Source organism: Adelges cooleyi, unplaced genomic scaffold (assembly GCF_023614345.1).
Source record: "Adelges cooleyi isolate 19-005CV unplaced genomic scaffold, UGA_ACOO_1.1 ACOO_flye_CR_arks_rails_tigmint_CR_PRNA_446, whole genome shotgun sequence".
NCBI lineage: Eukaryota > Metazoa > Arthropoda > Insecta > Hemiptera > Adelgidae > Adelges > Adelges cooleyi.
Genome location: NW_026096129.1, coordinates 714,968 through 787,056, shown reverse-complemented (window position 1 = coordinate 787,056; position 72,089 = coordinate 714,968). Strand labels below are relative to the sequence as shown.

The 72,089-nt window shown below is 33.6% G+C and overlaps 3 protein-coding genes across 4 annotated transcripts; 2 read left to right on the top strand and 1 right to left on the bottom strand.

Moving 5' to 3' along the window:
- The first annotated feature begins 12,968 nt into the window (after window positions 1-12,968).
- LOC126842126 (paired box protein Pax-9-like) lies at window positions 12,969-38,483 on the top strand. The gene is made up of 2 exons (XM_050579018.1): window positions 12,969-13,223; window positions 37,306-38,483. Exons 1-2 carry the CDS (start codon window positions 13,214-13,216, stop codon window positions 38,481-38,483), a joined length of 1,188 nt encoding a protein of 395 aa, XP_050434975.1. The 5' UTR covers window positions 12,969-13,213.
- A 2,337-nt stretch (window positions 38,484-40,820) lies between these two features.
- On the bottom strand, window positions 40,821-52,085 carry LOC126842069 (L-asparaginase). Of its 2 annotated transcripts, none has more exons than XM_050578928.1 (14): window positions 52,006-52,085; window positions 51,430-51,836; window positions 45,816-45,936; window positions 45,627-45,738; window positions 45,410-45,535; window positions 45,075-45,285; window positions 44,196-44,308; window positions 43,923-44,108; window positions 43,265-43,378; window positions 42,988-43,203; window positions 42,594-42,718; window positions 42,387-42,509; window positions 41,294-41,396; window positions 40,821-41,196 (listed from the first exon to the last, which is right to left on the bottom strand). In XM_050578928.1, exons 2-14 carry the CDS (start codon window positions 51,716-51,718, stop codon window positions 41,029-41,031), a joined length of 2,007 nt encoding a protein of 668 aa, XP_050434885.1. In that variant the 5' UTR covers window positions 51,719-51,836; window positions 52,006-52,085; the 3' UTR covers window positions 40,821-41,028. The 2 variants fall into 2 exon arrangements, with proteins under 2 accessions (XP_050434885.1, XP_050434886.1); XM_050578929.1 differs by having other exon boundaries at window positions 52,010-52,085.
- A 15,549-nt stretch (window positions 52,086-67,634) lies between these two features.
- LOC126842071 (protein fork head-like) lies at window positions 67,635-70,705 on the top strand. The gene has a single exon (XM_050578930.1). It carries the CDS (start codon window positions 68,041-68,043, stop codon window positions 69,628-69,630), a length of 1,590 nt encoding a protein of 529 aa, XP_050434887.1. The 5' UTR covers window positions 67,635-68,040; the 3' UTR covers window positions 69,631-70,705.
- Window positions 70,706-72,089: the final 1,384 nt, after the last annotated feature.

The window sequence follows — 72,089 nt, the reverse complement described above, 5'->3', positions numbered from 1 at the left end:
ATAATCAGTTTACTATGTTCAGTCTCTTAACCTTATACGTATAAATAATAATGATAAATATTATTATTAGTATGGAACTATAATGTATGTGTATGTGAATTGATGTGTAGGGTCGATCAAATACTCTTTTTTTTCTACCAAATCTTTCCAGCACGATCACAAAGCTTTATAAAAGATGGCGGCCATATTGGAATTTTGGTATATAAAACCGGCGGTGCTCATCTCTCAAGTCAGTTCGATGCCGATAACGATACCGTAAACAACGAAGAGTATCAAAATGTTTTTCTCAAGTTGCCTGAAGAGCTCGTGGTTTGCAGAAGCTAGTATGCGTTTTGACATTATATCTGAATTGCCAGTGGAAATATCAACCATGATTTTTCGGTAAGTCCTTTTTCCATTTATTAATACAATTTAATTCTCAAATTACTCAAAATCATCTCTATTAACATTTTTATCCGTTGTTTAGTGACTATTTAACAGAAGAAGACATTAACACTGCTTGCAAAGTGTCGAAAAGATGGAGAAGGTTTTGTCTAGCGGATAAAATTGTATGCTGTAAGTTGAGAACTTATAGAAGAAACAGAGAAATCCTTTGCAGAGGATCACAATTTTACAAACTTTTTAACGGTTCTGGTAAGTGATTTTAGATTTATATCAATCCACTAAAACTGTTTAAAGTGTTGTTTATAAATATATACTATCATTATTTTCTAGGTTCGTTGAAAAAAATGAAATCTTTAGTAAAGAAACGAAAACGACGTCAGTATGCGGCCAAAGAAACAAAATTAGTTTGCCTAAGATAGACATGTTTATTATATCAATGGTTTGTCCATTTTAATATTAAGAGCAAAAGTTGTAATCTGGCAATATTTTATCTTGTCTATCGTGTAATATTATGATTTTATCTAATAAATATTAAGTATTTTAAGCTATTAATGTTCATCAATTTTTAAAATGTCTTGATTTTTAGTAATAAATTGAAAAAGTTGAATGTATATACTTTTACTTGTAGTTTATATCACAAATTTACTGGGATTTACCTTCATTAAATGCTTAAGAGTAGGTCCCTTAAATATCACAATGCTCAGTATACATATGAGATATTGCATAATTATATTATGCACCATTTACTTGGTAGCACTTATGGTTTTTAGTGAACATTTTCAGCCAACTAAAATTATCGTCAATACAGGATACAATACATTTCTAGTTGGAATAACTGAACCTTTGTTGAGTGCTTAAGAGTAAAGAGAGAAATAACATAACTGATATTATGTGATAATTTCTTGGTGGAACAGTGATTTTAGTAAAAATATTGGATAAAATGTCTTAAACAATCTAAATTGGTGGTTTTATTATTATTTATCAACCAATATTATATTCTTATAATATCAGAAGTAAGAAGTTCAGATAATCATGGATCATTTGGAAATAATAGTTGATGTATGTTGTTCTCGAACAGCATACAGCGATACAAATTATATACTGTTTAAAAAAAACTAGTGTGCTGAGGGTTGTTAGCGTTAGTATTGTGTTCCAATACGTACACTGTCTATTGTATTTTTATTGGATAGTTTTTATGATTTCATTTTCAGGTGTAATATAAAATTACAACAGTTGACCTGCATCGCATAATACGGGAATGGCTTAAACGTCTCTTAGTAGTAGACCCACGTGATAGAAACCACTGGGCGTTTTCTTTTTCTAACATCACAACTTGCCCAAATAATCTATCCATTTCTATAATTCATATTCATGTTACACAAGTAGCCAGCAGTTAAGCTATTTGGCAAATATTTTTAGCTGCATTGAAATGTATTTACTATACAGCATGGGAATCATATTTTGAATGTACAACATTGTAATTAAATATAACTTAACAGAAGGCGTCAGACTGTCTTTCAACTGTGCAGTTCGACTGTTGTTAAATTTACTGGTCCTGTATCGTGAGGAAGACTGTGCTGGGCGTTTGTTGATGTTTATGATTTGTGATAACGCCAAAGATTTTTTTTTGTTAAAGTTTTCGGAGTTTTGGGTAGATGGTCGGTTTTCATTTGTGTAGTTTAAGCGGTATCATTGATTGCGTTAAGGGGTCCATTAACTGATAATTCGGTCGGCTTGAACGGCATTATTTTGTCAGTTTTCCGTTATATATATATAAACAATTTTTAGATTTCTCATGTCTGAATTGACCCAAACTAGTAATACGTTTTTGTTTTAACTTAAACCTATCTCAACGTTAGAAGCAAATTGATTTATTTCGTAAAAATTGTATTTTTAAAAAATTTTTGACTAATTTAATCTCGAAATAAATATTTGTACAGATATTTACTAACTGAATGATGTTAAAAATTATTGGAACAATTTAACAGTCAAAACTATGTAAGTAGAATATCACACAAAAGTAATTAATTTAAGCATATTTGAAAACTTTTTTAGGGGGTTTTTCCCAATTTTTTTTTTTAGTAGTTTAGGGTAGCTTTTAGTTTCGATGCGATAGCAAGAATTGATTGGCTTAATTATGATGTGTTTTTTTTATTTGTCAAGATAAATGTTTTTCTTGTTGACCGAATTAAACCGTGAAAAGGGTTGTTTGCCAACAATTATTATGTTATTTATTAAATTTGTTTTCAAAATTGCTTGGCTTAAGTTTGATTTTAATGAGAATATTGTAATCTGTATAAATTTAGAGTTAAACTCTAAACTTAAGTAACATGTTGTACCAATAATTTTATAATTTTAAATTACGATTTATTACTTCATTTTTTAGGTTTTTGCAATACAAAAAAAACTAACACAACGTTACCGTTATTACATTAGTTCTGTACAGGAAATTGCTAGCTAAAAAAAAATGTAGACAAAAAAGATCAGACCAAGTGACGTCTAAATCGAGCACAGTATAAACCAAACACAGTCCAAACTAAGTATAGTCCAAACCGGCACAGTAAGAAATTACCTAAGTAGGGTCCAGTTCCACAGATTCGCATTGTAACCTTGTATGTGATTTTATTACTACCTCTAAATCACAGGTCTTATTATGTTAGTTTATTTACTAAATTATATAGAACTAGTTGAGGTACATTATCAACATTAAAATAATGGATACAAAACACATACATGTATTTTCCCAGTTGAACACAACAAACAATGTATATAAAATGTTATGCTTAAAGAAAAAAATCATGGTTCATCTATTTTGGTCCGGCTGGAGCAAGAGCTACATAAGGGAGCCAAGGGAAGTTATTTTCGTTGGATATATACCCCAAAAAGAAAATTGTAAGTACGTTACCGTGATAAGGCCTGCATATGTTGGTGTTTTGAATGTGCTTGGTTCTGACTGTGCTTGTCCACAAATTGTCATGTTCCTAACTCTCTAATATACTAAAAATGTTGACTGGGCAATAACTTTTTCTGAAATTTTTGGAGTTTCAAGTTTAGGTCAGCCCGATGGATATGGTTTTTCTTATGCGACATTATAATGATAAATGATGTATGCCGTAGGGAACGTGCACACATTGCTAAATATTAAATAAGTATTAAGAAATTGTAATGCTTAATTTATTTTCCAACGGCTATATTCTACTACACTTACAAAAAAAAAAATCTCCAGTCTGATCGATTGGGACTTTTAGTATACTAAATTACCTACATATATTATTAAGGCTTTTGAAAAAAAGGGTTTGGGATTTTTTTCGCTTTTTGCCAATATCTTTCTTTATTTACAGGCCTATAAGTTAGCGTTGCAAAATGTGTTTTTTAAAACCACCCGGGTCCATTTCAAAGGGAAGACTATCGGGTCAATATCGGGATAAAATTAATTCATTATCAAACCAATAATATTATTTCGTACCATTTTAAATACCTACCGTAATTTACCTTTCAGTAAATACCTTTATAAACGATTACAATCATTAACATTTAAATAGTATAAGAACTTAAAATAATTATATTTCTTAATTACCATTGTTATAAAATTATAAAATGAATTATATTGATATATTATATAAACCAAGCACAGCCCGAACCGAGTACAGTCCATATTCCAGATTCGCATCGAAGCGTTTTCTTGAATATGATTTTATTACTACCTCTAAATCAAAAGTTTAATTATTTTGGTTTATAAATGAGTTACAAGATTAAAGACCGTTACCTATTTATAGAACCTTCTGGCACATGTTAAATGGTATAAAACTAGTTTAGATATATCACTCAGTTCTTCTAGACCAGTGATCACATTCAGATTTAGTAATTGCTTTGAAATAACTTTGCTAACTTCTTCTGTGATTGGTTTTGTTCTCGTTTTGGGTCTTATAAAATATACTTTTTAGCTTGTTTTCGTTGAAAATTCGATTTGTTGGTCAAGCAGCTATCGAGGGCGCAGTCATAAAAAAAATTAATAATAATAACAGCACTTAACGTGATCGATGGTAAAAAACCACTTGGAACTATCGCATTTTCGTTGGTCTTAGATTAGAAAATGTACACTAAAAAGTACTCGAAATGCCAAAAATAAGACATATGATCCAATGAGCCTTGTAGAATAAGCTCGACGCTGCTAATGCTTTGAAAAAATTAGCTTTATTTTAATTAAGTTTCTTAGCTAGTCGTTATTATTATTATTACTGTAATCGTATTGTAAGGTATATATGTATAATTTTTTTTTTTTTTGTAAAGTCGGAGAAATCGAATAAATGGTTTCGTTTGTGTACAACATAATATATTTATCTCCAGAAACCAACTAGTGTAATAAAGGACAAATATATAACAACTATATAGTAAGATTCAAATCAACCGTCCGTGTCGTTGTCGTGGCTCAGAGTATATGGCGCGTATCGCCTGTATTAGTATATATATACGACAGCGTGACAGTGACTGAGCGACTGACTGACTTAGATTTATTATCTCATCAGATATTATTCGTTTGTTCACAACATATATATATATATATATATACACATATTATAACATATGAATATGTCTGATACGTGTGTATTTATAATATCGTACGAAATTAACATTGTTTGTTGAAACAATAATATAATATATGAAGGCAACGCGCGCGGTTAATGGTATACATTTTTAGGGCAGATGAAAAAAACCAACAGACACATATTAATATTTTACTTGACGGTGAACCGAAAAAAAAAAATCACCGCTATGTCCGTATAACACGGTCAAGACTTATCCCGCACGGTCTAGAGTACAGGGGGAAAAAACTGGTCGGTTTCAATAAAATCGTCGAAGGTTATGAAAGTATAACACCTGTGCCGCTCGGCAAAAGGTATTATAAGTTCAAAACTAGTAGGTACAACTATGTAAACTGCCTAGTATACAATAACTAACAGAGTAAAATATAACAAAATAAAAGCAGTCGGTCGGTTTGAAGTTTCTAAAAAATCACTTTCAAGAAAACGCTTAGATGCTGATCTGTGTCCACACTGAACCCAACTTTGGTAATTTCTTACGGTATTTCTCAGGACTGTGCTGGTCTATACTAAGCTGGGTTCAGACTGTGTTGATTTGAATTTTTCTCGGTGTGGACTATGCTGGGTCATACTGGACGAGATTTTTTCTATTTCTAGTTTCGCACAGAAGCGTTTTATTGTGATAAAATCACATTCAGTGTTAATATTGCTTTTGATCCCACTTTGCTTGTTTTTTGTACTCATATTTTTCTGCACATTTACCATTAACTTTTATGTTTATTAGCAGAATAACAGTTATTATTAATTTTCTCATTGTGTTAATACATTTTTCTCCTCCAGGCAATTTCTTTGAATAAACCTCAAAATTAGAAAAATTCCAACAACAATTTTTTTTTTTTTGATAGCACAGTTTGATTTCTAAAAAAAAATCCAGTACGGTGGGTTCAGGCTATAGCATTAGTAATTATGAATTCGTCATTAGATTATTTTTATTCTTTTTTATAAGCGTATCCAGTGTCAGCATAACTAGTTTATATTCGCCAACACCGACAAGAAATACACATCTTGTTAATGTAAGAGCTTTGGAATTTAAACCAAAAAAGAAACCATTGTACACTATTGTAATACTATACAGTAACCAAAAATGTTTTAAAAGTAAATACGGTAAAACCAATTATCTAGTATGTTAAAAATATAGGTATAATGAAAATGACACGAAATATAATGGCACGAATCACTTATAAAAAACTTAAACATCGCCTTTGTGTAATTATTATGTCGTTTGAGACTTCAATTTAGAAACGAATTGCGTACTTTCTAGTTGAATGATTTTATTTTTTATTTTTCACCGTCCGTTTCCAGTTGAGCCAAACGTTTATAATTATTAGACTCCTTAAGACACACTATCGAGTTGTATACTTCAAAGTGGACGCCCTGGTTGAGTCTCTCGATTTGCTTGTTGTACATATGGGCGACTAAAATTACTTCTTGCACCGAATCGAAGTCTTCCGAATAAACGAAGTGGTATTTCGCAGCGATTTCATCGAAATTAATGAACTGGCTGCCAAATGCCGATACATGTGCATCAGGTACACAATGACCAATCTCAAGCAGACGGCCTTGAGAGTAGTTATGACACTGTTTTGTAGTGTTGTAAAGGAGCCGATGTACTCGTGTACGGGCACTCGGGCGTTGTAAGTTTCCCGGTAAAGTTCGAGCAAGTATTCCACTGTGGGACCGCTGTCGACTTGAACGCCGAAAGTGTTTATTAAATCTTCAATGCCGGCGTCTCCCATCAGATACGACAACCGCAACCGTTCGCGTGCGATGCCCGTCTTTTCTTTGCTCGTGTATAAATTACCGTTAACGCTTCGCTGAATTGCAAATCTCTCCTTGTTGGACTCCAGCGTCAACGGCACGCCGGTCGTTTGTCCTTGCACGTATTCCTTGATCCTGACAACGTACGGGATGTCTTCGGACTTCTTCGCAAGTCTGTAGGTCGTACACCTTGCATCCCAATTCTTTGTCCAAAGTCAAAAAGTAATTGTCTGCCGTCTCGAAATCCTTTGCCATGATCTCGTCTTTGGTCAGCTTTCGTCGTGCGGTATAACCTCGGTCCGGCATGAAGTCCTGCAATATTCCAGCCAGGATGACGTTTATCCTCGTCTTTCTCATCTCCCATGTTGCGTCGTCGCTCGGTCGATGGAAGCTTCCAAACAGCTATCAAACGTGTTGGTCACACTCGGACAAGACATTATCGTCAAGACCAGAGAAATCTTCACCATCGCCGTTTCGAGTATTCGGTTATGCGCCACGTCAATTGTATTCGCACACTTTTTATAAAAATATTAACGCGACGCTGGATGTCGTTTTTCTGTTTCTCGACTCACAATAACTGTTTTAGAAATAAGTTAGTGCGAAGTACCAGTTGTTTTTTTTTCGGTTTAGTTGCGCATTTGACACCGTAGTTATTGGTTTAGTCGGCACAGCGGCGAAAACACCGTTTACTGAATACTTGAACAACTTGTACAAATAAATGTATACTCCACTTATTTTCGCGGTACAGCACTATAAATAAAAAAATGTTCACGTACTACAATATACAACGCATATCATTATAGCTACAAATCATTATTATTAAGTATATTTTTCTACACCCTTTTAAAAAATTCTTCATCAATAAAGTACTGTAATCGTCTAACCAGCGAGCTCTTGTGCTGATTTTTTAACTATGTACAGCTCAGACTATTAGCATGAACGTTTAGGCGGCTGGCTGTAGTAATTGATAATACTGTCTTTATCAGTATTCTTTAAGCCCACAAGAAAGACTTGTCGATTTAATGGGAATTAAACGGTTTTGGGTGGTCACACAAGTTTAGAGTGGTCCGTCCCACTCTTGGTAACATAACTTAACTTTTTATCAGGGAAAGGCAGAGGAATACAGCAGCTGATGTCTGTCAATTTATTGTTGACTAGAATATGATTGTCAAAAATTACATCAGACCTGACGTTTAACAAAGCTCAAAACTATTACTTATAAACAAATTTTAGCTCCCATATAGAACTGAGGAATTATTGATTTTTTAAATTTTTGCTTCATCAAAGAGGAAAGTAAGTAAGGAAATAAGGAAAATTTCTTCTTCCAATCTCGGGTTTGTACATTATCAAATATAGAAGTTCATGCGACTCTCTATAAAAATCGAATATAAACACCCAAAAAAATATACAAGCTATTCAATTTAAAATACTTTTGACACTCTATAAGTTAGTTTAAAATGGGCTCGTTGATAAGTGATGATGGAATTGGTTGTTTACTTGCAAACTAGAATGATCAGTAAGAATGATTTAAGTAATTCTAGCAATGAAAACGTTCTTTTTTTAAGACATTTAAATTCAAACAGACTACTGCCGAAAACAATGGCGAGCAACGGTTTATTACAGAACTCCTAAAACCAAATAAAAGCATTTCTCAAAAGTATAATAGTTGACAGTCTAAGGCACAACGTTGCTGGTGTGTAAAATCTGAAAAATCACTTAATTTCCATAAAATTATTATTATTATTACTATAGTTATGTATTATTATAAAACTATTAACATATTTGATTTCTTTTACTGAATTGTACAAACCAAAATAAGTTTTGAAAAAAATTAAAAACCAAGCACAGTTCAAACTAGCACAGTCTAAATTAAGCTCAGCTAAAAACCAGCACAGCAAGAAATTACCAAAGTGGGGTCTAACATCCATAGATCATAATCAAAGCGTTTTCTTGAATGTGATTTTATATCAACTTTACGTCTACCGGGGCTACCTTTATTGTAGTGTGGTATACCTACTACCATAAATTATCGTTTTTTTTTTAATTTTGCATAGTTTTACAATAGTCTTTATACACAGTTTTATGTTCCTAAACCCAAAATACCTTTCGAAAATCTAAATTTTAATATTTCCCGGTTTCGGGAGTGAAGGAGTTGACGTTTTCGACTTGTGGCCGACCCAAGTACCAATCGCGTACGATTTTGTATCTACAGAACTGCTACTCGAGTAAATCGGTCCAGAGGAAAAAAAGCTATCGAGTTTACAGACACAAAAATCATCAAACACACATCATTGTAAGTCGAAGAACTTCTCAGCTCCGCATCGAACCTGAAAAAAAACTTATTTTTCGCCGAAAATTCCGATGACTATTTATAGTTTTTAATGATTTAAATTATTAGATATAAGCCAAATATGTAGATCTGGTGTGTTTATTTTGGCACTTATATACTGCACAGTGCAGTCGGTATGCACAATGTAAATGTGTTTTTCACATGCGTTAGATTAAAAATAATTGCCAAAAACGCGCACAAGGAAATAAGAGATCACAGACAACTTTAGTGAAAATAATGGAAGGCGTTCCGAGAAAAAGACAGTCGGAATTGTACTGTACATTTATAAACTACAGTATTATCATTGTTACTTGTTACTTAGTAATTTTGGCAAAATTGACAAGAAAGCTACAGCCTTCCACTCCTTCCCAAGTTAGACCTTGGCTTCTCCAACAAAATCATAAAAAACGAGCAAAAAAATTCTATGAAAACAAGAATAGTTATTGTCACTATTAATTTCACCGTACAATTAAATTTTACCATTTTTTTTCACCAATAAAATACCAAATCAGGGAAATTGATCGTGTGAGATTTATTTTTGCAGAATTAATACAAAACACCTGAACATTTCTTTTTTAACTAAGTCTATGATAGGCCCTATTCTTGTTATGTAGTTCTGGAACTAATCGTAGGGAACCATTGGCGGGTACATCCAATTTTTATCAAATGTAAAATGCGCAATTTGTTTTTAATATTTAAAAAAAACAGTTTCAACTTGTGTAGGTTATGACAGGCTGTGGCCTGTGTGTTATGACTTGTTATTTTTATGTTTTAAACTATTTTTTTTGTTTGGCCGAGTGTTAAAACCGGGCACTGTAAAACATGTTTTGTGATAATAATATTGATAAATTATTTTTATTTTATTTTCAACATAGTGTTTGGCTTTTAACAGCGGGACACTTAATTATTTTTTTTTATTTTTGTCTTTAATCACATATAATATATTATATTAACGCGAAAATAAACAATTCTAACAATAGTTGTTGCATTTGCGGCGAGTTTTGAGTGTGACACGTTCTATCAAGTTTTAATAGTGTTCACTATACCTATAAATACAATAATTACTAAGACGACGAGGTTATAAAATACCGACCACAGTAATGCAAATGACTCTAGTGACGTTTCCGGGCCGTTTGATGTGCACCTACTCGAAAAATACTATCTCTTATGTGTGTATAATAGTAAGAGCGTGTAAAGTTTACTATTATTATAATTTTTTTTTTTAATGTAGATCTTAATTGGCATATAAAACTCATATGTAACTCTTAAGACTTTTTGCCAAAACGCTATGTATACACCTAATATGCATGTTAATTTTGGTGCGACACTGTTATAATATAATAATCTGAGCAATTTTAACGAATTTCCAAATAAAAATATTGAACAGGAATTGAACAAACCGGGACCACGGGTGTCACCATCATTATGAACTTGATTTTTTTGTGGATAATCATATTTTTTTAAAGTGAAACGAACAAATATTATAATATCACAATAGGAACAAGTAAACGGTCCAACACATGTACTTAATGTGCCTCGAAAATCTTATAGTTGTAATTAAATGTGCCAATAATAATGTTCTTTACAGTTACTTTAAAATAAACTATTTTGATTGGTCAAAACTTCTTTAATTTCGGTCCGACCGTGTTTTACATATTTTAGTTAAAAAGTGCGCCAGCTGAGATTGACTAAAACTGGCACAAAATAGGTACCTAAAAATCTGAAAAATATAACATATACATAGGTGTGTGTATATTATAAGTGTAAAATAAGGTAAATAATAGATAAAACGTCGTGTCAACTGTAATATTGTTTATAAAGTGGTTTTTATTTTATTAGTCTAATACAACACAAAATTGTTTAGATATAATATACTATTAGTACTATTAATATGTACTAATTTAACAAGAATGGATATATTGTTTGGGATATATTATACATGTAATTCGAATACATTAAATTGTTTTACTTGGATTTTCGCATTTCAGGTTTCACATGTTTTATGTGATTGCAGAAAATGTGTAATAAAAATTATAGTTTTTAAATTAAATCTGTTTATGTTAATTGACAAACGAAAATCTTGCATGAAAGACTAAATACCTTAAACTTTAACTTGTATTAGTTGATATAAAATGTTCAACGGCTGTGTGAATTCCAAAAATAAAAAATAATAATAACTTACTAAATTCAAGCTTATAAAACAATTTTTTTGTTTCAAAAATAGCACACCATCATTTTGGGACGAATAAAAAACTCTTAAAATGTTTTTGGATAATCTTTGAAAAAAACTGAAAACTCATACTTCTTTTAAAGTTTTCCTATAGAATGGATAAAATTCATTGCATGGATGGCGGGGGGTTGTCAAAATTTGGGTTTGAGGGCTAGTGTGGATAAAAGCATGCACAAATCATTTAAGAATCAATACCTTCTCAGCTCCTAAAATAATATAATTGTCGGTTCGACATAAATATTAATTTGTTTTGTCAAATAATCAACAATTTTCTTTAAATATTCTACGAAGAGAATCAAATAATATATACACAACCAAAACTATTGGTAGCAATTAAAAAAAAAAACTACTACCAACCTATTAATTTTTGTCAAGTTCTTAAAAGGAAATAATTTGCTAAAACAAGTCAAGTGGTGTAGAACATTCAGTACAATATATCCTTGGCAACAATGAAACAGACTACTAAATAGTGTGATGAGAAGGAGACTAAAGTCCAAATTTCATAAGTATCCGCATATCCTTGATAGCTCAATTTGAAATTGACAAACTATACGGATATGATTAAATTTGTTTAATCCTAGTTAAAAAATTAAACAACTGTTAGTAAACATAATAGGCACATACCTTCTACTTTTATATAACGTTTATTGAAAAACCGCAATTTCGTTAGATATTTAATTTTTAAATTAAAAAAAAAAACACTTTAAAGTAGTTCAGTTCAATCATCGTATCGTCTTGTAAATAATAATTGCACTCGTTTTCTAAAAAAAAAAAAAAATAATGATCACAGTTTCATTGAAAATAAAATATACATAAGGCCGCCTCCTTAAAAAGGATAAGCTATAATTTTTTTAAATTTTTTATTGAAGACAATTTATATATTATAATACATATAATTATGCAATGTTACAACATAATACATATAAATATATAAATATAATACTCCTGTAAGCATGTAACTTGTGGTGGAGTAGAGAGAGGACATTCTAGTTTTGTATACAATATGATACATATTATACAAATAAATATACTTGATAGCGTAGTAGGTACAGAGTACAGACAGTGTAAAAAGAAGAAAAAAAAATTGGTTATTTTTCAGACATGTGAATGACAACGTTAAATGTGGACTCATAAACTATTTCTTCCACAGTTAATATATTTTGTCCTATGGACAGTTGACGTTCGATTAAAATAGTCTGGACACCAAGACAGTCAACGAAAGACAAAATAAAACCAAATAATTTACTCTATATTTTTTGTTATATTATAAAATCTTATAGTCTTATTTCTTTTACACATACACATAATATTGTTCTTTGTCGAGTCAACTGTGCGCGTTTTCGATTTTCTGCTGCACGATATAATTATAATAGTGCGCTATTATACTGCACCTCTAAACGAGTAAACCATAGCCTGGGCTGGGCTGTGTGTGTATACCAATTGCTACTTACGGGATACAATACCTTTATAGACGTGTACACGATATTGTACGAGGGTTTAACATTTTATAGAGGGGCATTCGGTCGGTACACACTGGTGTATTGTTATTGGTGGAACATTTGGGCGAGGTGGGCGGATCTGGTCGGGTCCGTCCTACCGCCGGGCCGAGTGCGCTGACTCCGACGGGCTGGCAGGGAAACCGCTCTGCTAGTCGGTTACCCGCCACCGGTGCGTTTATCTAATGCAATAATTATTGTTAACGTCGGATACACAAAATTATAGTATTACTGTTGGTTTTTAAATTTTTAAAACATTTTTATTTAAATCCATTCGACGCGGTTCGATCAAGAGACAGAGTGACAGAGTATAGGATTAACCGGATCAGATTACAGTGACCTGAGGATAGCTGCTACACCGCAAACGAACCGCCGGTGATGGTCGCCGACTGAATCCAAGGAGCTCATACGACGAATGGACCGAGGTAAGATTCATTTTTGTACATATACACTAAAATAAAAATAGTCGTAAAGTCTCTCGGGGGTGGTTAAGCCCGTGTGGGGGAAACTCCCTATTTTCCTCCTTCACCCTTTTTTTAAAAAAAAGTATACAAGTTAACTGTTACTCTTTTGGTAGCACATATTAGCTGCCATTGTCATGCGAAAAATGATTGACATTACATTTAAGGAGTACCTTGATACAGTTACTAGGCTCGGATGAAATATAATTAGTAAGGCAGCTAATAAATAATAATATTGATGCGAAGCGATCGAATGTTTTGTTTTTTTCCCCCCGTTTTGGTTGCCCTTTTTTTTAAATATTCCTTTGTAACCAAAAAACACTACCTACCTATCTGTCATTGCACTTTCAAAATGGTTACAAAGTCAACAATTCCAATAAATAACGAGTAAATGGTTAAGAGTGAGATATTTTGATAGGTTAAATTAAGTTTGAACTTGCAAGAAGAGTACAAGTTTTAAAAAAAAGTCATGAAAAGATCTTGCGTTTTGAAAAGATATAAACATTTAGTTCCATGGACAATATATTTTAATACCGTGTTCCAAAAGGTATATGACATAATATAGTACCATTATATTCCTGTTTTACTTGCTTATTGCTAGTAATTAACACCAAATAGTACAGTAATGTCGTTTTTAGACTTCTGTGGGAGGTAACGAGGTTTTGAGGGGTCTGCAATTCCCAAAGTAGATCCCAACAACAAGTTATTTAGTTCACACAAAATACACTAAGTATACTCAAAAACAATAATGATGATTGTAAAAAAATGAATAATAGTTGTATTAAAATAGTTTTCAATAATATAACAATATATTATTATAAGCAGCTTGTTTCTAAATATATGGGAAAAATTCGACTTATATTAGACGGTGCTTGTAATCATACTATAACATATTATTTATAAATTATTTGTTTTTTTTTTTATTTAATATTTTTGTAAATCATCATTAATGATCACATTACAATATGAGTAGTTATACTTTTGATAATTTTCGAGTTGTATAACAGGTTATCTCTTATCGGACACAGTTCACGAATCGTACACCGCAGTCAAACGTTAATTATTATTACCTGTTTTTTTTTTATAACATAAGACAATTTATAATAAATTACCACGTCTGTTCTGTTTAATCGCTATAACTTATTTAGGTACTTATACCCAAAATTCAATGGAAATATTTAAATTTATAATAATGTCGCCTAAACGGTCCGGTTAGGAACAATAATAAAGTAATACATTTTTGATTGCCTGAAATTAAATTATTTTAAATCTAATTCGCATTGGAATCCAATAAAAATCGCGATTGACTTAATAAAATTGTATTTTAAAACAAAACATGGTTATCTATTTGGAAATAAAATATTGTTAAATTAAACGATGGTTTAATAAAACCGTTTATATACATAAGTTCAGAACCAATGAGAAGGAACTGTTGGTCACAAGGCTTCCCTAAAAAATACCTTAGTCGATTGCACTTGAAAATTGATTTTTGTCAAAACTATAATATTATAAAAATGAACAATGCTCATTTTTTTTTTTAATTTTAACATTTAAGTAGTTCATTTATCTAAATTTAATTGGGCATAGTCTATTAATTTATAGGTAATTTAGACCATAATTCAACAATACTTTTGTTAAATTAAAAAAAAACATTTTCAGCTAGAATATTATCTATTTGGATTGCTTGAATTTATTATGATATTTTTTTAAAACCGATGAAAATATAATAGGCTATTGTGAAACCATGCTTTATAAACCTTTTTATGTTAAGCAATAATATAAAATATACGGTTTTGAATAATTTTAAATTAAATATATCTTAGCATGAAAAATATGTATACATATATTGTAAATAACAAATCCATGATAATAGATAAAATATATTATTATTACCTACTATTTTTCTTCTAAAAAAATTGCTATTACATAAATTTACAATAACTCCGCCTGTTCCTTTTTCAAAGGTCAAGTAATTTCTAGTATGTTATAAAAAAAATCATGTTTTTTTTTTGTGTATAAAACTAGCTGCTCGCTCTGCAAGGTCCGTTGGCACAAAAACCTTCTTTGGAACAACACAAATATTTACTGAAAATTTAAGCTTGATCTGTTGAAGGGTAGACTTATGTACTAACAGTCGTTTACGTTTATATGTATAGATATATTTTACTAAAATGTTTATAATGAACAAAAAAATATCTCTTTGATAGGATTTTTGGAATACAGTCTTATTACAGCTTTGCTGTTTGAAATATAATGCATGATTGACTTTTTAACATTATGTTACTGAACAAAAATGATGTTCAAACATTCAGAGTTGAATGTTTTTGAGTTTTGATTAGATATAAAATGTATCGTTACAGAATGTTGTAAAAGTTCAACTAGCTATACTTTTAAATTCATAATAAAATATTTGGACTATTTTTATTTATTCACTATGGTAACATTCGTGGTGCTTTGTTAAAACCTTTTGGATGTTTAGTGAACAAAATGTAAGATTGGTCTATTTGGACCCAACTAGTTACATAATATGTTATGCGACTAACATATAAGATAAGCTGCATCTAGCAGCCAAAACGCGATCAAATTTATAGATTTTTCAAGTAGTTTATTTTTCGGATAATTTAACTAATTTTTATACATACACAATATAAGTTTGAATGCGTTTTTCGTTCAGTATCGCCTATTGCTGCGCTACAATATATTGCTTCACTGATATATTATTATAATAATGATACAATAATATGTGTGTTACATGTATATAATAATAATAATAATAATATTAATTATAATAATGTAGGTTAATTAGCAGCTGCACAATGTATCAATTAACGTCGTTTAGTGTACAGACATAATAGCGGCGGTGTTGTTGCCGGCGATAAACTTGTATTATTATTATTTTCTACAAAAAATATCCTTTATATATATTATATACATATATGCAAGTCGATAAGAACCACACCGGGAGCAAACAGTATATGCGGTAAAACGTCTGTAAAAAACGAGTCGAAAAGGTAAAAGGTGTGTATAATAATAATTAAAAAAACACATTGATAGGTATGTGGTTTTGAACCTGCTAGCGCGAACAAATTGTTAGTCTAACGCGATACGATATTATATTAATTCTATACAGAAAAAAATGACGTTTGTAGTTTTATCAACGTATTGTAAAAAAATATGTATTGCACAGGAATTATTATACAAAATAATTATGTTGTAATCTAATGATTTGAAATTTAGGTCACTAGTCTGTATAATTGAGAGCATACAGTATGATATTATTACACTATATCCCATAATATTATAGCACACACAATGTCAGTCAGTGATAACAACAATATTATATACCTATTATAACATGAAGCAACCCAAAAGTAATTTGAATATTTCACAAAAAAAAAAAAAAAAATGTACCATTACAACTGTTTTAAGCAATTTTTCGTATAAACAGTATAAATAAACCTCTGCAAACGTTTTTTTGGCAATAACATGTATTTTTTTTGGTGATTAGTAAGCGCAGAGTTTTCATAGATTCGTTTAGTATACAAAAGTTATCATAGTGACCAGCTTTGTTTAAATTAAAATTCTTTACAAAGAATAGATATTATATTATTGGTCAAGTCATCAACTCGTTCACAGTTGAGTCAATTATATTTAACTGTTATTTCAATTATTAATGTTCCAGTTTTTTTTTCTTTTTTTTTATTGAACTGTTTAACATCTGTCCGGCACAAAATGTACTTACTACACTGGCAGACACTGCGGTATGAGTTTAGCTACTCCAGTGCTGTTATTATCTTTAGTTTATATATTTTGTTATTGTACATAGTTGCGCCGGAAGTCACTTGGTTTTTACAGCATGTAACATAGTGTCTATGCAACGCAATAGATATTATAATATACTCAACCTATCCTACCGCCCCTTCGTGTGTGGCCTTGTAAAAAAATATGTACCTACCTACGAGTATAGGGGGTGAAAGTTTCAAAATATCTATATTTTCCGAGTAAGATACTCATACAGATGGATCACTCTGTATACAGTATACCACACGACATACACAAATGGAAGCGATTACTATCAGTTGTTGTTTGTATCTGTACCCGTCCACAGGCTATTAATAGAAACAAAATATATTACTTAAGTATATATGAATAAAAGATGGAATATGCAAAACCAACCTAACCTAACATTGCCTAGATCTTAAATCACCATCAACATAACCTTACCTCCAGAGTTGTGCGTTATTCGAATACGACGTTATCTAAAAAATCATCTAGATAATATATTATTTGAGTGAAAGTTATTCGAATAATAATTAAAAAAATAATTATTCGAATGAAAGATTATTCAAATAATTTTAAATTAAATTATTCGAATGAAAGATTATTCAAATAATTTTAAATTAATTATTCGAATGAAAGATTATTCAAATAATTTTAGAATAAATTGAGAAAAACATATTCAACAATTTTTTATTCGAATAAGTTTGTACTCGAATAATTATTCGACTATGAATTTGCACAACTCTGTTTGCCTCAACTAACTTAACTTGGGCATCTCGTAAAGCCTTTTTGGTTTCATAACCTAACCGAACACATTAAGTATTGGTTTTTGATAAGAAAAAGAATACTGGAAGGTTAAGTACAAACAAATGCGCAGCACGAAGAGCACAAGAGTGAAAATTGTGCTTAATTATTAATTTTTTTTTTTTTTGAATACTCAAAACAAATATAGGAAGTTTTATAAAGCAGTTACCGACGATGTTTTTGTACTAGGATTTGGTGTGTTAAATATTGCGACAAAAGTGACGAAAGGGTCGACAAATTAAACGACTGACACGGCTAAACGCACTGTATAGAAGCGAATAATTTAATAGGCGTATCCAATAGAGCGATAACACGGTCGAGTAGCCATATTTCATTACATTATTAAGTTAAGTGAATAACGCCCTTTTTAATCAAACCACTCTCACGACACGATTAATTACAGGTAAAACACGGGTGGTGTAGAATTTGTATATTATATTATAGAATCATTTCAAGCGAAACGTTTGCGTTTGTACGTAAAATTATTATACAATACAATTGGATTGGACCAATGATTGAACCCGTGGCACGTACGCGACGTTTTGCTATACTTAAAGATATTAAACTAAGATATAGGTAGGTACAACGATAACAATGATATTATTGTCGAACACTTGTGTGTGTGTAAATTAAGTGCATTTTATTTCGTGCGAAAGACCTCGCAGAGTCGTTCTGAACGTTGGAACATCGATTATTTAAAACTTTTTAAATGTATGTTTGTTGAGTAAAAAGAGTCCTCGCGGGTTGATTTGTTGATTGATTAGTTTAAAAAAATTAAAATTAAATTTACCTGAAATTTCATTTTTTGTGTACATAAAACATTTTGTTTGTGTCTTCTGCGGAAAACTTATCCTTTCACATTTGTGCTCTTTCTCGCTATAAGACACTAGACATTCAAAGACCGTATGAAAACAGTGTTTGTGTTTCTTAATCCGGGATTAAGGGGATTGCATGCGGTCTGTGCATAGACCAGACAACATTTCGGCTACTTAGGGTGGTCCCATTTCAATTCCATAAAGATACGCTGTAAAGTTCTTTGAAAACTTTACTGGGTTATGTAGGAAACAGATTATTGATTTTTTGGTTTTTTTTGTTATAAAAAAATAATTGGGTTTTAATATTTAAAATTTGCAAATTTAATTTATTCAATTACGAGAAACTGAAATTTTTGAATGAAAATCAACTTTCTAAATAACACAGTAAAGTAGCCAAGGAGCTCCAATCTTTTTACAGAATTAAAATGGGACCATCCTGTGAAGTAGACATTTTGTCTGGCTTTTTGTTCTAAAATTAACCAAAATGGCTTTTAGTCATAGAAAAAAATATTAAAATTTAATAGAATACCTCGAACCGTACACGAATTAACCGGTAAATTAATTGGCATGGTCGAAATTTATCTAAATCTCTTTTTTTTTAAAAATATTTTAAATTAAATTATTTTTTTTAAAAAACTTCTTAAAAACAGACCGCATGCAATCTTATGAATAAAAAATTTGGATTACATGTATCTATTATTTCAGTAATCCTGAGTTTTCCGATTACGGATTACAAGTAATCCAGTGGTATTCCAACATTATGGATAACGGATTTGTTTTTTTATTCCAGAAATCCAACATTACGGATTATAGATAATTTTTTTTATTCCAATAAACCAAAATTGTGGATTACGGATAATTGTTTTTCACAGAAATGTAATAGTTCATTTGTGATATAAATAGAATACACAGCTTCTATACATTTGATCAATTGCATATTGAACACTAACGTAGTATACATCTGCCCTGACTCCTACATTATTGTGTATTAGTTATGGTTTTCTTTTCTCTAATATTTTGATTATCCGTTGCTGTTGCGGTCATGCGTTTATACTGTAATAAATCACACCGTACGGCTCTATCGTGGTGAAATGCACGAGCATATATTATAATGTACATATTATAAATAAATACATACGGTTTTCAATAAAAAAAAAAAAAACAAATATATACATATATTACATTAAAGACCTTATGAAAACAGTGTTTGTGTTTCATAATGGCCAGTGGGCGTACAGGAAATAATAATAATAATTATAGGCTGACAGATTTGCTGGCTCCGTGCCGCAGCGCTTTTGGCTGCCGCCGTGGCTATTATGATATATGAAAATCACCACACGGACCGACCGAAAAGCGGTAAAAGCATAATATTTTATATTGTTGTTTTTATTATTATATATATATACACATAGGTATATCAAACAACTTATCGTACACACGGTCGAGAGTTGGGTTCTTTGATTTAACGTTACGTGCGTATCGCGGAAACCCTTTGAACGGCCGCTAATTTCTAAAAAACACACACACACAGACACACATTAAACAGACGACACCAGCTATACCTACTGTATTATTATAATGTATATTGTATTATATCTGGTCCAACCGGAAAAATACATAGGTTAGAGACACACGGCAGCCGTTTTGTTTGCACACAAATCCGCACCGGTCCTTTATTTTCGCTCTAATGTGGGATTATCGGCATTGTCGCATTGCCAACGTTAAATATACTTACTTAGGACAATACTAGTAGTTGTTTTCCCAACGGCAAAACGGTGGCTTGGTCAAACAAACAAAATGGAAACAAATTCGATCGACTGGCGACACCGACAACACCGGCAACAGGCGCGACCAAAGGGCAAACATGGCCGGGCGCCTCCTCACATAAGTATTACATAGCATAGAGTACATAAGTATTATATTATTAAGTATCCGTCCTCGAACCGACCGAACCTACCGCACAATGTGTGTGTGTGTGTGTCGCATATTGTAAGTATAATAATAATAATATAATGCAATCGGTACTGTTATGTACAAAAGACAATGTGCTATGGCGCGCAGGAAATCGACAGTATTTTTCATTGAAGATATTTGCAAACGCGCGCAAAAAATCAAAGGGACATAATAATAATTATTATTGTTGTAATTACTTTGTCGCGCGAGAGCACTTAAAAAAGAAGCGCAGAGACAAAAAAATGTCATTTGTAAACCCAAGATGCCGGCTCCGGTGCCGTATAATGGTTATAATTAAAAAGATAATAATATTGTATACGCTGTGCTCCCTTCGAACGACACAAAAACACGTGTAAAACAAAACGTAATGTACTACCGAGAACGAGCTAATAGACTGAGACTGAGAGAGAGAGAGAGAGACGACCTAATTATAATAAATGTAAAAATGAAAGACTGCGCGCGTTTGTCGCGAAGGGACCGCATAAACATATATATATATATATATATATATATATATATATTATTCTAGACCTTGTATATTGTATTATAATATAGTCCCTGTACTCCAGAGTAGTTGTCTCTTCTTCCTTTTGGCGTATACAGGAAAAAAAAAAATATTATAATATACGACCGGGGGCGTGTGTGCGTTATCTTTGTGGTGCCGCCGCCGCCGCCGCCTCCGCTCTGGAGGTTGTCGTCAAATTAGTCTGACATTACCACAAAAAAAAAAAAAAAGAAAGACACATACACATACACACACACACACACACATACAACAGTGAAATTTATATGTGTAAATTATTATACTTACATGTGTGAGTTTGTCGTTTGTCGTCTTGTGCCGACGACGACGGCGGCGGCGGATTTTTAAAAGAGATAATTATAATTAATTGGCTGAGGCGGCTAAGAACGACGACGACCAAGACGTTTATTTTTATTTACCGGCCCATTTCCTTGTGTAAACCCCAAAAATATCGAAGAAAATCGTTCCGGGGCGATAATGTTTAATAATTATTCTTTTTCACGTTCAATCGCACGAGGTTGTGTATTGAGTTTTGCACAGTTTCCACGCCTTTATGTTGGCGATAATAATTTGCACAGAAATGGGCAAAACGGATTACATAATCCGTAAAATATCGATTACAAGTATTCCGGTAATCGAACATTAAAGATTACGGATTTTTTTTTATTCCAGAAATTATAGATCGTTGATTTTTTAATTTTAATCCCAACAATACAAAATTGTGGATTACCGGTTATTTTTTTGGGGGGTTTTCGCCCAAATAGAATACAGGGCGTTTGACATATCGTGAACCACTCAATATCTTACTTGGTTTAATAGGAAATTTTATTTTTTTCTTTACATAGTGTTTTTATGAAATGTGACCTCAATATTTTTCACAATTATTTTTCTGTGTTTTTGCCCTCCTCCCAACTCAGCGTTTTTGATAGCAACTTTTGAAACTCAAACGTTGCCGCATACATATTTTCATCGACTTTTTAAATTTAGAATAATGTACTAACTATTTTTTACTGGTCGATAACCGGTTTTGGACAACTATTTTTAAAGTTATAATGGTTTAAAAGTTAGGACGGGAGGGGAAGTGCGTGCAGATAAAAATAATACTACACTCCACCTTTCCTCTTGCCCTAAACTTCAAAAACTTCAAAATTGGTTATCCAAAACTGATTGTCGACCAGTCAAAATGTTAAGTACATTATTCTCAATTTAAAAAGTTAATATATGTAATTAATGTATGTGTTCCCATTTAAGTTTCAAAAGTTGCTATAAAAAATACTAAGTTGGGAGGGGATAAAACGAGAAAAAAATTGCGAGAAATTGAGATCACGTTGTTTTAAAAACATTATCAAAAAAAAATTCAATTATTAATTAAACCCAGTAAGATATCGAGTGGTTCACAATAAGTTGATCCCCCTGTAGTTCAAAAAATATCAAAGAGAATATTATTATAGAAATATTCAACATGTTTTAGTAGGCACCGAGGATCATGTTAAAAGTAACTGTTGATAAGAATGTTGGTTATTGTGTTTTAATAGGAAAAGATGAAAACTGATTCGTTCATTTCAGATTGGCGAAACTGTCAAAAAAATGTCAATTTCATGAAATGGAAATTACACACAATATTTGCCCAGTTCATGAGCTGTTTAGACAATGTCATTTTTATAGGCACGTGTCAACATTGATGTGTGTGGTTAAAGGTTATACTATATTATAGTCAAGTAACGAGTTGCTTAAGTAAGTGATTCGACTGTTTTGGAAAAAGTTATGCTTTCCGCAATTTTACTTTGAAAAATAATACACAGGTTGTACGTTTTTTGGGTGGTATTTTCGATTTTAAAGAAAGTGAAAGGGGTAAACTTTTTTTCCATTCGTCTGTCTTTCCTAATTATTTATGAATTGCCTTTATTACCAATCCGCGAATCGATATTTTTGGTATACCGGTTGACTGTTGATTAATGCATACAACCGGGAAATGTCATTCGGTCAAAGTGTGGAGTTTCCTTTTTCGAGGGTTTTCTTAATAAAACCAAAGGTTTGACTGCAGAAAATTGTTAATGTTACAGTCGTACTTTAGATCTTTCTGAATCTAATTTTCAGACCTTAAGTATTAGAACTGTACGGATAAAATATAAAGAAAAAGTTGCTGAAATTTCAGGCCCAGACAAGTTAATTTTTTTTTGTCTATCCATTTAATTTAGAGGATTGCATGAGATCTGTTTTTAATTTTGGTAATTTTTTTTATGAGTAAAAACCATTTTGGTTTATTCATGACCATAAAACCAGACTACACAGAATGGTCCAATTAAAATTCTGTAAAGAGACTCGAGTTCTTTGGCTACTTTACTGTGTTATGTAAGAAGTCGATTTCCATTTAAGTATTTCAGTTTCTTTTAATTAAATATTTATTTATTTATTCATATAAATTATAAATTAATCGTTTAAATCGAAAATTGTTCAAAACTGAAATGTGGTTAGTTTTAATTGAAGTTAATTCTATAAAAATAATACAGTACTTTAAGAATTAAGTATTCTATTAATTCTTCTGATATTTCAATACAACTGTGCCTGCAAATTGAATGACCAACTTGGACTAATTTTAGATAGGTAAATTAAGTTACTTAAATGTTTAATTAGACTAAATAAATTTAAATGGAGTTTTTCAAATTCATTAAAATATAGTTTAATTATCAATTAAATCAACGATGGCATTATATAAGATAAAATATGAATAATGCCGGCTTGGGAAAGTAAAACAAACACCGTTAGGTTAGCCTAGGTTAAGGATACACCTAATTAAAATAATTGCCAATGGAAACACATGTTTTATATGCTGTTATTATGTGGATACACGTTACACTGTCTGTTTGACTACTACGGTTAGAGCCTCTAGTGTAATTTACAGTGTAAACATCGGCTGTTTTAACGTTTTACCGATTACTGAAATTAATTAACTCGATCCAACAACGGTAATGCTAAAGGGTACAAAATGTAGTAAACGAGTTGAATAGATCAACTAGCCGCACTGGCTCTGTGTCTTACAAGTTACACGTTATTTATATTATTTGATATACGCTTCGAGTGCACGTATTTTGTGTATATTTTATGTTCGTCAAGTCAACTGCACACATTGTACAATTTCTCGCAACACAATAATTAGTGTCCTTACTGCACCTTAAAATAAAGCCCGACCCGTGTATTGTGCAGCACATGTACACGTGTAAATATATACTTAAGCAACCCGGACGGTGTGTGACAACCTAACCGAAAATATTGGACATAATTGGCACGTACCAATGTCGCCGACGAGGGGATGGTTGACGGCAAAAGGGTATGTTTTGTAAGATGTATGTTTATATGTATACGTACACATACAAGTACGACCCCTAGATCCCTCGGACGCGTCCGTCAATCTCTCAAAGTGTCTCTGTTCTGCGGCTTGGCTAATTGCAAGACCCCGAGATCGAAATATGTGTAGTGTGTTGTTGTCTAAAATTGTCTGCGCGCTGCCAAACACGTGTCTGCAGTCTATTGTGCATAGGTCATAATATTATACAGGACTTGGGTTACCATCTAAACCTATAACCTAACCACACGACAGCCTACCGAGGTGTTTAGCGCGCCGAGATCGTTTCATCGTTGTCAGTATCAATGTAATGTGACTTTCTCGAGTCGTACACACAGCTAATACAACTAAACACAATAAAACTGTAATATACATCTCGACTATGACTGTCGCAGTAAAACAAATAAACCGTTTGAATTACGAGCCACCTCGGCGTCTCAAACTAAATTTAACCATGGGTCAACCTTCTTAAAACGTGCATGTGTATGCATATGGGGTCGTTATACGTGGTGTAAGTATAGCGCGCGGAGACCGGCGAATAATTGCAAAATATACATTACAATATATTGTTATTACTTTGACTACAAACTGCGTTAGCAGTTTCGAAAATAGACAACAACAACGATTGTACATTGCTGGTGCACAGCTCTAGTATAATACTTTAACAGAGACTCATAATGGCCCTGCAACTGTAACAGCAGCTAACCCTTGAATGTTTTTTCACGTTGTACATACAAGTTCAAAAATTGAGATCACATTGATTAAAAACTTTATGAAAAAAAAAAATTGTATTTCTTATCTTAAACCCTTTGAAATATTGGGTGGTAGTTCGGTAAAATGATCATTCTGTATTTAATATTTTATATGCAGGGTGATCGACTTAAAGTGTTTCATTAAATTTCATTTGAAACAATATTGATATTATTTTCGAAAACAATTATTATGTTTGTTAAACAATATAATGTTTATTTACAATACTATCAATTTTCGTCAAGTATGTACCCTTACCATGTTACTCGCTGGTCTTCGGCGAATAAAATATTAACGATCTTAAATAAAAAATCATATTTACTGCACCGTTGCTGTAGGACGCGTATTACATTGTCTTCAAACTACATTAATTACTAGTATTAATTTTCTTTTTTTTTTTGAAATTCCTAGTACCAATAGTTTTATCAATAAAAAAAAAAATGATGGCAAACCTCTCCGCGGTCAACGTGGCAACGGAGACGTGCAACAACAATAATAATCATTTTGTTTGACGATTGTCAAGGATGTTGCTGTGGCAGCATGTCGTGCAGAAAGTACATCGACGGGGCAACTAAATGGACGTTGACCGGCATCGCACTGCTGCACGTCGCGCAGTACATAGTGGTGCCGCGGCTGGCCGTGGACACCGATTGCGCGTTACACAGACGAAACCACGGCCTGGAAGATGTAGTTTTACTCGAACCCGTCAACGACTTTTCAGAGCCAAGCAAAGTGCCGAAAAAGTGCAGTAACGTCATGCACTGCTCCGGCGTGTTGATGCGGGCTGATTTGGTTCTGACGGCGGCTACGTGTACCGGCCTGACGGAAGTCATAAACGAAACCATGGCGCCCATATTCCCGATAAAGGTATAGTAACCCGGCTCGAGTGTTAAAGCACTCCAGACATTTTGTCCCTAATCGGCCTGTTTTTTTTTTAACATTCCCTTGTTGCCCGAATGAGCTATCTGTTTCGTCATATCCCCGGGTCCGTGGTAAAACGCAGTATCGACAGCCAGTATACACGGTGATCAGCTTAACGTTAATATCATAACACACACATACACTCGTAGTGCATACAGAGTGGATTCATTGAGTATGAGACACTCAATTTTTTTAGAAAATAATTGCAATTTTTAACTTTATGAAACCAATTTTGTTCATGCTATTTTATAATATCACACAGATCTACTGAAGTGAATTTATCTTCGTTACTACTTTCCAGGGCTTTATCAACTGTTGATGGTTAAATTCTCAGTTAAAATATATTATTGGACTCTCTCTAGTTGTATGTCACAGAGTTAAACATTTACCTTTGACTCAAAATGGCAGTTCGAGTTTCGAGTAACTTCTGGTACTCTTCCATTGACAACTTAAACAGTTTTTGACTTAATAACCGATCAGCCCTTCTCGGCCGCTTCATTTTAAACACTGTAAACCAGTAATAAATAATTTGACAACGTTAAAATAATCTAAATTTATTGCCGAACCTTTGAGGAACAAGAAATGCCACCAAGGAGAAAGACATGATAAAAATCATAGGAAGGGTGTTGACTGCGTATGAGAAAACTCCTTTTATACCCATACCATTCATTGAAATGGGTCAAGTTGTAGATAAGTTTAAATATTCACAAGAGCACGAAGATATCGACGATTCGCCTCTAGAATCCAGAAGAGAAATAAAACACGAATGGTATAGCTCCAGTGCGTTATTTAGACCGATAAGACCGGACCAGATTTTAACGAGAAATTATCATGTCCCCATCAAAATTGCTCGACACCCTGAAATATGTCCATTGACGTAAGTATTAAAATATATTTTCCGTCGTCCTGTTATACAAAAGCAACTGTGTGTGTGTGTCGTGGAGAAACGCTCATTTGTAAATACAGAACCATAATTTAAAACTTTCTAACTTTGCTAGTTTATACTGTGCTTGGTTTGGACTGTACTGGCTTGAAAATACTAACTACCGATTTGCATCAAAGCGTTTTTTCGAAAGTGATTTTATCACTTTCAGATTTAAAAATTCCTGTAAAACTGTGACCTCCCCGTCCCCACTATACCCCAACCCAACTATCCTCCGTCCCCACTATGCCCCGACCCCACTGTACTGGTTTTTTTTGTTAATACTAAAATGTACAATAGGTAAACATAGTGCCCAAATTCATGAAGTGTTTGGGAATTTAAAAATGCCACTCGTCAAAAAACGTTGACTGATTGTTATAATGACCGGAGGTGGATCAGCCGATAGGGTTCAGTGGAGCTAAAGGGATTTGCTATTCTTTTGTCTCTTTTTCCCATCTAGCCTATTCCTACCTTCCTTCTTGTCTTCCCTTTCGTTTAGATAGATATCGTTCAATCTCTCATTTTGCATCTCTAAACTATCAACACATATTCACATATACCGTGACGTGACTCCAATTTTGGAACGACCCTCGGCAGTAGATACATTCATGTCAATTAGACCAGATTGGACAACTCATTAAATTGTAATACTAATATTTAATTACTTTTAATATGATTGGGTGGTTTTTGAATGGTTTTATTACACACCAGTATACTTGTGTAACGATCGTACATTATATTTGTTAAAATGTGTATAAATTTTCCTCTGGGCTTGTGTCCACGTGTGAACTTATCAATAAAATAAGAAAAAACGGTATCAATAACGCAAATCAACGTCTTAAAAAGTCGCCAATATTTTTTGACGTTTTTTTTTTTTTTTTATTCTAAATATATTTACAAATTATAAATAATGAGTAAATTTGTTGAACATTTTACAGTGGCAAGACGACGTGAGAGAAGTTTATTTTGACATTTGATCAATTTATGTTTGTTAAGTAACAGGTTTACTTACAAAATGTTAACAGGATTGAGCAATATTTTTATAACAAGTCATTATTTGATATGGTGACGATCGGTAAAAAGAATCCGAATTATTTTCAATACTTTTGTACGGATGACTCTAATTCATATCCATATTGGAATTGTGAAGGTGACATTGGCGGCCCATTGTGGCGAAGTAAGTTTATTTCATAAACCATTATTGTCAATAACAATTATTAATTAATTTTTTTATTGATTATACAATAATACTAAAACCCGAGCATATATTTTATCTTTATATTTTTTGTATATGGAACACGAAATGAGAATGTCAAGATGGATGTATAGACATACGATGTCTCTACATATGAGATGGATGTGTACAACAAAAGCGGATACCTGTCCTCTTGCATTTTTATTATTAATAATTTTTTTTTTGTTTACATATCTGAACTTTTTTAAGTCACTGTACACTACAATGCCACAAACTATTTAGATACACTTTTTGTAAGATTAACTTATGAGGATAGTCAGTTTTGGCGTATAAGCATAATAGTTTATGATGTGTTGGTAAAAGCAAAATTAGTTTGCACGACACGATGATTTCGATAAAAAATTGTTAAAACCAATAACGAATGTTCGGTTTTTTTTTTTTTTTTTTTGTAGTTGGTAGAATACCTTATCGAGATGGCAAAGCGGGATGGTTCAAGTTGACGCCGAGTGGTTGGTGCGACCACAACCATCAGCTTGCCGGTATCTTAACGTACATATACAGTCCTCATTTTCCGTTCTGCACTATTGATTGTCAAAAAGCAATAAGATTCGACATCCCCGCGAGAACGCACGAATTGCGTCACCGATGTCTGGAAAGTTACATGAACCGCCTTCAGTTCACCGCTATGAACATGTACGTCAGAAACTGGATAGAGGGTGTGATGACGAAGACCGTGAAAATGACCGGCGCTCCGCCTTCGTCGCCGTGCCCCACTACCAAGACCACGAGGGTGACTCGTAACATAACCTCGAACAGGACTCGCCGGACCACCGTGTACGACGCGGACTTGTACAGCACAGAAAAAAACTTTATGTTGCCAAACAAAAACGTGTGCCCGTCTGCGGGTACACCGGCCGTGGTAATGCCGCCACTCGTTTCTGAGCTTCCGTCGACCAAGTCGTTGCTGCTGCTGCTGCTGCTGCTGCTGATTGTCTTGTGTTCCCGGTCTCTGACCAAACTCTGACAACCAAAAACATCACCGACGGCGCGTTGTTAGGGCACAAAATATCGGTTTTTAGAATTATTATTAAATGATCCGCCACATAAGTATATAATATTAACTATAACGTTAGAATATTTAAATTAACAGTTAACAGATATTTGTAAAACATTTTATTTGAGTGGTTGATGGCGGTATAGCAGTGTATCTGCCTAAATTATATTTTTAAGAAATAATGTGTTTAAAAATATTTTATTAAGGTTTTTTTTTTACAATATTTTGAATTTCTCAATGGGATGGTCGAAAACATGCTTAGTGAGTTCACTCACAAAAAACATGTACCCCGGTACGGGAATGAGGTCGTTTTCCAACATCAGAGTGATGACGATTAATTATCAAAACTCTGTCCGTCAACAGACGGTGTTGTGTCGGTACACCGCGGTGAGAAAAAACTTTATTATTTTTTTACTTTTTAATATATTATGTGTAGTGAAATAATTGTAATAGGGCGACTGTCTATTACACGTATACATACGTTGTTTGAATATATACATTTATACATGTATATTATTGCCAGAGGCCGTCCGCCGTGTAATGGATTCTTAAATGATGCGTACCGCCCCTTGGCTAACGGTCCTGGTACAATTCGACTTGTGTGTGTAAGATTATAATTATTTATTTTCTTGGCTCGGTGCTGCTGGCCTGTACGGCGTGCCGGCTTTTTGATGGAGTATTAAAGCACAATAATAATAATAATAACGGTACGATCAAATGGAACGCACTCGATTGTGCGCACGCTTAACGTGTATTTAGAAAAAAAAAAAAAAAAATTCAAACGACCGAGTCGAGTTGAGTTGACTTGGTAAGATGCTATTCACCACTAAACCATGATGTGTTTGTAAGGAACTCAGCATCTACCTACATATTAATTTAAAACATTCGAGCAAATGCTTCATAGCCAACCCGTGGATACTGGACACCCCCCACTTTGGTTAGGTGTTTCTAAAGCGTTATTGTGCTGCTGGTCCGGGTTTGGACTATTCCGTATTGACTAGAACCAGAAAGTTATGCCGCTAAAATGGCTGCCAACTGTCGGGCGAGCATTCAATGTTAACAGACGATAAAAATATACATGTAATAATAACTATTAAAACCGATAAACCAAATATTTTGTGACCAAACAACGCGTCGTCGTCGGTGATGTTTTTGGTTGTCAGAGTTTGGTCAGAGACCGGGAACTCAAGACAATCAGCAGCAGCAGCAGCAGCAACGACTTGGTCGACGGAAGCCCAGAAACGAGTGGCGGCATTACCGCGGCCGGTGTACCCGCAGACGGGCACACGTTTTTGTTTGGCAACATGAAGTCTTTTTCTGTGCGGTACAAGTCCGCGTCGTAGTACGCGTCGTACACGGTGGTCCGGCGAGTCCTGTTCGAGGTTATGTTACGAGTCACCCTCGTGGTCTTGGTAGTGGGGCACGGCGACGAAGGCGGAGCGCCGGTCATTTTCACGGTCTTGGTCATCACACCCTCTATCCAGTTTCTGACGTACATGTTCATAGCGGTGAACTGAAGGCGGTTCATGTAACTTTCCAGACATCGGTGACGCAATTCGTGCGTTCTCGCGGGGATGTCGAATCTTATTGCTTTTTGACAATCAATAGTGCAGAACGGAAAATGAGGACTGTATATGTACGTTAAGATACCGGCAAGCTGATGATTGTGGTCGCACCAACCACTCGGCGTCAACTTGAACCATCCCGCTTTGCCGTCTCGATAAGGTATTCTACCAACTACAAAAAAAAAAAAAAAACCGAACATTCGTTATTGGTTTTAACAGTTTTATTTCGTAATCATCGTGTCGTGCGAACTAATTTTGCTTTTACCAACACATCGTAAACTATTATGCTTAGACGCCAAAACTGACTATCCTCATAAATTAATCTTACGAAAATTGTAACTAAATAGTTTGTGGCATTGTAGCGTGCAGTGACTTAAAAACGTTCAGATATGTAAACAAAAAAAAAAATAATAATAATAAAAATGCAAGGGGACAGGTATCCGCTCTGTGTTATACACATCCATCTCATATGTAGAGACATCGTACATCCATCTCGACATTCTCATTTCGTGTTCCATATACAAAAAATATAAAGATAAAATATATGCTCGGGTTTTAGTATTATTGTATAATCAATAAAAAAATTAATTGATAGTTGTTATTGACAATAATGGATTATGAAATAAACTTACTTCGCCACAATGGGCCGCCAATGTCACCTTCACAATTCCAATATGGATATGAATTAGAGTCATCCGTACAAAAGTATTGAAAATAATTCGGATTCTTTTTACCGATCGTCACCATATCAAATAATGACTTGTTATAAAAATATTGCTCAATCCTGTAAACATTTTGTAAGTAAACCTGTTACTTAACAAACATAAATTGATCAAATGTCAAAATAAACTTCTCTCACGTCGTCCTGCCACTGTAAAATGTTCAACAAATTTACTCATTATTTATAATTTGTAAATATATTTAGAATAAAAAAAAAAAAAAACGTCAAAAATTATTGGCGACTTTTTAAGACGTTGATTTGCGTTATTGATACCGTTTTTTCTTATTTTATTGATAAATTCACACGTGGACACAAGCCCAGAGGAAAACTTATACACATTTTAACAAATATAATGTTTGATCGTTACACAAGTATACTGGGTATGTAATAAAAACATTCAAAAACCACCCAATCATATTAAAAGTAAGTAAATATTAGTATTACAATTTAATGAGTTGTCCAATCTTGTCTAATTGACATGAATGTATCTACTGCCGAGGGTCGTTCCAAAATTGGAGTCACGTCACGGTATATGTGAATATGTGTTGATAGTTTAGAGATGCAAGATGAGAGATTGAACGATATCCATCTAATCGAAAAGGAAGATTTTGTTGTATCTAAGGTGGCTAGTAAATATATATCAAGTTTCTGGCTAATATTTTAGTGTTGTCATAGCTGACCTAAAACAATTTATAGAGAATTTGGCACCTTAATTTATTGAATTTATTATTCATTTCTATTGTTGGAATACAACATGTATGTCCCACCCCCATTCCCATTCCCAATCCCAACCCCAACTTCATCATCTCTAATCTCCTATCTCTTATCCCCTATCACATAAATGTAACATCAAAATCACGTTAGTGTGTCATAGTAATTGCACGTTGAAAATGATAATATACTGATGCCTATATATGTAAGATATACATGAAAGTTATACCTACATAGTTATACATGAAATATTTTAGATTTCAAACACTAGGCAGGTGTTATAGCGTTTCTCCACGACACACACACACAGTTGCTTTTGTATAACAGGACGACGGAAAATATATTTTAATACTTACGTCAATGGACATATTTCTGGGTGTCGAGCAATTTTGATGGGGACATGGTAATTTCTCGTTAAAATCTGGTTCGGTCTTATCGGTCTAAATAACGCACTGGTGCTATACCATTCGTGTTTTATTTCTCTTCTGGATTCTAGAGGCGAATCGTCGATTTGTTCGTGCTCTGGTGAATGTTTAAACTTATCTACAACTTGACCCATTTCAATGAATGGAATGGGTATAAAAGGAGTTTTCTCATACGCAGTAAACACGCTCTCCAACAATAAAAGCGCCAAATTGGCGTGGCGCATAGACATGTTGAAGTCCGGATGAGTATACTGTTCCACTACTAATCTAGTGTCGATGACGCTGACTTTATCGTCCAATTGGCTCGCCTATAGATTAAACAAGTGGTACAAAGTTGTAAGCGTGTTGACCCTTCCTATGATTTTTATCATGTCTTTCTCCTTGGTGGCATTTCTTGTTCCCCAAAGGTTCGGCAATAATTTTAGATTATTTTAACGTTGTCAAATTATTTATCACTGGTTTACAGTGTTTAAAATGAAGCGGCCGAGAAGGGCTGATCGGTTATTAAGTCAAAAACTATTAAAGTTGTCAATGGAAGAGTACCAGAAGTTACTCGAAACTCGAACTGCCATTTTAGTCAAATGTAATAGTTTTAACTCTGTGACATACAACTAGAAAGAGTCCAATAATATATTTTAACTGAGAATTTAACCATCAACAGTTGATAAAGCCCTGGGAAGTTGTAACGAAGGTAAATTCACTTCAGTAGATCTGTGATATTATAAAATAGCATGAACAAAATTGGTTTCATAAAGTTAAAAATTGCAATTATTTTCTAAAAAAAATTGAGTGTTTCATACTCAATGAATCCACTCTGTACGCACTACGAGCGTATGTGTGTGTTATGATATTAACGTTAAGCTGATCACCGTGTATACTGGCTGTCGATACTGCGTTTTACCACGGACCCGGGGATATGACGAAACAGACAGCTCACTCGGGCAATAAGGGAATGTTAAAAAAAAAAAAGGCCGATTAGGGACAAAATGTCTGGAGTGCTTTAACACTCGAGCCGGGTTACGATACCTTTATCGGGAATATGGGCGCCATGGTTTCGTTTATGACTTCCGTCAGGCCGGTACACGTAGCCGCCGTCAGAACCAAATCAGCCCGCATCAACACGCCGGAGCAGTGCATGACGTTACTGCACTTTTTCGGCACTTTGCTTGGCTCTGACAAGTCGTTGACGGGTTCGAGTAAAACTACATCTTCCAGGCCGTGGTTTCGTCTGTGTAACGCGCAATCGGTGTCCACGGCCAGCCGCGGCACCACTATGTACTGCGCGACGTGCAGCAGTGCGATGCCGGTCAACGTCCATTTAGTTGCCCCGTCGATGTACTTTCTGCACGACATGCTGCTACACCAACACCCTTGACAATCGTCAAACAAAATGATTATTATTGTTGTTGCACGTCTCCGTTGCCACGGTGACCGCGGAGAGGTTTGCCATCATTTTTTTTTTTTTATTGATAAAACTATTGGTACTCGGAATTTCAAAAAAACGATAATTTAATTACTAATAATATAATATAGTGTTTGAAAAGAACAAGACGTGTTAAATGCGCGTCCTACAGCAACGGTGCAGTAGAATATAATTTTCTACTTATGATTGATAATTTTTTTATTCGCTGAAGACCAGCGAATAATTATTGGACTTTTAAGTTTGCCACCAGGCGACCTTGTCGAATTTTCAAAATTTCGTCAGGCAGCGCTGAACAATTTTGAACATTTTCAGTTCAAGGCCCGAGAAGTTATGGGCTTTTTTTGTTTTGTAAAATGCCAAACTTTGAAGTTACTTATACATAAAAAAAAAAATTGTTTTGAAACTTTGCCCTTGACACACATCAGATGATTTGGCATGGAATGATCCTTATATTATTTTTTTCCCCGTGTATACAATAGTCAATATATACTAGTATAAAAAAAAATACACAGTTTTTAGTGTCATTGCCATACTGTCACATTCTAATATCTATACTATACTATTTGAGTAATAAACTCTTGGTCGCCCGTGGGGAACATTAAACACAGTGTACCTACGCAAAACCAGCAAACGAAAAAGAGTCATTCAATTCTGAATGAATTTTGCTATCTTTAACCTGACATACAGGTGTTCTAAATACGATCAGTGTTTGAATTGTGCAATGTACAAAATACAAAAACTATTTGAAAGTACAAAAAATGTCAAGCCAAGTTTATGATGTGTGCAGTACACTGCGTTTGTGTAGTATGCAGAGTGTATTTTTTTTTTTTTGTTTGTTTGATATTATTATTATTTTATTGGTTGCGTCTGTGTGATTTTTTTACTCCCCCCCCTCCCAACAAAGAAAACTAAGCCAAAAAAAAACGCACACCAAATAATATAATATGTGTAACCCGAGTAACAACACAATATACATATTATTATATTCTCCTGTTAGGTCCTTAGCCGTCCTTTGCCGGTCGTGCGAAATTTTTTCCCTCCGGTAAAAAACAAATAATAATAATAATATTTTCGACCGACCTCGATTGTATGTGTGTAAATTTTTTTTTATATTACTTACAACGTTTGCACCACAAATCGACTTGTTCCATTCCACAGCATAAATAATAACATTCAATTTAGGTACACTATACAATGTACACTATTAGGTACGACCACCTCATCCGTAGTCTAAACAACTGCGATGCAATGCACACAACATCTAAATAACAATAATAATAATTTAAGATTTTCTTGATGAAATTGCATTATATACCATCTAAGTAGTAGCAGTAGCAGCTGTCTAAGTACCCACTTCGGCTGCCCTAGGCATGGTCCATATAGGTACAATGTGACCGGTCTGAAAAAAAATAAATATATTATGGCCAGCTACCGTGTCTGTATTTAAAATATTGATCAAGTTATAATAATATCATATTACTTTTAGTTAAATGTGGGCAGTCCTCGCAGTCTTATGATATTATAATATATAATATATGTATATATATATACCTAATACCGTGTGTTAATACAATATTACACGGTCGCGTTTGGCAAACTCTACGACTGTATAATAATAATAATAATAATAAAAAATCTACACATATTAATATTATACACACATAAGTATGTAATGACTTAATAACAAAAAAACGCGCGTACAATCTATAAAACAAATACAGGTTATATATACATACTTACACGTTCCCTATATAACGCGGTAAGAAACTATTAAACGATAAAAAAATAAATAAAATAAAAATATACCAATACAAATGCGATAAATACCTACCTACCTACCTATATATATATATATATATATATATATATAATGGCGACACATAAACGCGATTATTTTATTGTTGTATTATTATTATATATGCACACATACCATTAAATTTGTATTTACAATTTTTTTAATATAGGTTTTTTTTAAGAAGCCAAATAAGGCACAAAAGAGAGATGGAAAAAATATTCAATGTTCTTTCGAAAATATGTTTAAACGTACTTTTTACAAACCATAATAATATGAACCGGTAAAATATTAATATATTTAAAGGCAATCGACTTTATTATTATTATATTTTTTTTATACTTTAGCGGTTAAGTAAATTCGAATTTGATACAACTATCGATCCGTACTATAATGTTTGAGCTCATTGCAAATTGTTTAAACTCGAATAATTATACATAACACAAAAGAAGCATATAAATAATAACAGGGAAATAACTTGAATTTTACATTATATTCTATCATCATTATAAAAGTGTGTACTTTACAGCTTTGTACAACTTTCAATTATTGATTAAACTTATTTTCGTATAACGTTTGAAGAAATAACAAAATTCCTTATTGATTTATTCCTTCTTCGCCCCCTCCAAATTAATCATTTAAGACAATAAGTCTTTAAAAGTTTGTTTAACAAAACAAATTCACACGCCGGTAAGGCGACCAACTGATTTCTAATAAATATTAATTGTTATTATTATTATTATGATTGTAATGAACCAACTTAGTTATAGTAGCTGTTATCGGCGGTCCACTACAACAAAACCGTGTTTTTACTACTTAGATGCGATTCACAACAAAAAAATCTCAGACTAGTTTAAAAAATTATCATATAAAATCGAAGTCTTGTGATTCTTGTTCAATCAAACTAATTCTTGTTCTTTGTGTATATATGGGTGGGCCGTGGGCGCTGTGTTTGAATTTATCCCTGCGTAGTTCCATATTAGTAAAAATATATATATATATAATATATAGGTATATATTTTTTAAATTCCATTTGTACTATGATACTATGCTGTTGCTGTTACAACAACTACTTTGAGATCAAAAACTATTATTTTAATGGTTTTTTTTTTTACTCATTAATTGGGACCGCTTGTTAGGGCTCCCAATGTACATGTTATCCGTTTAAGGACTGTCCCAGCAATATCTGTATATTTTTTTGTATACTTAAATTTACGATTTGTCAGAGTTAAGCTTCCTGTCAAACTTAAACCTCGCTCCCCCCCCCCCCCAATTTGACCCCTTAGCACCCTTGAATTTGTTTCATTGATTTGGCTATTAACAGTGTGTCACTCAATGTTTGATTGCAGGCTCAGAAATGCTACTAGAACAACAGCACCATCAACAACACCAAGAACACCTGAACGGCCACCACGACGACCACGCCGGCCATCACCAACATCACCATCATCACCACCACAGCCAGCAGCAGTACGGCGAAGTCAACCAGCTGGGCGGCGTGTTCGTCAACGGCCGTCCGCTGCCCAACGCCGTCCGCGTCCGCATAGTGGAACTGGCCCGGGTGGGCATCAGGCCGTGCGACATCAGCCGGCAGCTCCGCGTGTCCCACGGTTGCGTGTCCAAGATACTGGCCAGGTACCACGAAACGGGTTCGGTGTTGCCGGGCGCCATTGGCGGCAGCAAGCCCCGGGTGACCACGCCCCGGGTCGTGGCCTACATCAGGCAGCTGAAGCGCAAGGATCCGGGCGTGTTCGCCTGGGAGATCCGCGACCGGCTTTTGGCCGACGGCGTGTGCGACAAGTTCAACGTGCCGTCCGTGTCGTCCATCAGCCGCATCTTGCGCAACAAGATAGGCTCTTCGCCGGCCGGCAGCACGGGCGTGCCCGCCAACTCTGCGTCCCCCTTGTCGTCGCTCTTGTCCCACCAACAGTCGCCGTACGGCGGACACCAGACGGTGGCCGCACATCACGCGTACGGATCGCCGTCGGCGGCGGCTGCTGCTGCCGCGGCGGCCGCCGCGTACCACACGTACCACGGCGGCCAGCAGCAGACACCGCAACTGTCGCCCACCGTGCCGGGCGTCACCACGCTGTTGCCCGCCTCGTGCTGTTCGTCGACAACGCCGCCGCCGCCGTCCCACCCGGTGGCGTCACTGTCGCCCGCCTCGTCCAGGTCGCAACAACAACAACAACAACAGCCGTACGGCCACCATCACCATCAACAGCACTGCTGGCCCAGTCCGCACACCGTGTCCGACATACTGGCCGCCCAGCAACACCACCACCACTACGGGGATGCGGCCACCGCCGCCGCGGCCGCAGCAGCCGCAGCCGCGGCGGCGGCCAACTACAGCACGTACAACACGTACTGCAGCAGCTACTACCACATGTACATCGGCGCGGCCGCCGCGGCGGGACACCATCATTTGAACTCGCCGGCCAGTCCGTCGTCGCCGCCGCCGTCCAACTGCCATCAAAATATGGTGGCCGGATCGTGGCCACCGCCGCCGCCTCCTACGGCCCAATAACAGTTGTACCAGCATCATATTATTATAATTCCCTGTACAAGTTACAGTGTGACCACATTAAATACAAATAAATAGGTTTTTTAAAAGTTAAGTACAATCCTTATCAACTATATAGATCAATAGTTAAATTCGAATTTTATTTGATAATGTAATAACATTCTAACTGATAAGCAATAAGTTTTTTATCGCCTATTTCATATAATATTTTACTCATTGTGGCCTAATTATATATATATATATTTTTTTTTTTTGTGTAAATAATTATCATTGTAGCCAATATTAAATATGTATAGTAATATAAGTCGTATAGATTATTGATTTATTTGTGTGTGTGTTTTTAGTTTGTAAGTCGCCAGAGAGAATAAAGTATTGAATTTTTACACGTACCGGCAGCTAGTCTTCGTTTATTTTTATTTTCATTTTTTTACCGCAACGATTTATGGCCACTGTATTATGCGACCAAAAAAAACCAAAATATACACTTACACACACAAAAAAAAAACCACCGTCTTGGCACATAATATATTATATTTCGCGTACTCCACATACCTTACACGCAAAAATCATAATAATAATAATAATAATACCTAACATAATCTATTAGGGTTGTGTGCGGTGTTGACCTTTTTTCTTATGTTTTTTTTTTCTCCGGCCTTGTATACATGCAGACCCGACGGTCGGTGTTGGATTTCACACGAAACGAGCCGCCGGCCCAGACCTAATTATGTGTGTTGATTTTTTTGCACGACCCTTTCGAAAACACCAGCCCCCCTCACCTCCCCTGACCCACCGTTTATGGCCTTATTTAAAAAAATTAAAACAAAAAATGTTTTGGTCGGCTGTTGTTGTCTCCCCGGGACACAAACAATTAATATAATTTTATTATTATATAATATTATATTATATTATGTACGCAGAGCCTTGCACAGCCGCTTGACATTTTTCTTATTATTATTATTTTTTCTTGGTATGCTGGCAAACATAAATGTATTTCGTGTAATTAAAAATATAACAACATGAAAATGTTAGGGACAAAATATGAAATTTGAAGGTTGCGCCTAGCGCAATTCCGATAGGCAACACAACTGACAGCCAAGAACATTAACGGTGGCGCTTGCGCCCTTTTCTATTTTTTTAATATATTATGACAAAAAAACAACGATAATAATTATAATTTTCTAATGACAGTGTACGATTAAAGTTGACTTTTTTCATAAAAAAAAAAAACATTTTTTAACCGAAACTTATTCTGGTCTTAGTTTTATTATTCTAAGTAGTCAATTTCTCGTTCAATTCGCTTTCAAAATCAATTATTATTATTATAAAACACTAATCAGAATTTTTTGAATTTTATTTTGTATAAACAAAACGTCTAAAAATCCAAATTAAAATAACAAATTTAGTTTAGTTCTGAATTATTCAGCAAAGAAATAAATAATAATAAACTTGATTTGTCGTTAAATCTTAGAATATTATTCGAACGTACAAAACAAGCTGAAAATACCAAAAAAAAAGGGGGTTTCTTTCCTTGAGATGATTTTAAAAACGACCACAAACGCCAAAGAAATATTTTGATACAAGATTAGGACTAAGCAAAAAAAAAAAGCACTTAACTAATGAAATTTTTAAAATATATTTTCATAAAGGTATGAAAATACATCATAAAACAACTACTTTTTTTTATTAGAAATAATTTTTCAAATCGAGTAAAGTTACAAATACTATTCTATTTATTATTTGAATACATTTTTATTTGATTGTTAACATACTGTTTATTATATATTTTATGCAGACTGTATGGAGACTGTACTTGGTGGACGGTTTGGAAGTTCAAGTTTTGTCAGTGGTGAGTACATGTACCCATGTAGTACCTGTACTAGTCGTTTACCCAATATCTGTTGGATCTTGTTGAAATACAAAGCTCATCGATACAAACTATTCAACGATAAACGTGTAAATCAGTTTGTAGATCAATAAACTGTGAAAACGCGACCAACTAGGTCATTGGCACGCGGGTGTTAACAATTTTATAACATTATCGACCGTTGATTGAAAAATCACTCGAATCGGTTCAATTGTTTTTTGTTTAATTATTATTGACGTCAATAACGACCTGTTACGATAACAATAATCTTCTATTACGTTTACCATAAGGATTATATGTCCATAATTTCTACAACAACTGTCTATTGTACCTAAATGTTCGTAATAATATCATACAACCGTATGATGTACTAAGGTAGGTGCCATACGATAAGATAATAAGTCAGGTTCGATTTAATACACACAATTAGTAGTTTCTTGTTTTTTTTTTTTTTTTAATAAAATAAAATTAGAACACAAAAACACTAGCCTTTGTTGTTTATAGGTAATAATTACAAACTACTACAGTCGTGTGTCACACCATTTAACACACAATCCAAGTCGATAATAATAGCAAGTCACATCATATAAGTAGGTAAATTACAGTGTAAAAAAAAAAAAAATAATAATTACGATAATAATAAGCTCTATGAGTTATGAGGAGAGGTAGCGAATTAGTCGGTTAGTTGTTTTGGTTGTAACATTTCATCAGTTTTTCCAAAATGTCCGTGCTGCCGGTCCGCCTGGCTATTTCTATGGGGCTGACCTGCAACATGTCCGGCATGTCCACTTGAGCGTACTCGTTGGCGATCAAGTAGTCTACCACGTGTTCTTGGTTCATCAGGACGGCCTGGATGGTGATAAAAACAAACACAAACAAATAGCCGGTTAGTCCTTTTTTTTTTTTGGTATTGTCAGAAAAATAACCGCCAAATTAATGACATTACCGTGTGCAAAGCCGTGCGGCCGTTGATGTCGGACAAAATCGCCAAGTCGGCGCCGGCCGTGGCGTAAGACACTAATCTGTCGACGTCTCCTTTTGCGGCAGCGCTAAAAAGAAAAGAAAAGAAAAAGAATCTAGTTATTTTCTCTGATCCGCGCAAAAAAACATTAAATAACGGACATGCTATCTCTTATCACACTTTTCTTATACCGTTTATCTCTTATCACGTATCTCTTATCACCCATATCTTATCACCCATATCTTATCACTCATCTCTTAACGCTTATCGTGTATCTATTATCACCACAGATATATATATTATGTACAGAGTGTCCCAAAAAGAATGCTGGGGTTTCAAACGGCTGTGGGTTGTGAAGTATTGGACCTACAGCGCTCTGGTAGGGCTTGAACGAAAGTGGCAGTTGTCAAGTTTCCAATGATGGCCACTAAATGTCTCTCCGCGTTCCCATTTGTGTCGCCAGTCTTCATTGTTCAGTCTTCTCCCCCCACTTTCCATTCTCTCACCCCTCACTTATCTATAATAATTTATCTTATCAATAATCCAACATCAGCCGATTCTATTGCTTAATATTTTATCAATCAATCTTTGCCATACGAATAAATAAATAAAATCAATCATTCTCATTCTCTTATCTCCTCTCTTCTGCCCTTCACTCTTCTCTATTATTCACGTTACCTCTCTCCTCCCACCACTTTCCTTTTGACTCGCGTTTGATCTAACCTGACCTAAACTGAATTTGCGACACCAAGAGAAGAACTTCGAGGGGCGGAGAAGACGAGGGTAGAGAAGACGAGAGTGGGGAGAGGAAGATAAGGAAGGATGAGAGGAAAACTAACACATATCTTAAGTGACAGGGCGCGGTGTATCTGTTATATTAAAACTCCTTGATAATGATCTAATATTTTTCTCTCGAGGGAAGACTAAGATTTTTCCACTCCCCGCTTTTTTATTGATGTCGCCAAGTCAGGTCAAGTCAGGTTAGATTAGGTTAGGTAGGATGTTGGCGAAATCAAACTAACGCAAGCCCGACCTAACCTAACGCATATTTTCGACGGACATAAGACATAATACTCACTTGCACAACTGTTGACCAATGTGTTTGGGATGGCTGTTTAGATGGGCTCCGCATCTGCGCAAAAGCTTTATAACGTCCACGTGATCGTTTTCCACAGCGTCGATCAGAGGCGTCCGGTCAAATCTGAAAACACAACACGAGATGCATTTGAAGTCGGATTTTATGAATAATAATAATAATGATGATGGTTGGGCGCGTTTCGGTCACCTGTCTTTGATGTGCACGCTGGCTCCGTTGAGCAAAAGGTAACGGACAACCTTTAAGTTGCCCAAAGAGCACGCCAAATGCAAACCGGTACGACCGTCCGAGTTTTGTGCCGAAAAATCGGCTCCCTGTTGAAAAAAATATTAGTCCTTAATAAAATGTACAAATAACATTGAAATGATATCCCCAAACTGGGACCGGTTCAGCCCAAACTATTCGACGGATTTCCCAACCCCTTGTCAGCCGTCACTTATCACTAATCCGTTATCAATACACCCTTATCATATGTATCTTATCACGCATCGGTTATCGTCTTCCTCTTATCATATCAGTCCTCTATCAGTGATAAGGGCGTTACATCCCGTTAAAAAATTGAAAATAATTTATATTCACTGACAAATCCTTTGAGTTCGTCCAATTTGGTCAGGTCCGACCGGACAATGGCGTTGTTCAGCATGGCCGGAAAGAGAACAGCGCCTAACACGGTCAACTCTTGCGGACTGGACACGTGTAGCGTACGTGCGACCGCATCGACCAAGTCCCATTCGGCCAACGTGTTGGGTTGTTCGGATTTTCCTCCACACATCTCGCCTCTCAGGTTACTGCCGAGCATCTGAAAAATTTGGGTTCTCGAGTAAATATGACAAAACGGTCTTGGTGTCATTTGTACTTACCATTCGCTTGGTGTTCAGATCCCAGTCGTCTTTGGAGAGCACGTACGAAAGTTTGGCCAACGCCGCTTCCGGAGTGATATCGTTGCCGGAAATTACACCAACTTGATTTAAAATCTACAGTTAAAGTAATGTGATTTGTAAAAAAGGTCTTAGTTTTCCCCTTTGAAAGAAATGAACATTAGATCATGAATATGTCTTATGGCATCTACAAAAAATAGTTGACACAAGAACAGATGAACCGTGCCTCGCCACTTCTAATATGTGTTTATTTTCCTCTCCTCCCTCCATCTACATTCTCCTTCTGCTCTCTCTACTTAATGTCTATCTAATTATAATTAGTAATAATGCTACATTGCGTTCTTCCCCATTTTTCCATTTTCATTTCCGTCACTTATCAGCTGATTCTCTTATCAATAATCTCCTCTTTTCTCCATCCCAATCTTCTCTTCTCCTCACCGCTCTTCTCTTGAAGTCGCAAATTCCGGTAAGGTTAGGTTAAAAGTTGGTTAAGTCAAACTCATGACTTAACGCCAAGTCCAATTGTGCCATTAGTAGTTTCACTTCAAATTATTATATGCTTTGTTGTCGATGCATATAACATTGTTCAATACGGCTGGATCATTACTATTTATAAAAAATTACTAGTGTTGATAATTACATGGCCAGTTTGGTATACACTGTTGACCGAACCCTTGCAACATTGACTACAATTGAGAATCATGACTCCACGATCGGTGGCCGCCTTGAGAGCGGCCATTATGTCCTCCCTGTTGCACGGCAAGTTGCCGGCACCATAAGTCTGCAACACTACTCCTTGGATTGGTGGTTGTAGAAACGTTTTCACCTATTATAATAAAATATGTTGTATTTTAATCAAACGCACACCAACAAGCTAACCACCTGTTAATAAAAATAAAAATAATATTATTACCGTGTCGGCCGTGATGTTTGGAAATATTCTGAGTAAACTAACGTTTTCGTTCAGAGACAAATGAACGGTAAACTTTTCGATCGTCTTGGGTCTGTATATCTGTCTGAAGGACACTGATAAAAGAAAATAAGTTAGAAACTTACATACACAAAATAATAACACTGCGAGTTGGTCATTTCACAGAAAGTGGTACATTTGTGTCCGTGGCAAATCATGAGTCATTGTCGTTATTTTTTTGGCATGTCTCAAAAATGTGTCAATCAATCTTTAATCTGCTTCAACAACACTTTTAAAAAGTTAATTAAGCCATCTCTTCATATCCCTGACTTGTCCCAAGGTCTATAACTCTGACTATTTAAATCCCGATTCTGACTTAGGTCACTTTGTCAGCTGAAAGATTATTTTTGGAGAAATACCATTCAATCAACACTAAACTATCCCAACTTCGAAACCTCATGTTCCTGTCAAATTTTGAATATACCCTCAGAGTAGGCATGGTTTAAGAGTATTTTTTTTTTAAGGAGTCCAACCGTAACACCGACTTTGTCTAGGATGAATTTTTGAATGTGGTTTTCACTCACCTCACCTCACTCCCCAGTTGGTCACAAATCGCATCGCAGTAATGATTTTATCCTAAACGTACATTGGAATAGGGCGTTATATGGGATATTTTTTTATTCCCAAAACCATGCCAATGAAATGAAAGTTTCCATGGAAATTCTCACTCCCCTGGAACTGGGCTTATAGGGTTTCTACGATGCTATGCTTTTTGGATTCTGACCTTTCCAGTGACACGAGAGAGGATGATTGCCACCAAACTTTCAACGCTGAAAGGGACCACTTTTCGCGAAACGACCCGAGTAGAAAAATATTATGTACCGTTGATATCGATGCCGACGCTGGCCAATGGAGGCATATTGGGCGAATCGAAAGCGTCGAAATTTTCACTGTCCACCTTAACGGTGCGATTGCCTCGCAACAGTTTGTTGTGGAAAAATATCGTCACTTCGGGTATATTGTAATTGCCGGCGATCAGCAGGCTGTTTACGAAATTGTCGTTGCCGTCGCTCCTCAGGTCGAACACGGGAAGCTAAACACAGAGGTATACGTTACATTCAAAATAGCGGGCAAAGCTAATCGCGCGAAACACTGAACTCGGCAATTGGCGTCCCATATGTTGAGTTTAGTGTCATGAAAACAAAATGAGCACTCACTTGGGCTCCGGTTATGATGACGGTCTTGCCGAGGTTCTCGAACATGAACGACAGAGCCGAAGCGGTGTAAGCCAAAGTGTCTGTCCCGTGCAAGACGACGAATCCGTCGTACAATTCGTAAGCTTGCTAATGGGGGAAAAAATTTAGATGTTTTTTAGACGGTGCAGAGTACTGCAGTGGCATCTACAACAACAACAGCGACAATTACTGCACTCACCCAAATGTCTTCGGCTATTTGCCGCCAGTCTTTTATGCACATGTTGCTGGAATCCAACAGCTCGTTGTACTGGTAAATCGAATAGATTATCCTCCGGAATCCTTTGACTCGTCTGCGCGTTATAGAATTTTACAAATATTACTATGATTTACTACACAAGTGCTACAGTAGTAATCACGGCGGACTTACGGTAAAACCAACGGGCTGGAGTTCATGGCTGGCCCGTACTTCTTTCGGGCGTACTGCGCATCGTACAGCCTGGGGTCCTGTTTGATTTTTCGCTCCAAGTTGTTCGGCGTGGGCACCAACACTGTAATGTGTAAAACACCGTTTAGTAAAATAGTAACAACAGTTTTTTTTTTTTAACTTAATATACCCATTTAATGTCAACTACACCTACATAACAACTCGACGACGAAAGGTCTTCCCCCCACCCCTGAATATAATTCTTAGTTTCACCCCTGGAGCAGAGACGCAGAGAGGTCCGGTTAAAATGTACAGACGAACGGTGCTGTACACAAGAATGGCAACCGTTTTTATGCGGGATTCCCGCAGTCAACGGAGGTACCCTCGCCATTGTTTGTGGACGGGCGGTTGGTAAACTATGACGAGGGTGCCGCTGTTGACAGCGGGAATCCCGCATAAAATCGGTTGCCGTTCTTGTGTATGGCACCGTTTAACGACAGCAGTTTGTTATATTTTGCACAATGCACACATGATCATCACATGTGGTAGACGGTGTACCGCATGGTTATAGATTTTGTGTAATCTATTGGAATTTGTACGCCAACGCTTTGATCGGCGGAAATAATGTTATTATGTTGTGTTTGTTCAAATCATTCTAATCGTCTCGAAGATAATAATTACAAGATGCTGATTGAATGAATTGCTATATTATACTGCACATTACTATATATATATATATATATTTATGCGTATTATATATGTATTTAAATATTTGTACACACTTTGGCACACGATGCGTGATATGCCGAAATGTACCAGAAAACAGACTTTGAAATTCAATTTAAAAAAAAAAACATGCAAACCGCGTGGAATTGGTCTAGATGATTTTGCTAATTAATAATAATAATAATAAAAAAATTAATTGCGTTGTTGGGATATGATAACAAGAGGTTAATGTGTGTATTACCTACACATAATATTGGCGATTAAGTAGTGTGCTAGGTAGTATATATTATGTATATTATACACACAACCGTTATGCACAATATTATACAACATTTATGAATAGAGAGATCTATGTATGTTTCATACGTTATGCTGTCGTGGGTGGGAAGGAGTTTTCCAAAATTAGAGTTTAAAGTTTTAAGATACCTTCCAGGTAAAATTTGTGGTCAATTGATGAGCAGTTTTTCTTCGCCAAAAACCGTACAATTTATGAATTTTAAGAAATTTAAAAATAACAATTTTCACCAAAGTTTAGTGCGTTTAAAAAACAATTTATGCGCGTTAAGGTTTTGTTCTTAATTCGATTGAGTCTGAGAGTACCGACTTCTTTATAGTAGATATTATAAAATGATTTATAGGTGAACACCATACACATTCCATATACATAATATGAACGGTATTACAGAAGAGCCTAATTATAGCAAGACCAGTTCCTGACCTGGAGAACCTGGTGCAAAATTAAAAATTCTAGACAGGTTATAGGTATAGCTGAAATGTAGCAATAATATTAATAACATTATTGATATCGATTTTCTTTTTTTTTTTACCGATAAAGTGATGAATTAAATCTCGTTGTCAAACTCGAAACATTTAGATTAAATATACATATTTTTAATATATAATGTAAATATATACATTTTATTTATGTACATTTAATCTACGCTTAAAATAAACTAAAAAAAAAAGAATATTCGACAAGTTTTAAAAAAGGAGATTTCCACAAAACAAACTAAGATTTGCGGGCTTATCTAAATATTATAATTTAAATAATATGGAATAGATTTAATTTTTTCTTTTAATCTACGCCGTGAAATAATATAACAATAGAAGCATAACGAGAATTTTAAATTACAAAAAAAAAAGTGCTTCTAAAGGCACAATGATAAAAAATGCGCATATGGTACTCGACGGCCGGCAGAGATAACGACAAAATCTACCATCTCATATTGTACCGCGTTATTATTTCAATAAGCATTGTCAATGGATATCTCCAATCAAAGATATCTTTGCTTCATAAAAAAAAAAACGGTTTATCCGGTTTTTTAGGGTCAAAGCACTAGGCGATCACATGATCGACACTAAGCGGCTCGTGCGTAGGTGCGATACAATTATTATAATTATTAGTACAATAGGTTCAAGTGCGATCGAAGAAGGCAGCACAAGCTGAATAATATATTACATTATAATACTATCACAAATAATAAAAATCACCGTTCCGTCGGCACACAATAGCTACTGGTACTCCTATAAGTCCTAGAGTGTTTGTTTTTTGGAAAAAAATGTGCTCGAGTCACTTACTAATCCACAGTCATACATATTATAATAAACCTACCTTATAATATAGGTGATTTTTTTATCACGGGCCACTCAATATTTCATAGGGTTTAATAGAAAATTTGATTTTTTTTTTTCAACATTTTTTTGTACAATGTGATCTAAATTTTTCAGAATTTTTGTTTTTACCCCTTTCAAACTTAGTTTTTTTTTAATAGCAACTTTTGAAACTCGAATGGTAACGCATACATTTCATTGACTTTTTAAATTGAGAATAATGTATTAAAAATGTTGACTGGTCAATAACCACTTTTGGATAACTATTTTTGCACTCATTCAAGTTTCAAGTTTAGTTTTAAACTCTTATTTAAACAATTTTATTCTAGTTTCATAAAGTAATTATTAGTAAGTACCAAAAAATGAAACTTTATTTCAAGCCCTAAAACATATTATGTTTGTTGTAAGTATTATCGCATTAGTTAAATAATTTGAAAATAAATAACCGAAACGCATGGCATCAAGTACATGACAATGTTTATTTGGCTTTACCTTTACAACAGTGTCGAGTATTGTAAACTATAAATTATATTATTATAATATTAAGTACCTCACACACACACCAATCTTATCGCATTAAAAAAGGCTTTATGGTTTTTCAAAATTTGCATCTTAATCCGTTGGCGATTTATGAATTTTTTTTTCTTCAAATAAAAAGATAACATATATTTTTTTTTAACCGTTAAATCGATTAACAAATAAAACACAAAGAGATATATTTCATTTAAATGTATACTTTTGTTTGAAAAAAAATAACTAGCCTTACAATTGTATAATGTCTAAATTGTATTTTCCACGTCACTCGACGAAAGTTAGGTTGGATTTTCAAAGTTTTTTCTTGCAAAACAATATAAAAAAATTTAAATTTGGATTTTTTGTGAAGTTTTTGTACTTTTGTCGTATGAAAAGCTAAAAGCAGTTATATTTATTTTATACACAGCTATTAATGTATACTTCGGTTCATGGTAATACTTCTGCGGTATAAAAACACTGTAGTATAGCCTCTGCTTTATCGAAATTAAAAACGAATTAGGTAAATACACAGTGAACAGTAACTTTAAAATAGGCAAAAAAAAAGTGAAATTTTCGACCACTCGTCAAAGAACGTGACTTGTAAAAACTAATAGTTTAACTAGTGACTTTAAGCGATAAGTATTTTGTTTACAAGCCATTGCATTATTACATTATAATATGGTATTAAAATTGCACTGCCCGTCGTGTACGGCTGCGGTAGCTGTAGGTATATATATATTGTAATTTATACTGAAGAGGCTCTCTAAAAATGAAAAAAAACTAGTTTGTCCACTGAAGTATAATATTATGACGTTTAGAAGAAAAAAAACTCGTCTAGCCACTATTGTTAAACGTTAATCGAATCGGCTTGGCTATGTAGTATTATTTATGTGGGTTTTGTAGGTAATTTTTTTTCTGATTTTGTTTTGATTTTGACTCGCACAAGTGCAGACGATGAGTAACCAAACCAATACACTAGACTAGTGCAGTACTGTAAATACATAATTACCAAATTTGTAATAATTATTATTATTGACGTCGGGTCAATAGAGCCGGTTATATAGGTTGGGAATCCAACCGAAAAGGGTTAAAGATCACTGCATTAACCTCGATGATTTCTTTTTATGACGTTTATCAGTTTTTCTATTACAATCTTCTCCGGTCGATTAACGCGTGTAATTAAGTGTGGTTTTAAATTTCAATTAAAAACATAAAAATCTCATTTAGTCGGTTATCGATTCCGGAGCAATAATTACAGAAACGAACCAAACGCACTCGGACGGTTTACAAAAGAGATTATATTATTTAGGTGTTAGACAAAATCAAAAACCACCATTTAAGCAGACTAAACGTTTTTTAATTTTTTTTTTTTTTTTATAAAGAAGACTTTAACACGACGGGGACCCGATTGAATATACCATACACGGAATTGTCGAAGAAAAGGAAAAATTTATTTTTATTGACTTCCTGTATACAAAACAAAACTGATTTAAAATGTTTAACTTATATAAATTTATCCAAAAAACTATTCAACCCGTTCGGCCTTGAATTAAATTTAGAGAATACTTCTTTAATATTTATCTAATACTTTCCACCATACACGTGTTTTTCTATATTAAGTTAAATTGTTATCACAAAACTAATATTACAAAAAAAAAAAGGTTGTGGACCTTGTAATGTGCCTGGGGACTGAAATGGTTAAGGTAGTCATGAATCTTAATGAAATATATGTATTATGTTGTCAGTCGTTGTGTAACAACAACAACTTGGCGATTGCATGATGTATACTATCATTAATAACTACCCACCTATAACTTTTCAATGTATATATATATATACATATTGTATCATGGGCATACCTTTCTACCTGTTTCTATTGGTTTTATATTTTATAAATGTAATAATATAGATTTATAATTTCCCTATATTATAAACGGCCCTTTCTATTCGTCAAGGCCAGACGTTGGCATTGCAAATGCCAAATACACACACACAATATGAATAGTTAATTTAATTTTAGTTTTACTTTTACAACGAAAATGATCGAATTTTCAAATATTATTCAAACCTATTTTGCTGGTTTCAAAATACAAAATTGAATTTAAAAAAAAACCGCACTGTTGTAGTGGGATTTATAAGCGGATGATTTTTTTTCTTATACCTTTTTTTATTTTTATTAAAATTTATTTTATTTTTTTACAATTTATACAACAGTATAATAAGCAATAGTCTGATGGCTATTTTGACAAAGTGACATTAACGTTAAGAATAGGAAGGCTCTCGGCAGTGCTACCTGACAAGAATAATTAAGATCTTATACGTTAAGCAGGTCCTCGGCCCACTGCCTTTTTAATCTTCTGGAAATTAATGTGACAGAGGATAATTTTTTAGTTAGTGGATTGGAATGAGAGTGTAGTTTTGAATAAAACATGGCGTATGGGGATTTGGCCAGATCGTTGAGGGTTGTTGGTAGTCACACGTCTTTGTAGAGATTGTTGTTAGTTAGGTTTGGTTGGGTTAGGTTTGGTTAGGTTTGGTTAGGTTGGTTAGGTTGGTTGGTTAGGTTTGGTTGGTTAGGTGGTTGGTTAGGTTTGGTTAGGTTTGGTTAGGTTTGGTTAGGTTTGGTTAGGTTAGGTTTGGATAGGTTAGGTTAGGTCGGGGCAGAAGTAATTTGAGGCAGAGGCAAATTGACTGACACGCTTGAAAGGTTTTGGTTCCTTATACCTATGATTTTGTTCAAATATCTATTAAACATGTACGAGCTTACCGTCGTCGTCGTTTCGGATCATGCCTATGGTGCCGCCGGTGTAGATGACCAGTATCTTGGACTCTTTGTCGTCGTCCAGGGCGATGGAATCGCACCGGTTTCTCGAGAAGGCCGAGAAGACGTTGCTGCCGCTGGACGTGGAGTCGAACGACATGGTGGACTCGGCGTACCCGTTGTCGTAGCCGTTGTTGTTGCCATTGACTTTGGCTGCGGCCCTTGACTTGAAGTCCGGGCGAAGCAACACTGGACTTACTAGGCCGTTGCCGTTGAGCACTTGTGCGGGGTCCATGGCAGAGCAGCAGCAGCAGCCGAACACCGTCGTGGAGTTTCACAGCCTCCGCCTGTCCTCTTGGATTGTAAGACGGGTGTGTGGTGTATGTAGGACGCGAGACGGGTTAAGATTACAACTAATCGAAAAAAAAATTATAAAACACTCAACCAAACGTTTGGGATTTTCGCGGACTCCAAAAAAAAAAAAAAAAAATGAAATTATGCACAATATACGATCATAATATTACTATAGCTGATTTAGTTCGGATATGAATGTACACTGCTGCTAATAATTATATTACATACCTACCTCTGCGCCAACTGTGTGGACTGTATTCAGCGACTGGTATGGTAACCGAACACTAGAGTTATGAACCTCTATAGAGCGAACACGTTGCACACTATACCCACTGGTTTATATATATATATATGTATACACACACACGTGTGCACTGCGATAACTGTATAATACTACATATATTGTATTATACAATACATCATACACTCCCACCGTGCCCACAGTTTATGTTATATTACCCATTTATACGTATAATATAGATAGATATATATTATTATATATATATAATTTAAACACTATCGAAAAATAATAATCGACGACACTAGAGTTTTTTTTTTTTCAAAACCGGTTTCCAGTTTCAACCGTGGTAAAGGTCGGGATACAAAACGCTTTTGAATTGTATAACATATATAATATTGTATTACACTTAAATTTTAAAATTAATAATAAATATAAATTGTTTTTTGTCGTTTTGCAAATGTCAAATGTTTTTTGTGAATTTTCGACACCACTATTAAAAATAGTATAAATAATTTATACCGCAAAAATTCACGTTATGTAGCATGGCTCACGTGGGTAATACTGTGTTTGAAGTGTCAGCCTTTAATAGCCAGTTGACCAAATAAGAACCCTAAAAAAATAACTAAGTCGGCCTTTTGAAATTTATATCAACGAATATTATTATGATAAGTGATACTAAACAATTATAAACAAACTTGTCAAACTGAAATTTAGTAATTAAAAACATTAACAAGAGAGTTAATGCTACTGCCCAAAAAACTTACTTTACAGAGACTAATGAAAAAAATAACACTCTCTAAAAAAAAGTATTGTTTGAGACTATATAGGTACATTACAGTTAATCATGTTAATGACTTTTTAAAACTGCAACATGACCTGGAATATAGATTTTCAGCATGGTGCTCTGAAAATGAATTATACCTTAATACGGACACATGTGTGCAAATATCTTTTCATCGCAAGCGCTCACCCATTAATTTTTTTTTTTTATTATAGTTTGAAGCTAAAATGATTGTTAAGTCCACACGAAATAACGATTATTTTAAACAAAATACAAATTAACACACTTTTTTTTAAGATAAACCTGAATTATAAATATTAACATTTTCTTAGATTCATTTTTCATACTGTATCAATCGGCCATCATTAAGAATCATTAACTTCACAGAGACCACAACCACAGTAACTTAGTCAAGTATACGATTATTTTGTGTAAAAAGGAATTTTTAACTTTCTACCTCGTTGCTACCATTCAACGAATAATGACAATTTTGAAATGTGTGAGAACGACCCAGACATAATTATGTGCACTTAATTGGCACTAAGTGATTTCCTGTAAGACATCCTGTGCATTAAAACTAGGTTTGTACAACTATACAATAACAATAATAATAATATTACAGCTGTTGCACTGCGTGCGAGGTGTCATATTCCAAATATTAACCGATGAATCGTTATAACATTTATTTTTATATACAAAATACAGCTATTTCGCTGACCTCTGCAGTTGTACGATTCATAATGTATAAATTAGCTATCATTTAAAGATAATAAAATATAGTTAATTAATTTTTTTTTCACTCGTGCTATCGACCGTTAAAACGTTCTAAACACTAAATTGGTGCGATAGTCTTAGATTATGGCAAGACCACAAAAGCAATCGACAAGTGACAAGTAAATAATAATAATATAGGTTGACACAATGTCTTCTCGGTCGGGTTTTTTATTACATAATTGGTTTACACTTTACTATTAATTATTATTATGAAACACTGTATCATATAAATATATATATATTTATATATATATTTATTATATAAATAAGCCATGTTAAGCAGTTGCTTACGATTGTTAACACTACTCATTATGTTAAAAATTACATCTATAACATTTATAGCTAAACAAAAATTATTCGATAAATCGATGCGTTTAATTTTAATAGACAAATTACTGTATTAATTATCTGTATTTATTTTTACTGTCATGAATCACAACTCATTTGTGATTTTTTCTTGATAATTAATTATTATTGAACCAAATATTTAATTAACTAAACACAACTGTAAGACATACATGAAAAATAAACATTTGAGTTTACAAAATAATAACAGCATCCGAATAACGATCCGATTTTGTTTTTTTTTTTTTTTATAATAATTTATGTAAAAATGTATAAAAAATAAAAACTGAATTGGGTAAAATGTACTTATAATACTTAATACTATGTGTGTTTATAGTCGCAGTTAAAATATTATTCAGGAAGGCATAAAAAAAAGAATGACAGCAAAATATGCCTTAATTGGTCATGTTTTTTTTTATTATTATTTTATATTAATAAAAGTTTATTCCTATTATGTTGGTTGTCATCGTGATTTATAGTGGATCTATTAAAATAATAACTTTTACTCTGACATAGTCACCTTTCGTTAAATTAATTGCAGTTACTTTTCAATAACAAACACAATGCTTTTAGCAAGAAAAAAATATATATAATTTACAGATTTTCAGATTTATTTCAACAGATCAAAATAGATACATCTAAACTAATTAATAATTATATCCACCCACTAATTAAACTCATTAAATTAAAAAAAAAACAACTCTTTTTTCTAACAGAATTTTGTTAAAAAATATTATTAAAAAACAAAACTAAAAAAAACACTAGCTGTTATAATAAAATCTGTAAACAATATGGTTTTGTTTGGCTTTTTCGAAAAATTAAATTATGAAACTAACTATTTAATCAAAAGATTACAGATTGTTTTATTCTTTTCAATAAACAAATTAAATATAATATACGTTTTAAAATTATATTGTCATTTTATAATCAAAATATTTGATTGCTATATTTTATTAATATCATTTAAAATGTGTCAAAAAAAGTCTATCAAAAAAAATAAAAATTATAAATATAACTGCAAGAGAAATAATTGGCCTGGTCTGTGAATTTCCAAAACTATTTAAATCCTACACTTTATGGGTTTTTTTCAGTATTTACTAAATTGTATAGAATTATGTGAATTAATTTCCAACGCGATTAACACAAAAGGTGCTATTTTCACCACTCGAAAGCGTTTTGATATAAGTAATTTGTTAATCGACATTAAAAGCGATTATTCCTTTGTTATTCATAGGAATTAAATATTTTGTTATATCTCATGTTTGTAAGTAATTTACAAATTATCACTTAAGAGTAGATAAAAAAACTATAATAATAATTTGTTGTATAAAAAAAAACAACAACAAAATAACATTAAACGTGATTCATCGTCGACATTAGCTTTCGATATGAGCTACTTAAATGTCAGAGGACGTTGTTGTAATATTAAAAAATCAATAAGGTTGTACCCCCCCCCCCCAATCCAGCAGCCAAAAATAAATCAAACCATTTTTTACTGATTATTGTTGTCAGTTAAAACTGAGTTCGGACGAGATGTTAATATTTTATTAAAATCATTTTTGAATAAACGTTTATTATTCATATAACTCTGATTCATATAAAATGTCTTCAAATTATACATGATAATAAACTCAATTCATAGATTGTATTTATGTCTTCCAGTTATCAACTGCAGCACAGAAAGGGCATTTTCAAATTTGAAAAGAGTGAAGAACGAATTGAGGTCTACCATGAAAAATCCACGCTTAAACGCTTTAGCATTAATGACCATAGAGAGATCTAAAAGAAATAAGTACAGATGAAATTATTGTGGAATTCCAAAAAAAAAAGAGAAAATAACATAATCAACTTAGTTTTAAAATAGTATTATTAATATTAACAATATTATTATTTTATTTTTATTTCGCATTTAATGAATAATGTTGTACATTTGTAACTGTTAAAATTGACTAATATTAAATATTTTTAAAGTATTTATAAACTCTTAATCCGGTCCTGATAACTCATAACTAATTTAACTATTTCCCACGATTAACTTTTTCAATCAAGGTTGATTCAATTATTGTCCACAATTATTAACTTTTTCAATCATGGTGAATATTTTTAATCATTTTTATTCGTAATTAATAAATTGTTTTTTATTGTTTGAATAGGATAATTTAATTAATGTGTACTAATCAAGTAGCTTTAGAGGAAACAGAAGGATTCACTTAACATAAAAATGTCTTATTTTTAAATCTGTTATCCCTGTTATTTTTTTTTAACAAACTATAGTTAGGCAGCAAACAAATATTCTAAACAATTTTTTTTAATTGTTTTCAAACATATTTTGTACATATTACTCAAGTTTAAATAGTACAGGTAATAATTAATAAGTGCATAATTAAACAAAGTAAAATTATTTCTTAAATTACAAATAACTTTATTCGTGTGTACCTACAAAAATGTTAATTTTTTAATCATGACTACCACTTAACGATTGGTCACCATTAATTTTTTCAATCTTGATTGATTCAATTATTGCCCATGATTAATTTTTTCAATCATGATTAATTTATTCGTATTTTAAAGTTAAAATTTGTATTTATGATTAAATTAATCAGGATAAAAAATGAACATTATGTGATGACTAAAATGTTTAGTCATCAAGTTAACTTTTACCCTTTTAATTAAATATACATTTAATCACTTTTTAAATGTAAATAAATAAGACAAACCACCGTTTACTTTGTATGTTTTAAGTAATAGGGCTTAAGGTTTTTTTTTTTTAATTTTTTTTTTTACCACTTTCAAATCGATCTTCGGTTAAATAATAGTAATACGGTACATTGGCCTCGTTACAGTGAAATACAATAACGCTTTAATTAATTCCATCGGGTACTCAAAATAAATGGAACGCTATTATTGTAAGTATATCATAGGTACCCAAGGATGTTAACTATCGAATGGTGCCACTGTATACACACAAGTTCATTACTTCAATTATTTTACTTCTCAATGTATGCCAACAATATATCATTGTTACGGTATCAATCGATATGTATTGTAAAATATGTCCTTATCTCTAACCTTATCTCATGAGCACACTCGAGGACGGTCAATAATAATTAAAAATGTATAAAATCAAAATTCGACACTTGAGATGAATAATATATATTTTTTTATATATATTAATAACTAATTTCAAGCCTCTTCGATCCGTTGTATATTTTATTAATGAATTTATCAGTCTTTTTTCATATAGTTTTGTGCAGTACTTGTTATATTTCAATTTGTGTGTTAAAGATAACTACAATAAGAATTGAGCTATTTTGGCCAATCGTTCGTAAAATTACCACTTAACCGTTTTCATTAATTATTAAGATAATTTTTTTAGAATTATCATTCACAGTTTATATAACATGTTGTAGAGATAACTAATTTAAATAATAAAAAAAAAATAAGAAACCGAAACTGAATATTACAATCCACTGTACAATAACGCTCTCTGTTGAAACAAGTTGTGGGCAGATAGTAATCCGCCTCTAGTGCAGATGGCGCTACCTTATAAATAAAATCATGTTTTAAACATAAATATTTAATTATTTTTTTGTAATATATTTTGCTACTTTTGATTCACAGGCTAAATTGATTCACTAGGTTAGAGAAGGCTCATCGGTGGGAATTTATTAGTGTGACTAAGTAGTAAAGGCTTTGTACTCCTCTCCTCTCCCCTAAACTTGTCTGGTTGCCCATAAGGGATAAAAATTAATATAATATTTTCCACAAAAACTTATGTACACTCTATTAATTATTTTTTACTTTTTTTTTTTATCATACTATTGCTACAATTATTATTTTCGTTCAGTTGCTCGAGTGCGCAATGTACCGTGCAAACATTTCACATGACACAACAATATTTTATCTGTATCAATAAATTAATATTATGATTTAGATTCATTTAAAGTATATACATTATGCTATATTTGCATTTAGAGTCATCGATTGAGTAATAATTTATCAGTTGTTTGTTTTCTGCAGTTGTGGAAAATGATATTATTACCACTGTAACAATAATTAATTAATTAATAACAAACGGAATCTAAATAAAATATTTTGTGTACCGAGTCAAATATCGAATAAGTGTTTTTTTTTTTTTAAATATTTGTTTGTATTTATTAATAATTATTGTTGATTGTTCTTTACCTAGACGATAGTATTTACCTTTAGCTCACTCACAAAGTTGTTAATATAAGGATAACTTTTTTTAGATAAATATCGATGAGGTATGTGTACACAATAAATCAATTGAAATCTCTCAACAAGCAATAATAATAATATTGAAAAGTAATACTTTTTACCATCTAAATCTAAAATTATAAGTAAGAACAAGTTTTTCAATTTTTTGTAATTTTCAATCAGTTTTGAAAGAAAACCCAATAACCCACACCCCCCAAGCAACTAAGCAGCATAACAACAATATTTTAATTTTGAAATCCACCAAACTTTATGACTCTTAATTATAACTTAAAAAATTATTTATAATGTATTATTCCTAGAATAATAAAAAAATAATGTTTAAGTTCCACTATACTATTATAGTAGTGGTGTTTAAACATAATTTTCTTATATACTGTCATAATCATAACACAAAATCTAGTTTACTATTTTTTTGGAGACTTAGTTCATCGATAACCTCATCTGGCAACATTTTTATTGACCGGTGACAGGCCAATAAAGCCAACCCATTCAGTCTGTTCTAATAATAAAAGAATAAACTATTAACTAATTACTAATTAGGTACTAATTTATAAATATATTCCAATAATAAATAGAAAAAAAAAAATTACTTCTGCCATACTGTTCCTAAGATAGGACTTAATCCTCATTAAACTAGAAAAGCATCGTTCTGGTGTGGCAGTAGACACAGGAAAAGTACAAAATATTTTTAAGAGTTAATGGATATTGGGATAAAATGTAAAACAATAATAAATAAAAATCAAAAATTTAATTTATACTGTGATATAATAATTTTCAAGTACTTAATTAATAATTAATTAATTAATTACAATATTAGTAATATGTAACTTGTATAATTCATATTAAATTAACTTTTAATGAACCAATAGATGTTTAGAAACATAATAGTGGTTGGTCCATACAATTTTAATTAACCATTAAATGTATTAATTCTTTATGCAACGCATCATTAATAGTTGTGTGAGTTGTCGACGTGGACCCAAATTAAAATACAAAATTTCACAATAAAAAAATGTATGTATTATTTTGTTATCATTCATTATCAATTGAATATGGAGCAATAAAACATAAGTGTACAATTATGCGATACCCATTACGAATAGGTATATAGAAACAGATATACTTAAAAGTAATTTCATACTGAAATACGGAAAACATTAACTAAAAAAAAAAGGCCAAGGGGGGGATCTGTCTCCCATATCCCCCCGTAAATACGCCACTGCTTAAATCATACATTTATCGTTTTTAAATGTACCTTAGAAAATGTAATCAATATCAAAATAAATACAAAAAGTATAAAATATCATGTATTTATAATTTGTTATAAACATATGTGTACATTTTCATGAATAATATGTTGTAAAAATTATAATCATAATATTCATAGATTACTGTATCCATTAAGTAAGGTAAGGTGTTTATAGTTTTTATTTATCTTTCTATTTTTCTTCTTTGTTTTTTTCGAGTCAAGGTAAATATTTATAACCGTTATTCATCATTAGTAGGTATTGTGCATTTTGTTGAGCCCTCGGTGCATGCTTGGCACTCAACATATTCACCAAGGAGAATGGGTCGACTTAATATTTAATTTTTCTTTTACAGTAAACAAGTCTAGATGTAACGATGACGGTTTTTTTTATACAATGTGATTTGAATTTTTCACAATTATTTTTAGTGTTTCGCCTCTTTCCATCTTTATTGACAATTAAAAAAGTCAATGAAATGTACTATGCGTTACCATTTAAGTCGCTACCGAAAAAACTAATTTGGGAGGGGAAAAGAAACAAAAAAAAAAAAGAGTGTGGAAAATTGAGATTACAAAAATTAAATTTCTTATTGAACACTACTAGTAGATATTGAGTGGTTCACGATAAAACGATCACTCTGTATTACCGTACACCTACATTATACTCTCCGGGCGGTGTACGCACTCGGCATGATGATATATTTTCATTGATGGGAATCCGATGGGAACAAACAAAAGCGTACAAACAATAAAAAAAAAAAAAAAAACGATTATTATTTCCTGCGGGGAAGTTTCGAGTGGACGTTTTTAAGCGAAATCGTTCCCAATCGATTGCCGCCGTCGCGTCCCTTTGGGGCCGGCCGGTAACGCGTGCGACGGCGGCTAAAAAAAAAAAAACCCATCGTCGACGCATCATCTTGGACACGCGACGTGCGGCGGCGGAAATGCGGTGGCCGCCGACGCACGCCGCAGACGCCGTGTGAATAATTCATTACACGCGGACGTCGGCGCGGCCGGACGGCACGCGGCTATATTTGGGGCCATCATGTGAAATATTAGCGGCGACAAATTAATTATGTAATTATGACATGCGCCGCGGCCGGCGTTGGCGCGCGGCACGGCACGGCCGGTTGCGGTCAGGATGGCACTCGATTCGGCGGACCTTAACTCGTTTTTATTACTATCATTATTATTATTACTTTTTTTTTATTTTCTACTTAAACGGCTTACCGTTTAAACGATATAATTCTCTTTTCAACCCTTTTGTCAAATTATATTTTTAACATTGCATGTCGATTGTCGTTTTTTTTACGGCGCAGAAATGTGGCACGACGAAAATCGCACGAGAAAACAAAAAATGTATTTAAAAAAAAAAAAAACCCACTTTGGTACACTTATTTACAAAAATTGGTACATTCTAATTGGCAATTAAATGAAAAGTCCGGCACAAAAATAAATAGTAGGTATAAAATATTTTTTTTTTAATTTCTTGGGGTTTTTTGTTGGTCAATAATTATACTCTTTGCTACTTATTCGTAAATACACAAGAGCTGAATATTAATTATTGTCAACGCAAATATTAAATAATTATTACTTAATTATTTTGACCGAAACCATAAAATGATTTCCACCTTTTTTTTAAAATGTATTTTCTATTTTTTTTCAAGTTTGTACAAGTTCATTGTGTCAAGTTAGGTGTACTATATTTTACATATTATAACAAAATAATATAATATTAATTATATTAGTTATATTTATAAATGTATAATTTCCCTTTGTCGGTTCCTGTAAATAACTTTTTATAATTTTTTATAATGGTTTTTCTATATAAAAATTGTTTTACTTTATTTTTACCGTCATGTTCTTAATATTATTATAATTGTTGTACGTTTAATTTAACTATGCAATGTAAAAGTATGTTTATTATCTAACCCCGTAAATACATATTATGTCTAACATATATTATAATTGCCATTGATTAATGTTACTATGAATTATATCTTTTAAAAAAACTATATATATATATATATATATATGTACAGGGTGATCCATTTAATGTAAGACACTGAGTTTCTATTTATTTTGTATACATTTTTCCTATACTTTTAGGTATATATTTGTATCATAATATCTTTGTAAAGTCTTGGCAAACCAACAGAATGATGATACAGTATAAGAATAAACATTGACAATCGTGTAAAGTACCCATTTGAGTAACAAGTGCATAATATCCAAACGGTACTCTTTCTACTTTTCGAGTAAAGTATTACGATAGTGTTTTAAGTGTTTATCTAAGTTTATTTTGAATACTTAAAAGTAAAAAAAAAATACATTTATTTTATATTTTTTTTTGCCATTTATCACCAACCATTGTTTATACCAAATGTAGATAACAAATCATTATCGACAACTATATTTTAACTCCAGCCAACAATCCAAACTTCAAAAGGATAGTTATAAAGCAAGTAGACACAACAATAACAGTTTTCAGCGTTTGAGTGTTTTGATGTTTTAAGTAATCTTTGTAAGTACCTAATCTAAGTAGTCTGATTTCACCGTTTCCATTAAAAAAAAAAAAAGGTTGATAGGAATAAATTGCATTATGTATACATAATATTTTAGAACATTTTTAGTGTATTTATTTGTAAAAGAATTGTGTTTTAAATACATTTCATATGTATTAATTAAACCAAGTAAATATTATATTTATTAAACGAAATTTTAAGTGTGTATAATGTATAAATTATAATATATATTATTTTATGTATTATAATATATTGACAAAATATTGATAGGAACCAATGTTTCTGGCTACTCTCTTGTCAGGTATATTATATAAAATCAATTACAAAAAAAAACCTTATATGTAGCTTAGCTAGTTGTAAGTCTGAGGCAAATTTTAAATGTACGCCGTAAATAACATTTATACGCCTCTGTCAGTTGGGTTGCCTATGCACCGTTTTTGGGTTCTATCGCAGAATATAATATTATTAAATAAAAGCAGATACGATAGGTTTTCAAATACAAAGATTTTTGATTGTTTCAAACTTAATGAGTACTTAAGGCCAAATAATAGTGCCGAATATAATATTGTGCACACGATATTTACAATAATATCTTAAACTGATAAGAAATACTGATAACAAGTAGTTGATCAACGATGACCGATGGTGATAAGTGATAACATTACAGTTGATGTTTGATACACTTTCTTTGACCACACACTCATAACAGGAATTGTTTGGTCACCTGAAGTTATTAAAATTTGTTTAAACTTTTCGATTTTTTTTTTTTAAGAGTGCACTGGTTTTTTTTTATTTGTGGTTTATATTATTATTCATTGTGCGTTTTTTTATTACTGAAAAACAAACTATAAACAATAAAAAAACCGTTGTATTTTTTTTAACCAAATTAAAACAAAATGCATTGTTCGAGGTAAGTGAAAAATATAACATTTACTACACAAGTGTTATTGTGGGGTTATAACTATTATATTATAATCGTGTTGGACACATTTTAAGCTTTAAGGCACTTTTTTTTTTTTTTTATTATATTATAATCATATTTAACGGTCACACACTAGATCTGCCATTTTTAGAGTTATGTAATTTTTTGAAAGTCCTAAAAACCGGCAGCCGGTAAAGAAAATCCAGAAAAAAGTTTAAGGCTGTAATAAAAAAAAAAAAAAAACCCAAAACAAATTCGACTATTTTTAGACGATTTTAAAACGACCGTCGGTTTTGGAGATTTTATTTTATGAATAAAATATGATAACAACATTTATGCAATACGTCTAAATTATTTCAAACTCAAGCCATGGACCGACACTGTACCTAATGCCGGTCACCGGGTACATCTTAATAATGTGTGTTTATTTATTATAATTTTGTTTACTTTACTTCCAATACAGTGTTTACAGTATACACATGCACTGTATATACATTCCGGGACATGATGACGCATTAGTATACCTAATAATTATTATCAAACAAAACCGATGTGCGTTTTCTCTGCACCTTTTCATAACAATATTATACATTACACGGTAGTGCACTTTGTCCCAAACGATAAGATAAGATATTATAATATGCAAGTAAAGAGACAAGATTATGATGATATCATCAATTATTTATTATTACACAAACATCAAAATCCAAAGGTCCCATAGGCGCTATTACTTTACAACGTAGTAAACCGTATATACTGCGTAGCTAGACTTTGTTTACATAAATATTTTTGTTCGTTTTTTTTTCAACAATAAGACCTTAATAGGCCTCAAAACCATAAAAAATCGGTCCAAGTAATCTGTGTCGATGGACTGTTTTTTTTTAGATGTACCCACTTATATTTTGTCGATTTGTCGTCAAGTATAGGTATAAGCTAGTATACCTAATTAGTAATGTGGTGTTTCATTGTAAGTTTTCAAGTCTTAATACTTACCCACGTTCAAACGATTGTGGTGGCTGGTGCAGATATTACAATATGTTTGACAACGGTTGCCATTACATGTTGGCTATTATATATTTAAAGGGTGTCCCACATGTGATATCTGAATGTGTGCATCTTGTCTAGGATTAAACAATTTAATATATAGGCATATATAGGTCTAAGGAGGGACAGTGGATATTATATTATAGTGTTTAGCTGTTTGTTGGGAATATTATTGTCATGTATACGCTGGTGGCTCTAAACTACATCACATATTATATATGGCTCAATATAGCTAGTGAATCCGAGGGGATATAAATGTATTATATATTATTAATACTGGAAACACGCTGTAAAATGATTTTTTTTTTTTGTTGTTGTCCTCGATTATTTATTTACATTGGACTTTTGCAACAATGCGTTCTGGTTAAACGGTCCCCTTTGCCATGTCTAATGTAAAGCCCCTATATAGTAAGTGTACCTACCGACTTTTACCCCATTCACTACATACATAATATTATAATATGCGACTGGTGTACTGGTGAATGGGGTTACCGAAATTAACCCCTAAATATTTTATTCGTTTCATCATCATATATTGTACCGCGGTTATGCATAATGTATATAGGTAGGTGTATTGTACCTATATACCTTCATATTGATGTGTATAAAGTGTTACATTTTATAAATGTAATGACCGTTCAGACCGATCAATGCACTATTTCCATCACAAATAGCTGGTCAGCCAACAGAGATTATAACAGCTAGAATAATATGTATAAATTAATTGTTTTTTTTATTTCCATTTATTTCATCAGTATACCTAATTGTATTAGGTATACCTATATATAATAATTAATATTGGCGTATAGGTAATATTATAATGTTATCTTATGTCTTGTAGATTTTTCGTTGCTCGCGTAGAGGCCACCTGTCAACAATCAATAATAGGTATAACGAATTAATGACACACAAAAAAAAAAAATGAATAATAATTATATTAATGTATATGCCAAATAAATTATAAATTCAACTTGAACGCACATCTATTATTAGGTATAGGTTTATTAGTATACAGTTATTATTATATTAGCACAACTCAAATATTTTTTCAAGCAATTAGTTCTTATACCTAAACGCACAAATTCCGTACAATATTTCATATATTGTTATTTGATTTGTATAAAACTAATATTTTATGTTATCATATATACCTACATACATAGGTATAGGTATATATAGTTGAATCCACAGTAACAGAATTTTTGTATTTATTAGACATTTAATGTGTTTGGCGTGTGTTGTGTACATGTATTAGTATGTGTTTTATTGATACTTCCGTTTCTGTGTATATATACTTAATAATCATGATAATGTGATTGTATACTTTCATATAAACAGCTCAACGACGGATTTGTAGAATGAAACAACAAATATTATTAGAGATATTATATAAACAAATTAATATTTGCACGGATAACGTGCGACGAGTCCTGAACAATTATTTATTTTCCAATATAAATGCGGTTTGATGAAATAACTGTTAAAACTACACATTATATTATATTTATAGGTATTGTGATATTACCGCAATAGTTTACAAAAAAAAAAAAATTATGTGCATTGCCCATACAATGTTATATATCCCTGTTCCCAAAGGGATACTACACCAGCTCTTTAACAGTGCGGTGGATCACCTAAACAAATAGGTATTGTAATTATTATTATTATACACAGTCATAAGTCGTTACAATAATAATATTTTGTGTCGTACACACTGTTTTCATATGTTTAGTTAATATATTACCTATGCAACGAGCGAGGGGTCGACCAATATAGTGACAAATCATGTTTATATGCATATAACAAAATATACATTACGTTCAATTATCGACAGTTAACCACAACGTTATTCGAGTAAAAAAAAAAAAAATAATAATAATAAATAAGTAATAATTAACTTACAGCCGAATTTCAAAATTATTGTACTTATCTACCTATTTTTCTTTTTTTACAACATCAAAAAAGACATGTACATATTTTGTTAACATTGTTTTAAAATTGCGTTTAATTATATCAGCTATTATTTGTTGGTTGAAAACGTTTTTTATTTTTTAATTATTAAAGTTGAAGTGATTGTTTTGGAGTGATCTGATCTTGTCGAGGAAAATAGCTGTTGTTATAACAATAATTTATTATGTTAAGGGCAAATACAAAATAAAAAAAGGTTAAGTACAAAATAAGATTCAATAGCTAAATATTTATATAATAGATATAATATAAGATGGTGTGTAATAGTAGTTCTATGCAGAAATGACAAAAAAAAATTACCACATAGAAAAAAATCGGCTATAAAAAGTTGTACAAACTATAAACATTCGAAATGCGCTTCTCAAAAATAGTCGATAGATAGTTAAGTAAATTGATTAAAAAAAAAAATATCTTTCACGTTGCCTTAAATCTTCTTATACCTACCACACACAGTAGTTACCATACTACTCACATATTTTGTATAAGCTATTTGTATAATACCTAATTCGCCTAATGCGCAATACAACTTGAGGCTGATTTTGGATATTCTAACCATTCTAGCCATCGACAAAAATGATTAAGTAAAGAAGAACAATAAATAGTTGTTCTATCTTATCTCTACTGGGTAATTAATTGGAAATAACGTTGGGCTATTAAATACTACATGCCACGACGCATGATATTTTTTAAGTATAGGTCCTATGTCGAACATAATAATATGTTTGTGCATAAAATATAGCTGTACATAATATAAGAAAAACTGTTTTTTTATTTATATAACAACATTACATTATACTTCCCTTCTAAAATAAAAAATTGTAAGCAATCAATATTTTTTATACACAGAAAAATAGCCAGTAATAATGTTTCCATTTAAAACTGATGTTAAAAATTATTAATTAAAAATAAATACTTAAAACCGTTTTTTTATTTTAGTTTTTTGCGTCACCTGAAAAACTTGTTTGGACTTGTGCAAATTAAGCTGTTATAAACATAATAAAAAAATAAAAAATGTAATTAGTAATTATAATTACTATCCGATTCTATGCGGCTAATTATTGTTACTACACCGGATGATGCTCGTTGAACGAGCGCGTCGTCCAGGTAATTCTATACGCATACTATAGACCGGATGAATACATAATATTTTATTATCTATTTATCTATTATACAATATAAATATATAGTTTATTGTTAACACATTTAGATATATTATATTATGTTATGTACGTACCTACTAATGTATGTAATAATTGTTGGGAAAAGTTAAAAAACTGCTGCGGCTGCGGCGGCTGCCATATAATAATGATGATGATGATAATTATTATTGCGATGGTCTCAAAAAAAAAAAAAATAATAAAAATGTGCACCGCGACCGCAGCTGTGGGTCCGGTGCCACTGCTGGCGTATGGCACGACTAAGGAGGATACAAAAAAAAAATCGAAGGGGGACGCGGCGACGGTTAGGCGCGCGTCGCGTTCGCCCGGTACCGCGTGTGGGGGACGACGGGCCGGGACGCGGTTGGCCGTTGCCACGGACGACGGGGGCGGCGCGACCGGCGCGGGCCCGTGCGGCGGCCGCGGCGGACCAATGCGAGCGCGGCCGCCGCGTCCCCGAACGCGCCCGCCGCACGTTTGCTAGGCACCGCCGACCCCTCTCGTTGCCCCCTACCCCTCCCACACCAGTGGCCGGGTGCGCGCGTGTGTGTGTATGTGACTTTGTCCAACGACCGGGGCCGCACCGAAACGCACACACTTTAGTTTGAACAGCCAAACAGACCGCCGTCGTCGTCATCACCGACGCTATCGCCGCCGTCGTGTACAGAGCCGTTGTTTGTAGATTCCCCTCTAACCAAATACACTCACGACGTTGTCATACCTACCAGCTCATCAAACCGAAAATTTACTACAGTGTTTGTTTTTTCAATCGCGTTTTGTTTGATAATACACTCTGTCCGCTTTTTTGCCGTGCGTGAATGTGTACCGCCGCCCCCGAGCTCACCGTCGTCGTGTCCGACCTGTTGCCAACGTGTTCGGCGTACGATTTTTAACCGCCACCGCCGCCGCCGTCGTGTCGACTGTCGGATATATTTTTTAAATTATTATTAATTTTTTTTTACATAGTGCTATATTATACCTAACTACGCGTGAACGTGCGATGTGCTCCGAACAGTGAACGATGACAATGCTATCGCAAAAACTGTTGTATTCCGACACGGCGGCCGCGGCCGCGGCCGCAGCAGCTGCAGCCGCCGCCGCCATGTACAACTCGTCGGCCGCCGCCGCGGCGGCCGGAAGCGGTGGCAGCAGCGGCGCGGGCGGACAGCCGGGCTCGGCCATGTCGACGCCGTCGTTGTGCTCGCCGCCGCCGCACCAACAGCAACAGCAGCACAACCAGTCCGTGTTCGCCGGCAGCAACATGATGACCGCGGCCGCGCTGTCCTCCGGCAATTGCATGTCCACCATGCAGCAACAGTACGGCGGCGGCGGCGGTGGCGGCGGCATGAGCTCGGCCATGTCGGCGGGATCGTCGTCGTACGCCGGCCTGAACAGCTCGTCGCCCGTGGTGGGCCCGGGCTCGGCCGATCCGGCCAACGCGCTGCAGCGGGTCCGCGCCGACAAGACCTACCGGCGAAACTATACTCACGCCAAACCGCCTTACTCGTACATATCGCTGATAACGATGGCCATACAGAATTCGCCGGTGAAAATGCTCACACTGTCCGAAATCTATCAGTTCATCATGGATCTGTTCCCGTTCTACCGGCAGAACCAACAGCGGTGGCAGAACTCGATCCGGCATTCGCTGTCGTTCAACGACTGTTTCGTCAAGGTGCCGCGGACGCCGGACAAGCCGGGTAAGGGGTCGTTCTGGACGCTGCACCCGGACTCGGGCAACATGTTCGAGAACGGATGTTACCTGCGCCGGCAGAAGCGGTTCAAGGACGACAAGAAAGAACTGATCAGGCAACACAGTGGCGGCAGCGGCGGGGACGGGCATCACTCCAAGAGCTCGTCGCCAATGCACCACGGCAGCAGTGGACAACTCGAGGACAAGAAGCCCGCCATAGACCATCACCACAACAAGCTGAGCGGCCTGATGAGCACCGCCGCCGACCTGGGCTTCGGAGCCGTAATGCACGGCCACAAGCACGGTCACCTGCACCACGACCACCACCACCATCATCACGACGACCCGTCCATCATAGGTACGCTGCTGCAACACCACCATCACCACCACGGCCATCACCAGCAACAGCATCAATCTCAACAACACCAGCAGCAGAGCCCGGCCGACATATACGCCGCGGTGGCCGCCCATCACCATCAACAGCAGCACGGCCACCACCAACAACAGTTGCAGCAACAGCAGCTGCAGCAACAGCAGGACCAAGAGCTCAGCGTGATGGCCCGGTGCCACTCGACTTCGTCGCACCACTACACAGCGGCCGCCGCGGCCGCGGCCGCGGCCCACCTGAAATCGTCGTCGGCCGCAGCCGCCGCTGAGTTCGCCGCGTCCAGCCACCCGTTCTCCATCACCAGGCTGTTGCCGCCGCCAGCGGCCGCCGCGTCGGCCGGCGACGGCGGCGGCAAACCGTCCTCGGCCGCGGCCACGGCCGCCGAGAAGATGTACGAGATGGCCGCCGCGTCCCAGTACGGCGGCGGCGGCGGCGTCGGCGGCTACAACGACTATTACCAGCAGCACCATCACCACCATCAGGGCTCGTTGTACCATCACACGCCGTCGTCGGCCGCCTCCAGCTTGTGACATCAATATCCGCTCGCTTGAGGGGATCGGCAGAGCTTGAGGCGTCCACTCCACGGCGAACACCGCCGCCACCGCTACTATGGAGGCTTGACGCCATACTAGTGTAATTATTTGTTTTTTTTAATTTTTTTTGGTCGTTTTTTGAGTTAAATTTTTTAATTTCCAAATGCAAATTTGATGTCGCAGTGAGTACCTACTGACAAAACTATATATATATATATATATATATATATTATGTTTAATACAACTGTGGTAAAATGGTAATGATTTTATATTAATTAAAAAATAGACCATTATAACTTTTATGACTTTGAAAAAAAATTGTTCCATAACATACAATAATATGCCAAAAGAGATGATTTTGGCCAAAATTGCCAACTATTTTTTATCATTTCATCACAGAATTGTACAAATTATGTTATCAATAATTAATATACCTAATATTAGGTAGATATTAATTACCAATACACCATCCTATCTCAAAAATAGATAAAACAAACAAAATAATTGTTGTACTGTACATTATTATTATTATTAATTTATTTTAAATTTATTATTTAATTAATAATAAAGCGCTGTCGATGTTAATAGTTTTCAAATATGGTCCGTTGGCGGCGACGGTTTATTACAATAATTATTAACTATAATAATATATAGTAAAAATAATATCATATATTATTTTTTAAGTAGATAGATACAATTTTATTATTATTAATTAATTATTATACCTACATTTTTCTTGATCACCGTTCCATTTTTTTTGTTTTTTTTATATATAAAACAGCTATTTTCAAAAAGAAAATATTGGTTAGGTATAGGTAATAGGTATATAACCACCACCTATACACGTTATTGTTTTATAAAACCGATTTTAGCATCGAATCTCCTATTATATAATACCTAATATGTCTATAATAATAATTTAATATTATTGTAATATCGCATATTTATCTATACCTCTATTATTCAGTTTTGAAAAAAAGTTTTTTTTTTTTTAAAAAGTGTGAAGCAATCTCTGTCTTATTTATATTTTATTATTATAATACCTTTATAAACCGCGTAAAAGAGTAGTGATTGCGACGCTAAATTATAATTATTATACCTACCTATATTATTATTTATATATTATATAGATATATTATATTGTATTTGATTCCTATATATACAATAATATTATATAGAAATTAAATATAATATTATGATATTATGTACTAATTATTGTGTTGTAGGTGTTTTTTTTTATGTTTGTAAACTTAAACGATACGGTAGTTATATTCGAGTATATTATATTATGTTGAACGGCTTTTATATAACATAATAATAATATATACATATTTAAAAGTATATATAACCAAAAAAAAAAAATTATTATTATTATTATTATAATTCAAACGTTTTGTGTGCTCCGGGTAAAATATATATATACATAACACATATTATTATCCTCTTGTATATATAAATATATATATATATATATATATATATTTAATATAATATATATGTATATATACTATTATATGTGTAAATAAAAATTACAAAAAAAGATGATTTACGTTAAAAATATATTGTTTTTCTTTTTTTTTTACTATAATATGTATTCTCTTAGCTGGAATGGCTACAAAATATTATTATAATATGCCATCCCAATTCCTTCCCAGTTCCTTCTTATATAGGTAATATAGGCGTTGTACTTACTTGGACTTTAATACTTAGATTTGGTGGATTTACTCTAAAAAATATATAAATTTTTTTTATTACAAATTTCATTACTTATTTATGTAAGGGTTGTGTTTTATTAAATTGAACTAACCCAAGTTATTATATTATAGCTCATGTAGAGAGTCAACCACATATAAACACATATACTAACCTATTTTCTATGATTAGGTAAATACATATTATATTATATGTCAAACGTTTGGTGGATAGGTTTAACGTTTGGAAATGTGTATACCTTTTTGCAACGCAAGTAAAAATATAACCTAACAAAATGGTTGTAAAGAATAAAAAATATAAAAAAAAACATCTTAATAAAAAAAAAAAAGCATCTCTTAATAATTGTATAATCAAAGCTTGTCAACAGTCGAATCCGATCAAAATGTTGTTTAGGGTTTTTTTGTTTTTGAAACTTGACTGAATATTCAATTGTAATTCATTTATTTTACTTTTTTAAATGTTATAAATGTATGTCAACCGTCTGTGCGATTCATATGTAAAATGACCATTTAAAAACATGATTAGGTATAATATTATGATAATGTTGCAAACAGAATATTACATATAACTTATAAGAAGTTTAACTTGTTTGATTTACTCAAGTTCACTAGTCGACGCCAACAGTAGGTATACAGAACAATACAATATATTAGGTATAACTTGTTGTAAACCCAAAATTATAAAAAAAAAATTTACCCAACCAATTTACCTATACTCAATATGTATATATATATATATACATA

Coding starts and splice junctions, on each gene's coding strand:
- LOC126842069 (XM_050578928.1), bottom strand. CDS start 51,718: ATGGACCCCGCACAAGTGCTCAACGGCAACGGCCTAGTAAGTCCAGTG. Junction 45,536..45,626: donor AAATAGCCGAAGACATTTGG/GTGAGTGCAGTA, acceptor TTCCCCCATTAG/CAAGCTTACGAATTGTACGA. Junction 44,309..45,074: donor CGTCGGCATCGATATCAACG/GTACATAATATT, acceptor TTCTTTTATCAG/TGTCCTTCAGACAGATATAC.
- LOC126842071 (XM_050578930.1), top strand. CDS start 68,041: ATGACAATGCTATCGCAAAAACTGTTGTATTCCGACACGGCGGCCGCG.